The 71,834-nt window shown below is 49.3% G+C and overlaps 1 protein-coding gene and 1 long non-coding RNA gene across 4 annotated transcripts in view; both read right to left on the bottom strand.

Moving 5' to 3' along the window:
• Positions 1-35,459: 35,459 nt before the first annotated feature.
• On the bottom strand, positions 35,460-45,688 carry LOC144121627 (uncharacterized). Of its 3 annotated transcripts, XR_013312652.1 has the most exons (7): positions 45,199-45,688; positions 43,880-44,385; positions 42,974-43,058; positions 40,877-41,334; positions 39,230-39,364; positions 36,544-36,620; positions 35,460-35,790 (listed from the first exon to the last, which is right to left on the bottom strand). It is a non-coding gene; the product is annotated as an uncharacterized LOC144121627 (long non-coding RNA). The 3 variants fall into 3 exon arrangements; XR_013312650.1 differs by lacking the exon at positions 39,230-39,364 and having other exon boundaries at positions 35,467-35,790; XR_013312651.1 differs by lacking the exon at positions 39,230-39,364 and having other exon boundaries at positions 35,467-35,790; positions 40,877-41,086.
• Positions 45,689-67,490: 21,802 nt separating this feature from the next.
• LOC144119900 (neprilysin-1-like) overlaps positions 67,491-71,834 on the bottom strand; it is a 5,042-nt gene continuing 698 nt past the window's right edge. The window contains exons 2-5 of the mRNA XM_077652409.1: positions 71,494-71,573; positions 68,516-68,592; positions 68,350-68,357; positions 67,491-67,588 (exon numbers count right to left, since the gene is read on the bottom strand). Coding sequence (XP_077508535.1) covers positions 67,491-67,588; positions 68,350-68,357; positions 68,516-68,592; positions 71,494-71,573 — 263 coding nt within the window. The remainder of the gene's footprint in view (positions 67,589-68,349; positions 68,358-68,515; positions 68,593-71,493; positions 71,574-71,834) is intronic.

Below are 71,834 nucleotides of genomic sequence, written 5' to 3'. Positions count from 1 at the left end.
CCATGTGACATACTCTAATGTAGATTTACCCTGGCACCATGGAGATTCGTCTACATATTGTGTAGAGAAAATCTTGTGTAGTTTGTGCAGGTGCGGGCAGGCATCCGGTTTGTAGTCAGTCTACCGCCTCCTCTTTGGTTTACCTTTTGTGTGGCGCTGGGTAGCGTTTCCCCTGACCCCTGTAATGATAGAGTATGTCTCAATACGTGGCGGTAACAGGGTCAAAGGCGCCTGTGCTGCAAAGTGTTGAGTCTGCTCGGTTGACGTACCCTCGAGCTAACTCGTCCGCTGCCACCTTGCCCCTCATCCCCTCCTGTCTCGGAACCCATACTATATTATGTTTAGTGTTTATGTGTCTTCTCGTCGTGAGTTGAATATTATTGCCGATGATGTCGATCCTGCCTCTTGTGTAGTTTCTCCATGCTTGTTTGGAGTCCGTCACTATAGTGAGCTTTTGTCCAGTAGCGATGCCGTGCGATATATCCAGAGCCATGGCGGTTTCTTCAGCTGCCTCTATGCTTGGGCTGTTTATCGTTGCGCTGGTTATTTCTTTCCCTCCTTCGTCTGTTACAACGGCGATCGATTTGCGTTGGAATCGGTACTTGGCAGCGTCCGTGTAGACTACGCCTGGATTGTCGCTGAATTCCCTGCTGAGTGCTCGCACTCTGGCTTGTCGTCTTTCACGGTGTATATTGGGGCCCATGTGTCTGGGTATGGGTCTTACCCGGATGTTGTTTCTGTCTTTATTATTAATCTGTTCCTTGTCTTTTTGTGTTCCCAGGGTTAGCCCTAATTTCTTCATTAGGTGTCTTCCCGTTCTGGTTTGAGTGAGTCTGTCTGGTTGCGCACTACGTTGCGCTTCTCGTAGTTCGTCGAAGCTGTTCGATACTCCCAGTGCCTATAGCTTTTCGGTTGGTGTCGACATTAGAAGTTTGAGCGCCGTTTTGTACGCTTTGCATAGTATGGTATCGTTTTGTAGGCTTTGCATAGTATATATGGCGTCGATTTGTAGAGTCACTTGCTTGTTTAGTTCGGGGTAGGGGCGACTGTACGTTACCCAGCTCATGGAGGGACTGTCTATGAGTCCTCAGGTGTCCTGTTCTCTCATCCCCTTCTTTTTACTGCTGACTCTTCACACGATTGTGGCAAATTGCTCTGTTGTATTCTTAAGAGAGGCGATGGTTTTGCTACATCGTCCTGTGTTTTACAGCCACGTTCCAACCACTCTGACTTCCGTTTTCTCAGGTATTGTCTTGTTTCCGAGTTTCAGGGTGATTTGGGAGCCGTATTTCCGCGTACCTTTTTTGGCGTATTCTGATTTTTCTGCTCAGCACGATAGTCCTCTGGCCCTGACGTATTCTTCAGTATGGTCGATCGCTCTTTGTAGCTGCTCTTGTTTTGGCGCTAGAGAGCCTGTGGTTGTCCATATTGTTATGTCATTTGCATACATTGTGTAGCTGATGTTTTTTATTTCGTCGAGTCTCGTGAGTCCTTTCATCGCTACGTTGAGTAGTACCGGTGATATTACTGAGCCTTGCGGTGTGCCCCTGTTTAGCACCGTGAAGCTCTCAGATCTTGTGTTTCCGATGCCTATCGTAGCCGTTCGTTCCGTCAAGAAGGCTTTGACATATTGGAAGGATGTGTTTCTGCAGCTAATGTTATTGAGACCTTCCATGATGGCCGCATGTCCCATGTTATCGAATGCTCCCTTTATGTCGAGCTCTAGTACTGCGTTCTCCACTTCTTGGTATTTCAGTGAGGACTTCCTCTTTTAATTGTAGAAGTACGTCTTTTGTGGACAATCCCCTTCTGAAGCTAAACATGGCATCAGTGTAATATCCCTTGTCCTCCATGTAGTTTGTGATCCTTTCATTGACCACTCTCTCTTATATCTTCCCTGGGCAAGTAATTACAGAGATTGATCTAAGGTTTTCGATGTGGAGTCTGTTGCCCGACTTGGGTATTGTAGCCTAATTACCTCCGCATGTTTCCATTCTGCTGACACGATTCATTTTTCCCCAGATTTCGTTTAGGTTCTTCGTAAGTTCAACGATGGCCGTGTCTCCCATGTTTCTAATGGGAGCGTTATTTATTCTGTCCTTTCCGCCTGCCGCATTCTTTTTGGCTTCTCGTATGGCTGCCCTTACTTCCTCCTCGGTGATTGGCCTATCCATCTTGGGGTTGTCTTCTGCTGTGCATTCTTGGTCTTGCTTTGGGTGCGTGGTTGTGCCGTAGCATTTCTCCCTCAGTGCCTATGCTAGTTGGTCTTCCGCTCCGGGGAAGGTGTGGATTAGGCATTTCATGGGCTTGCCGCTTTCCGTTTTGGTTTTTGTTGGGTCTATCAAGGCTCTTAATGTAATCCAAGTTCGGGCCATGCCTAGTCTTCCTCTCAGTGCTTCTGTAAACTGTTGCCAGTTTTGCGTGGCGATGTCTGCGTGCTCTGATGCCTTCTTGTTTAGATTGGCGATCTTCAGCTTGAATTTCGTGTTGTGTTTTTGCTGCCTCCATCTCCTGATAAGGCTTCTTCGTGCTTCCCACAGGTGAAGAAGGTCGCTCTCTATGTCTGGGTTTTGTTCCGTGCAAGAGATTATCTTCGTGTATTTTTGTCTGGCCTTCGTAAGCTCCGTGCACCACTCTTCTATGTTGGTTATCGGTTTCGTGGTTTTGTCACTGTGGTTCCGGAAGGCTTCCCAGTCTGATTTTGGCAGTCCCTAGTCATCCTCCATTTCTCCTTCGGCGATTTCTAAGCTAAGAATGAAGTGGTCACTCCCTAAGGAGCAGCAGGTGCGTGGCGCATGACGTCAGAGTTCGCCGCCGCCGTGGCCGTGTGTGGTATGGTGGGGATAAACTGCGTATGTGCGGCTGTGTATAAAAGCTGAGGTGATATGACTCAGTGTATCACAATCACTTCGCATGGGTGACGAAAAGGAGACTCCAGCATGCCACTTTGCGGCGGTATCGTCAGAAGATGAATTCTTCGGACACAGAAGTCATCGCCTGGCACTTGGCCGCTCTGCAGAGAAAGAATGAGCATCAGAAGGCTAAACGAACGGCGAAGACGCCTGATGAAAGAGTAGAACGTTTTGCCAAGCGGAGACGCCAGGAGGCGGAGCGTAACGAGCGTCAAATAGCAGCTCGCATGGTTCCTTCGCAAGGAAATCAAGACGAAGTGACGACAGCAACATCATAATCAACAACTGAAGATAAGGGTGTAAAAAGGACGTCGTATAACTGACCACGCGATTAGACCAGGGCGGAACTGCAGCTCTCGCTGCGTATATCCTGGCATAGCTGAGCTAAGCCACCGCCAATTTTTATTGCTTCATCATGAACCAATCGCGCGCAACCTGCACACATTTCTTATTGCGTAAATAGTTTGTGTATATTACCTCACCCCCTATCCTGTCTCCTTACCTTTTTCTTTTCATCGCGCCATTCTGCCTGCTATCCTTTATTTCCACTACCCCAGCTCAGGTGCTTCAGTATCGATGGCAGATGCCGGGTATTAAAAAATCTTATCTCGTTTTTTTGTTATTTTAATAAGCCACTACTACTACTATGTCTCTCCGAAGAATGACCTTCAAGCGGTAGAGCGGGGGAGGGTGGGGGAAAGGGGGCGTGGCTTTGACGTCATACCGTTTGACTGCACCGGCTCCCGCACTATGGGCTAATTTTACCGGGTTAAAACGGACGTGGCATAATGATTCTTGGTGTGCGAGGAAAGCAAGATATTCGAAGCATCTGGATACCAACTTCGAAACGATAGAGTAATTTAGCAACTTTTATCTATTAGTGAAGATCGCCAGCGACCACGCTGCAGCTAAGCCTAACGAGACGAAGGACTCCGCTAGACCTCGACGCTTCCGCTGAGACAGACGGAGGGATGCTCGCTAGCCCCAGCGGGAGCGGAAACGCTCCCTGGGGCTTGCAAAGCGAGGTTTCACACATGGAAGACGAAGATTCTGAGGACGAAAAGTTCTGCCGAAACATGCCGGGAACGCACGAGCGACGCCAACCAGGACGCGGAGGAAAACGATGGCGCGGATAACTGGACGCCATTTATGCGGGCCAGGGCGCGACGGCGACAAAAGCTCGAGAAAGCAAAAGAAGACAAGAAAGCGAGAGCGGCAGCCAGGAAGACCAGCCAGACGGGACGCAGCGACCAATTGGGAGAAGACAAGCGGCAAGGCGCCTTCGCGGAGAAAACCACCGCTACCCAAGACAGACGTGAAAGTCATCCTTAGACCTAAGCAGGGGCTACAACTGAAAGAGTATCCACAGTTTGTCATCTCGAAAGCAACCCAGGCGGTGACCGGCCACCAGCCGGTATGCGGAGCAGAGAACTTCATCACCAGAATCCGACCTGTATCCAACATAATCATCACGAGCACGCCGTCCGATGAGGCGAGACGGCAAGACAAATCAAGCAAATAAGACAACTCAGCATCGGGGGAGTCAACTACGAGGTCAACACGTATATTGCGGCGCCGGATAATGTGATCCGGGGAGCCATCCACGGAATCGAGCTGGGCCTCAAGACCGAAGAACTACAGGCGGAACTGGGAGTCCGAGCGCGTGGAGTCGAAATCATCGGGGCGAGAATGCTGGCTAAATCCTCCTCAGCAATGCTCCTCTTCGACGGCAAATTCCTTCCCAAGCAAGTAAATTTTGCAGGGGAAGAGTACCAATGCTACCCGTACCGAGTGCGAAGGCAGGTGCGCCACACATGCATGCAGCCTGGACACAAAACAGACATGTGCCCCACCTCAAAGGCGACGGTATGCAATTCATGTGGAACCGGGACCCCCAGGAAAACAAACCATCTGTTCGAAAAAAGAAAATGTGCGCGCTGCGGTGGTGACAACACTAATGCAGACAAGGACTGCGAGATGTGGTGGAAAAAAGTGAAGTACCAAACGGGGCAACCGAAAGGCAAGACTCCGCCAGGACAACGAACGCAACACAACGGGGACGCTGCTACACGCAGGAGCAGATCCAGAGAAAAACAAGGGGCAGACGCAACAAAGGAACTGCTCAGCTTAGACAACAACGCAACACTCTACAGAAACGCCGACAAGCGCACGAGATCGAGATCAGCGGTGCGATCGAGATCCAGGTCTACAACGCGTAAAGAAAACAGCGGGTTCCAGGAACGCAGAGGGAACTTGCCAATCCTGGCAAGCGAAAACATGAAAGATCTCACCAGCGGCAGCAGAGATCGGAGAAGAAGGTGAGCTGGACAATTGGACATTACTGTACAACAACTGTGTCACACTCTAAGAGAATGCAACTTGAGGACAGAATAGTAAAACTAGAAGAGGGACTTGCTCAAAGCGATCGAAGACTCAAGGATCTAGAGGAACAGAACACGAATCTTAAGGCAGAAATCGAAAGACAAAAAGCGCAATACATGCACGCACTGAAAAACCCCGAACACGCCAGGAAACCCATGTCCATCACGGAGGGCGAACAAGTCGAAACGTACCAACTTGGGACAGAATCCGCAGAAGTGGCCGCCATAAAAGCCGCACAAAACCTACTACAAGAATTCGGAGAACCAGATCAGGAGATGGTGAGAGCAAAATTAATCGCAAATAATGAAACACCATGTCAAGGTCAGTGAAGACTTAGAGAAAATGGACCAAAAATACAACTACATCAAAGGGAAAGTTGCGACTACAACCAAGGAAGCACACAGCATACGTATGAGAGAACACATGAGCAATAGGCCCATCCAGTCCGACGAACAGGAAGCAAGAACACAAAATATCAAACGGCGAACACACAAGGCTAAACAAGAAAGGAATCTTGAAAATTTGGCAACGGAACTGTAGAGGAATAAAGGGAAAACAAACTCAGTTAGCACAGCTCGTAAAGAACCAAGAAAAACCGCTGGACATCATTGCCATCCAAGAATACAGGGCCAGGGCTAAAACAAGCCTAACAGGATACGAGATGCATGACGGAGACGGTACCGGCAGGGCCGTCACTTTGGTACATAAATCAATTGCGGCAATCTGAAAAACCAACATAACGGATGCAGACGTACCCCACACGGTACTAGAAATTGTACACCAAGAACAGCGGATGACAGTGCTTCCATCATAAACGTGTACAGCCCACCAAAACAAAAGAACCCCAGAATAAGCGAGTGGTTCAAGAAAGCCAGCCATACGGCAGGACATAACCCACTGTTGATCCTAGGAGACTAATGTGGCAAAACCCAGTTGTGGGTACCAAAAACTCGATGCCAAAATAAAAGCATAGCAGAAAGCGCTGAGAAATACTGCATGGAGCTATCTAGCGTCACCATAGCTACGAAGAGGATAGGAAACGGCGTCTGCAAAGACGGCACGCCTGACCTAGCCTTCTCAAAAAACGAGAATATCCGATGGGAAAATACAGTGGAAACCTTAAGAAGCGACCTCTTCATCCTTAGCTTAGCTTAGCTTTAGCTTAACTTAGCTTAGCGCAGGAGAAATGAAGAGATGCCTAGGGACTGCCAAAACAGACTGGGAAGCCTTCAGGAACCACAGCGACGAAACCTCAAAACCGATAACCGACATACAAGACTGGTGCACTGAGCTTACGAATTCCAGACAAAAATACACGAAGATAATAGCTCACATGGAACAAAACCCAGACGTAGACAGCCACCTTCACCTGTGGGAAACGGGAAGAAGCCTTATCAGGAGATGGAGGCAGCAACAACACTACAGGAAACTCAAGCTGAAGATCGCCGAACTAACCAAGAAGGCATCAGAGCACGCGAGTAGGCGAATTAGTGCGATGTATCTCTGTGAACGCAATGTAGAGAGAGAGAGAGATCGATAATAGTTAGTTATATTGATTTTAATGGTGCAAAAGCAACTATGGCTATGATGCGCCAAACACTGAGAGATCGATGATTTGACGTTTGTAATGCTCGAGTGACGGTTGTAGTTTCTGGAAATAAAACTTGCAGCACGATTCTGAAGCGATTCAAGAGAATTAATTAAATAAGCCTGATGAGGTGACTAGATGGGAGATGCGTATTCGAGTTGCGGACGAACAAATGCTTGATAGGCGAGCTTACGGGTTGTGGCAGGAGTTCCATGAAGATTACGTTTCAGATACCCTAACGTGCGTGATGCTTGCTTTAGCTGTTACTTTATGTACGTGAGTTGACCAACAGAGGCTACTCGTCATTGTCTCTCATGAACTCGCATGTGTGAGGGTTCCTGTTCTCAAGGGAAACCGCATAGTTATCCCACCGAGTATGGAAAGGGAAGTGCCTGAACGTCTGCCCACTGGCCACCAAGGCATAAGCAGATGGCGTGCTCGTGCCACCCAATCTGTGTGGTGGCCTAGAATCGGTCAACACATTCAAAACTATGTCTACCGTTGCACAGTAGGCATAGAGTATCGAAAACCTAATGTTGAACCACTACTCGGCACTCCGCTGCCCAGTTATCTGCGGTAGATGTTGAAATGGATCTTTTCAATGAAAGTGGTGGACTACTCTGGGTTCTTTGAGTTGAAGAACCTGATAAAGACGACAACCTACGACATGTCACGCAAGCACTCGAGGAGATCTTTGGTTGATCTGGGGCACCCGCCGTCATCCCATCGGAAACGGGCCCCAGTTCACCTCTGTTGAATCCGAGTTGTTTACAAGAGAATGGGGAATACGGCACATTGCAGGCAGTCCGTACCATCCCCAGAGCAACGGGGCGGCCGAGAGACCCATACAGACTGCAAAACGGCTCCTCAGGAAACCGTCCAACATGAACAAAGCACTGTTAGCTCACCGTGATACGCCATCTCGCGAAGGTTACTCTCCGGCTGAGCTGCTCATGGGACGCCACGTGAGAACCGATGTGCCAGCTATGTCGACGGAGTTTCGACCGCGTTAGAACACTCGCCCTTACCGGTACAGAAACAAGGTGTGCACAGGGCAAAGCAACACATCGATTACGCCCGCGAACACAGGGTCTGTGAAGGAGCACGCCTACTTCCGAGCGCAACTGTCCGCGTCCTCCACGGCGCGGCTACAAGAGGGAGTATGATTGCACCTGCTCCCTCTCCGCGTTCTTTTATGGTACAAACCGCAAGTGAGATAACTCGTCGCATCAGCATTCATCTTTAACCTCTCCAACCAGGGACGGTCACGACATGAAGCGGATGCGCGCCTATTCTGCTCCAGCTCCGCAGGTTGAGAAAACCGCCATCTCCTACTGAGCATGAGCATTTCATCTTAGTGACAGGCGCATGCGACAGATGGCGGCAGCTGTCAAGCACACTAAGTCACTAAGCACTAAGTCAGGGGTGATGATTTTCAACGATACAGCTAGTTGATCACGCGCTTACAACACAAGCCCATGAAATACACCGAGTGGCCGAATACAAATATCTCGGGGTATGGGTAAACGAAGGGGAGATGTACACGGAAAAGCACGAACAGTCTCTTATACCAAAGCCCGCCGCGGTGGCTCAGTGGTTAGGGCGCTCGACTACTGATCCGGAGTTCCCGGGTTCGAACCCGACCGTGGCGGCTGCGTTTTTATGGAGGAAAACGCTAAGGCGCCCGTGTGCTGTGCGATGTCAGTGCACGTTAAAGATCCCCAGGTGGTCGAAATTATTCCGGAGCCCTCCACTACGGCACCTTCTTCCTTTCCTCTTTCACTCGCTCCCTCATCCCTTCCCTTACGGCGCGGTTCCGGTGTCCAACGATATATGAGACAGATACTGCGCCATTTCCTTTCCCCCAAAAACCAATTATTATTATTATTATTATTCTTATACCAAAAGGGCGAAGAGATGAGAGGTAATAAAACATTGGGCATTATGGGGGCACAATAGGTAGGAAGTACGGAAAGGTATTTGGAAAGGAATAATGGTGCCGGGGCGTACTTTCCGGAATGCGGTTCCGTGCTTCAGGGCAGTTCAGTCGAGGTTAGAAATAAATCATAGAACTGTGGGAAGATTAGCACTATAGGTGGTGCCCACGGGAAAACCACAAACGAGGCAGTACAAGGGGATATGGGCTGGACATCTTTCGAATCACGGGAAGCCCAGAGTAAAATACTGTATGAAGAACGCCTGAGGAAATTGGACGATAACAGGTGGACAGCTAAGGTATTTAAATACCTATACAGAAACAGCGGTGGCTCACTCCGGCGGAAAAGAACTAGGAAGCTAACCAGTAAGTATGCCAGACACGAAGACGGAGAAAGAAAGAGCATTAAACGACAGGTTAAAAACGCGGAAAGTAATAACGATAATTTCAATGGAAAATAGGCATAGTATAGAACAATATCGATACTGGAAAAGGCAGATCACGGAGGAGGCGCTTTATGATAACTCAAAAGGCAGTGCTGTACTCTTCCAAGCTAAGTTAGGGTGTCCTAGAACGCGCAGCTATGAAAAGAAATTTAACGAAGAAGGCACATGTGCTGTGTGTGGTAAATATGTAGAAACAATATAACACTTCATACTCAAATGTGATGGTATCCATCCCGATGTCGATGCAAGCACAATCGTTCTTCATGAGGCCCTAGGGTTTAGAGGTAACAATGGCCATGTAAATAAATCTGCGGTGGAAATTAGCAAGAAGTCGATTGGAAGATCGGTGGCTCAAAAGCAGAGAGGTGACATAAGTTTAGGAGTGTAGGAACACGTATTTAAAGAAAAGGGCGAGTATTACTAACCACTTACAACACAGTCAAACAAAAATAAAAGAAAAAAGCTGAGCATGGTGACAATTGCCATCACCCAATTTCAATTAAACAACGCTCCTACCGTAATTCCATCCGTCCGTCCGTCCGTCCATCCATCCATCCATCCATCCATCCATCCACCCGTCCGTCCGTCCGTCCGTCCAACCCCCCTCCCCCCTCCCGCCCACACACGCACACCACCGCAGGTGTATGGTGTACCAACTTCGCCGCTTGTCCAGCGCTCCAATTGTTGCGTGATAAGTCTCGCAGTTGCGCTGCATGCCGACAGATGGCGACGCAAAAAAAAAATGGTACACTTTTGTTGTTGGCGTCGTTCTCATCTGCTTGCAGTGAACGCGCCGTTGGACGTAAGTTTTCTTCAACACGGACTTCCAATTCGGTCTGTATTGCTTCTCTTTAACTCAAGCATGTTTGCATTTTGATTTTGGTGGTGTATGGAGCTGTCGCCGGTGCTTCGACAATGGGACGAAAGTGCTTTGCTCCGCGATGCACGACAGGCTCGCTACAAGTCGTGCAAAGAAAAGTTGTTGGTGTTTTCGGCACCAAAGGACGAGGAACGTTTGAAGGTGCGGAGAACTGCCATCCCACGTAAGGACCGTTTGCTGCAGCCTTCAGACTACTTATGTGAGAAGCATTTCGAGCCTCATCTCATGTCGAAAACTTGGGAAGCCATGTACAATTAAGGGCCGCACTCGTACAAACACCGCGGCGACCGTGTCTTGCGAAAGGTGCGGTGCCAACATGGTTCCCTGACGCCTGTCGAAAATCAGGAAGGAACGGAAAAGGCCTGCTGAGAGGCACGATATTCCGGTGCCAAAAGAAACGCCGTGTTCTTCACGAGCCGCTGGACGGTCCTCAAGAGGATGTGGCCAACCAAGACCCGTCCACGGAGGAGGACCCGCAGGAATCTTCCTCGTCGGACACCACGTCGCGCGGCTCCAACTACTTGTTTCAAGTGCCGCCGAACATTTTACCTTCTAGTTCGTGGGGCTGCCATCGACTCGAAATTGAGGGTTGACAGTATTGTTAAATAAATAAATAAATAAATAAATAACCAAACAGATGGAGTCAGAAGCGTGTACTTTTTCAAAGCTGAGCACATCATAGTTGACCACTTGGCAGCACAGCCAATCGCGTCTCCTCCAGTCGTGTCGACAAGGATCGTAGACGTCACTGAGGACATGACAATGACGGTTGTTATGCTGGGAAAACAAATGTCACTAGCTGAATTTCAGCTGCCAAGTGACACACGAAGCGCCGAAAATGTGGCCCCTTTGCTCGAACAAGTGGCCTACGCGCTGTTGTCTGTCGGGGTGGACCAAATCCAAAGACTTATCCTCGTGTTCAGCTGGAAAGCGGATTTCTTGACATGAGAGGCCAGTGGCGGCACCAGCAATGCAAGATTGTTCTGCAGTCAGGTCTAAGCACTTGTCCGAGATGCCTCAGTTTGTCGTGCACATGAGACCCCGCGAAAAGTGGTGAGCGAAGAGTTAAGCAGCTGGAAAACGTACACTTCGTTTCAAGTCTCCGTCAAAGCTGAACAAATGGCGACTCTGAAAATGCCGAACTACGCACTCAATAGGTCAGCGAACCGCTTTAGGATGCGATTGAAAGCTTTACGGGAAGATCTCAAGGAAGTCCTAAGCAACATGCACAGTTTTGATGTTGAATTGCTCGAAGAGAAACTTAGCAAACATGACCTGCCGGAACCACAGCTGACAGCAATCACAGTGCATATCTGCCACTAAATGCAACAAAAGAAACAGACGATACACCGAGAGCTGGCTGATGTGTCTTCTACTGCACATACGCAGTCCCAGTGGCTACTCATTCCTGAGAAATAACGACATATTGCCACTACCAAGCATTGCTATACTGTAAGAAAGTACCTCTCCATGGTGTGAGTGGAATGTGGATTTGAGAATCGTTTTTTCGCCGCATTCAAGAAGAGTTTCACGTGAAGACGACTTTCAACACCATGGAATATTGATGTTTGACGAAATTCAAGTATGTAAAGAGCTTGGAGTGAACTCCAACACAATGACACACAGCGGTCTCGCAGACTTTGGCGGCGAAATGCCAGCACCTGATGAACTAGCAGGCGATGACCACCTGCTCAATTTCCGCTCATTTGGAAAACACTACGCTCAGCCTGTGGACGTGATCGTTAGCGAAGGGCCCAGTAAGGGAGCAGTTCTGGCACAGATTGTTCTGAAGACAATCCTACTTGTGAAAGAAGCCGGGGTTTTCGTAGACGTAGTAATCTGCGACGGGGCTGCAACAAACAGGACAATGTGGAAGAAGCTTTCTGTTAGCGGGTGTCTTGAGAACACGAACTTTTGTGAACCCTTTGAATGATCAGCGCAATATTTACGTGTTTTAACATGCACCACACCTTGTCCTATGTGTCAGGAATCGTGTACACGCACAGAATGTTCTGAAAGTCAACGGTGAGTATGTAATATGGTCCCGCTAGGAAAACTTGGACGTTTCAGGCACGAAGCATCCTGAATAAATGAGAGTCTGTCCAAAGACCGCTCATGTCAACTCTTCCAGCTCAGAGAAGTTGCGAGTGAAGCTCGCTGCACATGTATTCAGCCGAAATGTTGGCCTTTAATTTTACTCTTAAGAGCGGCGTTCAAGGCGTCGAGAACATAAAGGGAACAATTAACTTCCCTTTGATAATGCACAACGCGTTCAATGCCCTGAATCGCAGCCATCCCAAGGAAGGCATCAGAATTTGGTCAAAACACCTTCGCGTGCTCGCATCATTCCTTCATTGGCTGAAAACTTGGCAAAAGGATCTTCAGTCAGATAAAATTACGCCGACCAGCTTTTTAACTCCATTGATAGCCGAAGGCCTGAGGGTGACTCTCCTTTTCACACTAGAGCTCTCAAGATACTACTGAACAACTGCGGCTTTAAGTACGTTTTGACCGCGAAGTTCAACCAGGACGTCTTGGAGAGGTTCTTCGGAGTCATCCGCCACGTAGGTGGTCGCAATGATCACCCCTTCAATGCCGACATCTCTCCAACTCTACAACATGCTGTGCATATAGAGTTTAGGGAAGCCTCCGAAATTCGGCAACTGCCAAATTGACACGTCCGAGGATTCACCACGGCATGACTGAGCGACTTCACATTTCTATTTGAATGACATCAAGACACCTTTCTATTCTCACACCGTAGCACCGAGCACATTAATTTTTGTTTGTCCCAGAATATTGGACATGTCCGTCTGCTCAGGCGTTTCTTTTCCATGCGGACAAAGAGACAGGAAAAACGGGACCTGGCCAGATTGCGTGGTGGAAGTCGGAGCATGCGACGCGTGTGAAGCCAGCCAAGGATGTGGCCGGGAAGCGAGCCTCCGACTCGGGTCTGATGCGTCGAGTGCGGTGACGGCGGGCCCGTCTGTCTGTCTGTCTGTCTGTCTGTCTGTCTGTCTGTCTGTGTCTGTCTGTCTGTCTGTCTGTCTGTCTGTCTGTCTGTCTGTTGCTGCCAGGAAGAAAGGAAAGTGCACAGGCCTGCTCACTGGCTCAAGCCGAGCCACAATCGCTACCACGTGCAGATAGTGCTGTGTATGTGTATTGAGTGTATGGCAAGAGATGGCGCCACCATCCCAGCGCCTGTGTGTGCGTGTATGAGTGCGTGGCACGAGACGGCGCCACCGCCGCAGAGGGCCCCAGCAAGTGCTGTGTGTGTGTACGGCCAGCGCCGGCCCTGTGTAACGTGTAACCCAGGAGAATAAAGATTGCTGTTACGTTATCCCAAAACACAACAACTGGCGACGAGAATGGGATAGCGGGGACCCGGACGCAAGCGAAGACATCGCATCGTGATGCACGCAGGCAAGTGAACTTGCGCCAGTAGCCAGTGAAGTGAAGCACGCTTCGTTCCCGCGCAAACATGGCGACGTTTGGTCGAGTCGAAGAATACGACAACAAAGAGCCGTGGTCGTCATACACGGAACGGCTGGATGCGTTCTTCAAGGCAAATGGCGTCGAAGACGACGATAAGAAAAAGTGGGTATTTTTGTCGACGGTCGGCACAAGCACGTACGCGACGCTCCGTAGTTTGCTAGCGCCCGTAAAGCCTAAAGAAAAGAAGTTTACTGAACTCATGGCTATTCTCAACAGCCACTTCAGCCCCGCTCCATCGGAAATAGCCGAAAGTTATCGCTTCCACACCAGAGTACAGCTCGAGAATGAAAGCGTCGCGGTGTTCGTCGCCGAGCTCCGGCAAATGGCGGAACACTGCAACTTCGGTACGGCGCTGAACCGCATGCTGAGAGACAGACTTGTGTGTGGAATTCGTGACAGAGCCGTGCAGCAACGGTTGTTAGTTGAGAAGAGCCTCACCCTAGATAAAGCGCTGGAGATTGCTAGAACGGCAGAGGCGGCGGAACTCAACGCAAACGAGCTGCGAAAGGGCCACGCGGACATACCGACTTCCCCGGTTCAAGAAGGCTCAGCGAATTATGTCAAGCACAAGAAAAAGCAGCACCTGCAAGGGCTCGGTGGCCAAAAAGGGCAAGACCCGAAGCCTAAAGGCAAAATCAAAACCGGACGCCAAGAGAAGTCCAGGCCGTGTGTACGCTGCGGATCCCGTGATCACAGGCCCCCGGAATGCAAGCACATCAACACAAGGTGTTACAAGTGCGACAAAGTAGGTCACCTGGCGAACTACTGTTTGTCTGGTGCTGAGAAAGGGAAGAAGTTGAGCGCAACTGCAGTGAATGCAGTACAGTCGACCGAGAAGCCACCTGAGTACTACCTGCATTCTTTGCGTGCACAGTCACCCCTGAAGCCAATCACAGTGACATTCATAGTCAATGGAGTGCCACTGGAAATGGAGTTGGATTCAGGTTCTCCCGTTTCGTTAATCTCAAAAGATACTTACCGGCAGCACCAAGGTGTTTTGCCGCAGCTTTCACGGACAGACATCAAGCTGAACTGCATACGTGGAACAATACCGGTGCAGGGAACGCTGGTGGTTGACGTATGTCTTGGCAAGACTACATGTCAGCAGACACTGCTTGTAGTAGCCTGCAAGAGCCCTAACCTGTGCGGCAGGGATTGGCTTACAGCATTTGACCTGCTACCACGCCAAGTAAATGCGACACAGCTCGAAAGCACCACTGAAGGGAAAGTGAAAGAAATGCTGCAGGAGTTTGAAGAGATCTTCAGACCAGGCTGCGGGACACTGAAAGGACCACAGGTGCATATCAACGTTCGACCGGATGCACAGCCACGATACTTCAGACCTCGCACGGTACCCTACGCACTTCGGGCCAAGGTTGAAAATGAACTTCAGCGTCTAGAACGTGAAAACATCATCACACCAGTGGACCATTCTGAGTGGGCTTCACCGATTGTACCAGTACTCAAAGCAGATGGCCAAAGTGTCAGGATTTGTGGAGACCATAAGATCGGTGTGAACCCAGCAGTGGTAACGACACAGTACCCATTGCCAAAAGTTGAAGACATATTCGCATCCTTGCAAGGCGGAGTCAAGTTTTCCAAGTTGGATTTCCGCGAAGCTTACAATCAGGTGCCTGTTGATGAAGAAACCAGTAAGCTACTGGTCATCAACACACACAAAGGTCTCTTTGCTTACAACCGTCTGGCATTTGGTGTTTCATCAGCACCTGCCCTCTTCCAGAGAAGAATGGAAGAAACCCTTCGTGACATCCCAGGCACATCAGTCTACTTAGACGATGTTTTGGTGACAGGAAGAACTGACGCAGAGCACCTTCAGAATCTGCGCAAAGTTCTGCAACGAGTCAAAGAGTCAGGGTTGAAGCTCAAACAGGAAAAGTGTGAGTTTTTCAAACCATCCCTCATTTACTTGGGCCACGAGATCAATGCCACTGGTCTTCAACCATCAAAGAAAAACACAGAAGCCATCATTGAAGCGCCCGAGCCCAAGGACGTTGGTGAGCTGAGATCCTTCATTGGATTCCTGTCATACTACGGAAAGTTTCTGCCGAACCTGTCCACACTACTAGCACCGTTGTATGCACTGCTTCACAAGAACAGTCACTGGAGGTGGACAGATGAAGAACGAAAAGCTTTTGTCAAAAGCAAGGAAGCCATCATGGAGGCAAAAGTGTTGGCACACTATGACCCATCTAAGGAGCTCGTGCTAGCCTGTGACGCTTCGCCGTATGGTGTAGGTGCGGTGCTTTCACATCGTGATAAAGGGGTTGAATTCCCACTAGCATTCGCATCTCGAACTCTCACACCTGCGGAGCGGAACTACTCACATCTGGAAAAGGAGGCACTAGCCATTATATTTGGTGTCACACGCTTCAGAGACTACTTGCTATGTCGCAGCTTTATCCTCATCACTGATCACAAGCCACTGGTCGGCATCTTCCGTGAAGATAAAGCAATTCCAGCCATGACTGCTTCACGTATCCAGCGTTGGGCACTCACACTTGGTGCCTACACGTATACTATTGAGCACCGACCTGGACGTCTCAATGGAAATGCAGATGCCATGAGCAGGCTACCACTGGCAGTGCTCTTTGCTGATCCACCTGAACCACCAGAGCTGGTGAATTCAGTCTCAAGCATGGAAAAACTGACAGTGTCAGTGAAGCAGCTTCAGCACTACACGAGTTGTGATCAAGCCCTAAGCCAAGTGCTGCGGTGGGTCAAGGACGGATGGCCACAAAGCACCCCGGACAAAGCCCTACAGCCATTCTGGCAAAGACGTGATGAGCTGAACACGTACAGAAATCTCTTGTACTGGGGTAACCGAATCGTGGTGCCTACTCCTGCCCAGAAGCATATCTTGGAACTGCTACATGAAACGCACCAGGGAGTGGTTGTCATGAAAGGCATGGCAAGGTCTTTGTTTTGGTGGCCTGGTATGGATGCTGAAATCGAAAAGTGCGCTCGACAGTGTACACAGTGTCTGCAGAATTCTCCAATGCCAGCAAAGTCTGAACCAGTGCCATGGCCTGAGCCGGGTGCATGCTGGGAACGTGTGCACCTGGACTATGCCGGACCATTTGAAGGTAAAATGCTCCTTGTACTTGTAGACGCCAAGTCAAAGTGGCTTGAAGTTATCATCGTGCCAAGTGCAACAGCGGAAAACACTGTAGAGCATTTGAGGGATATTTTTGCACGGTTTGGGCTGCCAAGGTGCATTGTAACAGACAATGGAACCCCATTTACTGGCCAAGCTTTCCAGGCATTCCTTTCGGAAAATGGCATTAAGCACCTACGGACAGCTCCTTTCCATCCAGCATCAAATGGTTTGGCTGAGAGAGCAGTTCGAACTGTAAAGGACGGCCTCAAGAAAACCATGGGTGGAGATCTCAAGCTCCGGCTAGCGAGATGGCTGCTTATGTACCGTAGAGCACCCCGCCCAAATGGAACGTCACCATCTGAGCTGATGTTGGCATACCCAATGAAAGCGAAGCTGGATCTTTGCATTCCTAGAAGGGAGAATGAGAGTGCACCCGAGCAGTTGCTGACAGAATCCAAGAGGCATTGCGGAGAGACGAAAAAGGGACCCAAATACAAGAAAGGTGACAAGGTTGCAGTTCGCAATTTCGGCAGAGGAGCTAAATGGTGGTTGGGCGAAGTTGATGAAACGAACGGAACTTCGATGGTAACGGTTTCAACCCCTCAAGAGAAAGTTCGCCGTCACAACAACCAAGTGAAAAAGCACTTGGCCACTCCAGCACCAAGTACAGCGGGTACACCTGCAAGCACCGAGGAAGACGTAGCCAGCACCGCAAGCACCTGGGAGGCTGCGGCGATGCCATCTGTGAGACGTTCAACTAGAACTGTTCGCAAACCCCTACGTTACCGATAACCTTCTTAAGGAAGGAGGAGTGCTGTGTATGTGTATTGAGTGTGTGGCAAGAGATGGCGCCACCATCCCAGCGCCTGTGTGTGCGTGTATGAGTGCGTGGCACGAGACGGCGCCACCGCCGCAGAGCGCCCCCAGCAAGTGCTGTGTGTGTGTGTACGGCCAGCGCCGGCCCTGTGTAACGTGTAACCCAGGAGAATAAAGATTGCTGTTACGTTATCCCAAAACACAACAGATAGAAAGAGAGTTGAAAGATGGGATAGAAAGACAGGATAGTAAAGACGCGCTAAAGACAAGGCCGATCCCGGAGGTAGTGCAATACCGGGCCAACCGGTGGCGGGAGTGAAGGCGGGCCCGAAGATGCGCGGCCCAAGCCCACCGGCATCAGTGACCCCACATGGGCCACGCAGCGAGCATCTGCAGCCCGGCGGCGCTCCTTGCGACCAGACCTTGCCACTCCGCAGATAGGCCACCGGTTCCAACCCCGCTTGCTCAATGCCTTGTCTTCTATTTTTCTGTTTCTTCCTTCAGTCGCATAATATGAACACGATAGCGTCAAAGGATCCGTTGTCCAGAAAATCCGGCGTCGGCGTTGTCGGCGAAAAACACGAGTGTGACCCTGGCTGGCGGTGCCCAGATAGCAATCTAGGAGGCAGGTGGGCCAACTGGGTCACGTGACCTTGTGGTGTAGTCACAACCTGCCCGCTAAATAGTGAGTAAACTGCCCACTGTGGCAGGTGGGAATAAATAATTATTGGTCGCTAGGGAGCAGAAACCGGGGCCGGACAAGGCCCACCACAGGGAGCACCTGCCATCGAAGGGCAGTGGCGCATCGCTTAACCGCAGCACCACTGCGCCAGCAGCGGTATGAGGATTGCAAGAAATCTATGAATGTAAATTAGAGAACGACCTTCTGCACATATGGAAATTAACCCATTACGCTTTAGCGTCACGCTCTTAGGGCGGAGCTTAAGTGTCCCTTCCAATTTTGCTTTACCACATTGACTGCCATAACATTGTGCACGTATATGCATATTTTTTCGCTCATTAAACCGGTATGCCGTACACGTGTGCTAATTAATTTCACCGTGTCCTGTCTTTTGTCTCATCTATAGGCCTCTGTAAATCCCCAGTCGTGTACGCTTCACTGCCTTGTCTTTTGGAAAACACGGTATTCTTCCTAAGCTCTGCGCGTGACAGTGCTTTGTTGCACCTTGATTGGGAGTGGTTTCTTGGTTGCCCAGTCTGCCGTGTCCGTCCCACGTCTCTGGCAAGCGGCTAACAAGGCGTGACCGCGGTCGCTGGCCTGCAGTCCGATCCTCTTTCTTCCCCACGTGGGTTGTACTCGTTTTTTCCGCTCCACCCTCTCCAAACTCATTGAGGGCACAGCAGTGGGCGTAGTCGGCCCGATTAGTTACGGCAGTGCCTTTTCCAGACATCCAGGAGGATTTCCTGGGTGAAATATTCCTGGCACTCGCTTCTGGTTAGCTACTTATGGCACTTAGAAGAACGTTTCTGCGCTTTTCACGGCCCCGGTTCTCTGGGCACAGTTCGTTTTAGCCGTTGCCGGAAGTACCAGTGATCGACCACAGCATGAGCGTAGTGCCTGTTTTATTTCTCGCGACCATTCTCGGCTGCTGAGGACTTCGGAGTGCTAAGCAAGATCCTCGACACAGCCGAAAGCGGATGCAATAATTCAAAAAAAGCTTTGCGTTTCGTGCGATTCAGTAACATCGGCTCATACCTGAACCAAGAAAACATAACTCGGATGTCAAAAGTGCTTTTTAAAGTCTGGAATGTATCGGCCACATTAATCAACTTAAGCTTTTTTTAACAAACGCTGATGACACACTGCGGCCAGGTGCCATTCTCACCGGTAATAAATTGTTTCAAAAGAATGCCAGGTTTGTCAGTCTTGGCCGTAAAAAAGAATGTCAGACTATTTCCTCCGAATTTGGAAACCTTATTGGCTAACTTAGTCAAGTTCATATCCTTTGCAAAAGTTCATGAGGTTGGTTTTAACGTAAACATCGTTTTTTCTGACGACCACACAGTTCTCGATAGCTTGCAGGGCTTTTTCCCTGTGCGCGCCTTGATGCATGACGACAAATTCTCAGCCTCCACGCGCTTGTATGTACTTGTAGCAGATCGAGTTCTTTGAAGAACTTAACGATACCATCTATAACAAGGTTCCAGCGGTGGCTGGCAGTTCTTGAAGCACACTTCGAAAAGCAGTCTACACCTTCAAGTTGGCACCGCTCATGGTCTTCCCCGTTGGCCTTCTGTCCAATGTTCGTGTTGGTGGCTAGCAGGTCGTGAGCCGGCACAATGGAATCAAAAGCATATTTTGGCCTCTTTCTCCAAAGCTTGCTCAATGTTCTCGGCAATGGTGACGTTCCCTACAGCAGCCCTAGTTTTTTACCTTTTCGCTGATTCCTTCCAACAACAGCCGGGTCGGATGTTTTCTTTGGGTATGTGGGGGTTTATTAATGCGAAAGCATTATATGGCACACTTTCAGGGTCATGTCCACAAAACATGTCCGCAAAACAAGGCACCTTGTGACGCCCCGAGTGTACGGCATGCCAAGTCACATGACCGGGTTATTATATCGTGATGGGAAACTTGTAAGTAGTGTAATATGTCGCGATTATGATGACGTTACATCATTAATTAACGCTTATTAACATACCTAATAAGAACTAACATACCTAAGCGCTAAAAATCTAATTTGGTAATGCCAAGACTAGTTAGTGAGATTAGCGACGACATCATACGAGTGTGACGTCATACGAAGTCACGTGACAGCGATGTAATTTGACTTCATGCGAGTCACGTTACAGATGATTGCAAACAGTTGAGGCCACGTGACAAGTAAGTTACATGCCGGTTTTATGCACATACTCCAATCCCCAACCCCCGATCCATGATGGTGACGATAAAATCCCAGCGATGGCATCAATGGCTGACCTCAATGTGGTGGCAGTATTTCCGACTACATCCCCACCAAGATTTTGAACAACCGTTCGTCGTACCACGTTCCGGGGGGTGTCATAGCATTTATCTTTGCATATAGCCCAAACATGTACATGTTGTAGCGATAGCTATACTACGCCACTTCTTCGAGCCCTCAGATTGGGCATCACTGGTCAAGTGGTTGGTCATTATCTGACAGACGTTCAGGGTCGTGTCCACAATACGTGTCCGCAAAAAATGTATCCGCTGTGTAGGATGAGGGTTCAAGCCCATCGCAGGCCACCAGGGTTGGGAATTGCGCTTCAGGGCCAACAATGCCACCACAGTTGGAGACGGAGTGGCCCTTGAGTAGGCTGACTCGTTCAGCCCTCCATGTCCCGTCTCCGAATGACGTTGTCGGACTTCGTTAAGGTGGGAAACTGTACAATATGGTTTATTTAAATTTGTACAAGCATGATAATCAAAAGTGGGGATCTCCGAATGGAAGATCTTAAGGAAGGATCATAATAGAACATGCAGGATGTTTTGCACTGCACTCGCTCTCGAGTTTTATAACGTTCTTCGTCCCTAGATTCTCCAGGTTGAGGACGCCCGCGCCGGGGTGGGAGTGTCCTGAAACTCATTCGCGCGCACAAACTCACACCACCGCACATAGGAACACGCCCCCGTCCTATGTCGAGCCAGGGAGAGAGTAGGATGCCGTCGGGTCCACGTCGACTGTGGGAGGCGGTGTTACCTGGCCAACCGAAGATCCCACTCGCTGCTGACATCTGTTCTTCCTTAGATGACAGCCGCCGCGCCAGAATAGATCGCCAGGTCGGGTTGAGAAGCCGAAAGGGGTCGTTTCGTCCTTTGAGATGCTTGCGAAGGTTGGCGGACGATGACCGCTAGCCCTTTCGCGGTACTAGGCACGCCGTCCGTCTTCCACCGGAAACGAGGCCTATTGTTCAGCCAACATAGCCACGATCATTGGGGAAGCTGACTGCCGCTCGTTCGCTGCAGCGGCGTCTCTCAAGTCTCCGCTCCGTCGGGTCCCAGAATCCACCCGGGCGACGCTCCGCGTGGTCCTCGGAGGGAAGCGTGGGAGCGACCAATGTCGCGTGGCTCGGAACCATCCCGAAGAAGCATAAGTGTTGGCTGCCAGCAGGCGAGACTTTCGGTCGCCGTCGCTAATAGAGACGGGCTGTCGCCGTCCGTAACACCGCAAAACACGGAGGATAGCGAAAGCATGTGTTTTGGGGAAAGGAAGCCGGCTGTAGCTCTCACATCGCGACATCCGTGTGGACGCCTCAACCATGCTTTAAAGCATGCAACTGAAGGTGCATATGCCATAGGTCCGAGCCCCTGTCACAAGATAGCCTCCAATTTGACTAAAAAATGCCCGTGGTTTAGCTCTGGTTAAACCTGGAGTGACGCGATGGCTACATCTGGCCGAGCGGAACTCGCTCAGTCGAATTGAAAAGCCAGTCTTTCGCCGCTCTGTTTCGCCGGGCGTTCCTTCTTCATCTTCGTCCCTGGATAGAGATTCGCGGTATCATCTTCACTGGTTACTTCGCTGTACTGGCTCAGTGCTCCAAGGACTTGATCCTCGGCCTCGATTTTCTTCGCGAAAAGGATGCTATCGTCGACCTCCGCGAACTCACGGTGACATTCTCCGCCCCGTGCACCGCAGCCGATGACAGTGTGCCAGGCAGACCTCTTTTTCACGTGTTGAACGACCACATAACTCTACCACCGCGTGCCAGCTTGTTTGTTACGGTGGAGTGCGACAACCCCCGCGCGGCTAACGGCATCGCAGAAGCAAACCTGTCTTTACTGCTGAGCCAGCAAATTTGCTTCGCACGGGGCGTCTTTGCCCTGCAGAAAAAGCGAACTGAGCTTCTAGTTACGAATTTTAGCGCCTAATACCGCCTCTTGGCGAAAAATATAGCCATCGCCTATTTCGATAAAATTAGCGAGCCCGCCACCCGCTGCGCGTTGTTCCAACACCTCCCCGGGGGACATTATCGAACAGTTAAAGCTGACATGAATCCTGATTTGAACACAGATTGGCAACGCTGCCTGCAAGCCATCCTTGACTTATTTCATGACTGCTTTGCGACCACCTATAAGGTCAGGCGGACGTCCATAACGAAACATCGCATCATAGTTGATGACAGTGAGCGGCCAATCCGTCAACACCCCTGTCGAGTGTCATCGAAAGAACGTGAGGCGATACGGCTGCAAGTTGACGAAATGCTTCGGTATGATGTCATACAACCGTGTACAAGGCCATGGGTTTCGCCTGTTGTGCTGGTCGCCAAGAAGGACGGGACACTGAGATTTTGGGTCGACTATCGAAGACTTAACAAAATTACCAAAAATGACGAGTACCCGCTACCACGAATTGATGACTCTTTCGACCGGCTGTGTCATGCCCGCTACTTTTCTTCTCGACCTCCGCAGTGGGTACTGGCAGATTGAGGCGGATGAACGGGACCGCGAGAAGACAGCATTCGTTACCCCCAACGGGTTGTACGAGTTCAAGGTGCTCCCCTTCGGCATGTGTTCCGCTTCTGCCACCTTTCAACGAAGGACGGACACTGTCCTCGTTGGCCTCAAATGGCAGTCCTGCCTCGTCTACCTTGATGGTGTCATTTTTTTCTGCCACCTACGACGAGCATCTCAAGCTCTTGAGTGCAGTACTAGAGGCCGTACTATCGGCCGGCCTCTCGTTCAAACCATAAAAATGCCGCTCAAGTTTCTGGGCCATGTGTGGGCGCTGAAGGTGTTATACCTGACCCCGACATGACGGCTGTGCGCCGTTTTCTGGGTCTCTGCGCCTATTACCGACGTTTTGTGCGAGACTTCTCCCGAGTAGCCGAGCCTCTAACTCGCTTGACAAATGACGAGCAAACTTTCATCTGGGCCCAAGAACAGCAGGAGGCCTTCGACGACCTCAGGAACCGCCTCCAAACTACGCCCATTCTTGGCCACTTTGACGAGGAGGCGGGCACGGAAATCCCAGCAACGTCGGTCTGAGTGCCGTCCTCGTTCAGTGGCAAGATGGTGCTGAGCGCATGATTGCTTATGCAAGCCGCACACTGTCCCGATCGGAAGCGAACTATTCTACTACGGAAAAGGAGTGTATTGCTGTTGTTTGGGCGATAACGAAATTTCGCCCATACTTGTATGCCACCCATTTCGAGTCGTGAGCGATCATCACTCGCTTTGTATCCTCGCGAACCTCAAAGACACATCAGGGAGGAAATTTGTTGGAGTCTCCGCTTGCAAGAATTCGATGTTACCATCGTGTACAAGTCTCGCAAAAAACACAGCGACGCGGACTGCCTGTCCTGTGCTCCTCTCCTGTACACCATTGCTGACACGGAAGGCGATCCCGCTTTTCTTGGCGCTTTAACCACGTTTGTCCTTGCTCAACAACAGCGAAATGACGCCGAGCTGCGACCTCTCATAGAGTACCTCGAAGGCCGCACCTCGTCGCCGCCCCACTTCTTCACACGCGGGCTATCCACGTTCTGCTTGCGGGGCGGCATCCTCTACAAGAGAAACTACGGTCCAGCGGACACTCCGTACCTGCTCGTGATCCCAATGGTGCTTCGAGATGAAGTTCTGCACGCATGCCACGACGAGCTTTCTTCCGGCCACCTCGGCTTTGCTCGCACGTTGGCGCGGCTGCGGCAGAAGTATTACTGGCCTAGGCTTGCTACAGTTGTCCAGCACTATGCTAAGTCTTGCCGCGAGTGCCAACGTCCGAAGACACCACCTGCGAAGCCGGCCGGCCTACTGAAGGCCATTGATCTGTCTCGAATCCTTTTCCACCAGGTCGAAATTGACTTGCTGGGACCATTTCCGACATCATCACCGGGCAACAGGTACATTAATATAGTTGCCACCGACTACCTCACCCGGTATTGTGAGACGAAAGCCCTTCCCTGCGGCACCGCTGCCGAAATTTCTAACGTTTTCATCTTTAGCATTGTTCTAAGTCATGGTGCCCCTGCGGTCGTCTTCACTGATAGAGGCACGGCTTTTACATCAGCCCTTACTCGGGAAGTTATGCGTCCAAGTGGCACCAGTCACTGTCGAAATACTGCCTACCATCCTTAACCGAATGAACTTACCGAGCGGCTCAATAAGACCATTTCCGACATGCTTTCCATGTACGTCGACACCATTCATAATACCTGGGACCAGATCTTGCCTTATGTCGCGTTCGGTTATAACACTGCTCGTTAAGAGACGACGCGCTTCACGCCGTTAAGTCTGGTGCACGGTCGCGAAGCCACAACTATGCTGGACGCAATGTTACTGCCAGATGTTGCACGTCCCTCCGTCGCTGGCGCTGAAGAGTTCGTTCGGCACGCAGAAGCCGCCCGCCAGCTAGCTAGACAGCGAACCCGTACCCAGCAGGAAAGCGATGCTCAACGTTACAACCTTCATCACCCGGCGGTGCTTTACCACCCTGGCGATCAAGTTTGGGTTCGGACCCTAATCTGTCTGTGGGGTCGCTCAGAGAAGCTTCTGCGCCGCTACTTAGGCCCCTGCGAGGTACTACGCAAACTTAGTGACATTAACTATGAAGTGCTCCCTCAATAGTCTTTTCGCTGCTCCAGGCGGCAGGCGACATCTGAAATCGTACACGTTGCCAGGAAGAAGCCCTACCACGCCCTCTAGGACTTGTTCTGCCATGTCCGGCGCCACAGACTCTATCCGGCTCCCCGTGATTCCGCGGCATCGGGGCGATGCCCTTTCCAAGAGGAGGGACAGGGCCACACTGTTAGCAATTTACTGGCGCCGCCATGCGGTGGACAGCACGCGATGGTCTTCCTTGTCTTTCCCGGCTCTTGCGTTGGTTGGCTGAGCGTCTCTGCTCTGCCAGTGCTGGCGTGCCTTTTCTGCCGCCTTTTGGTGACAATATATATGGTATGAAGTGTGGAATGTTCATTTTTTATGTAGTGTGAATATTCAGTGTTTTTTTATGAAGTGTGACATGTTCAAATGTTTCCTACGTTCCGAGGATTATATAAAATTATGCTTACTTCTGTGTTCAGAGACTTGTTTATGTTATATTCTTGTTTGTAAACTTCGTATTCTAAATTTTTCTCTTTTGCTTTTTCCCGATGGGAGGGAGTATGTTGTTTCCTGTATTGTGGTTCTCGTTTCTTTTATGTAGATGACTGTTTATGTCGATGTGTACTTGTTACTGGCTTTGTAATTGTGACATGACTACTTTCCTATATAAACCCGGCCCGCCTGCATAAAACGTCATTCGTTATGTCATTCTCAGTCTGCGCCACTTTTTGCGGCCGCCCTGGCCGACACTACAGTCAGGCCGATGATAATGATGATGAGTGCGGGTGTGGGTGTTGGCGGTTTAGGGTGCTGCTTTTGGATTGCTCTGTCCTTTGAGGCGGGGGTGTGCAGGGAGGTTGGATGTTCTGAGCGCAGAGTTTCAAGTTAGCATTCAAGGGTTCGCACGTAGGCTAGCTCAGTTACATTATATGAGACTGGCCCAGAATTTGACAACTCCAAAAGTGTTCACATAATGTGAGCTTAAATAATGCACGCTAATGTGTACATTATGAGAGAGACAAATATTCGTCCAAAATTGGTCAGCATCCAGGAGTATTAAAACAGAGGAAAGAGAAAAATAAAAAGGAGCGAAAAATCTTGGCGCGCACTGTTAGGAGGACATCGTTCGACCCAGTGGCGTTCGTCCTGTTCATCGCTGCCCCGACGGCTCTGCTCTGCTGGGAACGATCGGCTAAGTTTCGGGTGGCTGATTGTGGCATTTTCTCTCTGCGTCTTTGCGCGGTAAGGCAGTAAGCCCGGACTATGTCCACCCAGTCTCCCGGCCAGGGGAGTTCCCTCTGGTCGGCTTCTCTGTCAACTGATCTCCTACCGTTGGAAGCTTTTTTGCGCAGTGGTGTCGGCAGTATCCCTGTCGCGCTGGTGCCTAAGGATGGTGGTGCTATCAGGATGAACAACCCTGGTGCTGTTCGGGCTGCTCTCCAGTCGACGACTTCTCATTATGAGTCAATCTCAGAGGTTCGCCAGTTTGGACGCGGTGGGATTCTGTGCAGATCGCCAGACCTCGCCTGTGTAAGAGATTTACTAAACTCCTCATCCTTTGCCTCCCTTCGGGTAAGTTCCTTCATCCCTTCACATCTGGCGTGCACGAAAGGTATTGTACGAGGCGTAGACTCTTCCCTGTCTCCGGCAGAGACTCTTGAGCTTCTGTCGGCTGCAGGTGTTGTTGCTGTGCACCGCTGTAGCCGGGATGTAAACAACGTGCGGATGCCCACTGAATCAGTGATTGCTACCTTTGCCGGCACTTCCTGCCCCTCTGAAATCAAGGCATGGCCTCTAATTTTTCGGGTAGACCCATTATCATCTCGGCCTCTGCAGTGTAACAACTGCTGGCGTTATGGACATAGCGCTGGCGGTTGCAAATCCAACTTGAGGTGTTGCAACTGTGGGGATGGCCATGCAAAAAGCACCTGCACTGAGAAGAATGAGAAGTGTTGCCTTTGCGGTGGTGCGCACTCTGCAAACAACTCAAATTGTCCCTCTCGAGCTCAGGAAATTCAAATTCTGGAAATAATTGACAGGAAACGCTGTTCGCGCCGTGACGCTATTTCAGAGGTCAAAGAACGTGTCCGCGGTTATGCCGGTGTGACCGCTCGGCAAGGTGTTATGCTAGACTCAACGCTGTCCCAGGCAATTGCGGCTGCTGTGGAGGCTTCGATGTCTAAAATGGTAGAAAAGATTGTCGCAAGTGTGTCGGAGTGCTTTACAAATGTTCTAGCGACTCAGATTACACATGCCGTGCAGGCTAGTTTGGCACCTCTTTCGACAACAATTCCCTCTCCTCTTATCCGGTCTCAAATTCCAGTAGCATCACAACCCCAGGAACAAACTTCTGTCACTTCCGCTGTACCTCCCTCAGGTACTTCGAGGGATGCTGATATAATGTATGATTCCGAGATGGTGGAGCATGATGCGCGGCTTCTTAAGCGCAGTGGGTCCCCCATGTCTCATTCGTTGTCTTCTCAGGGCACCCAGCCCAAATCAAAGAAGAAGCAGCTTGGCACTAAACCCAAGGATACCATTTTGGAGCAGGCAGTTGCTGCTGCTAGACTTTCGCAACCATAGCGTCGTTGCGAGTTCTGCAGTGGAACTGTCGCTCTATTCTTTCCGCTTCCACAGATTTACACTGCCTTTCTACTCAGCTTAATCCGGATGTCATAATTCTGCAAGAAACGTGGCTTTCAACCGACAAACATTTTCATATAAAAAATTACCGGTCATTTCGCCTAGACCGCCAGTCAAGAGGCGGGGGTTTACTAACTTTAGTCTCTTCAAAATTTTGCCACAGGGCTGTGGTATCTTTTCAACAAATGTCTCCTGACTGTGAGATTTTGGCAATAGACTTTGTACTTCCTGGGTGCTCTCCATTTTCAATAGCAAATTGTTATTTCCCCAATGGAGTCCAGGATGTTAGACCTCTGGATTTTTTATTCGTAAACTGTAAAAACCCAGTTCTCGTGGCTGGGGACTTCAATTCTCACCATGTGTCTTGGGGTTTTAGGACTAATTCATGCGGCAAGCGCCTTTGGGACTGGGTTTCTGATCACAACCTGATGTGCTTAAATTCAGGATCGGCCACTTATCTTCGCTCACACACTCAATCTGTTTTAGATCTCACGTTCATTAGTCCTGGAATTGGCGTAATGAAGTGGTCGACAGTTGATAGCGGCACTTCAAGTGATCATATACCTATTCATTTTGATATCATATGTCGTGTTACTCCGGCGTCTTCTCAGTTGCGGTCACATGTAAATTATGACAGATTTCAGACGGCGTTGCGCTCTGCCCTTACTCCAGTGTCTAACATCGCCGAGGTCCACCAGTCAGCAAGCATATGTCTGGCTATTGAGGAAAGCCGTAAAAAGTCGGAGTTCCTGGTGAGGCCAGTAAAAGGGAATTCTTCTAACTGGTGGAATGCGGACTGTACAAGAGATTACAGGCGGAGGAAGGCAGCATGGAAAAAGCTTGTTCATAACCAATGTCCGATTAACTGGAGTGATTATAAATTTATTGCAGCCACCTTTAAACGCACAGTTTCTCGCGCAAAGGAAAAATATGACTCAGAACACTTCGATTATCTTTCAAAGGCGGGCAACCGACGTGCACTATTCGGTTTTCTACGGTCTAGGAAACAGCTCATGTCCTCTCATAATTTTCAGTCATTAGTTCTGTCACCTGTAGAAGCTATCCAGGCGGTTGAATTAATAGCCACAGGCCTGCAAAAGCGGTTCTCGTCTTTACTACCTATGCGACCATTGTTGTTTGCACCAGTCGTACCAAATGATAACGCGTCACAAGTAAATCTATCAGAGCTTTCACAAGTTGTCCAGAGATTGCCAGCTGCTGCTCCTGGCCCTGATGGTGTTACCACAAAGATGCTCAAGATTTTATTTGAAGAGTCTCCCAACTCCTTACTGCACCTAATAAACTACTCTCTCAAACACGCTTAGATACCTTCTGAGTGGAAGCTGTCCAAGGTGATCCCTTTACTTAAAAATCAGGGTGGAGGCTATGAATTGGATAATATTAGGCCAATTTCTTTAACATCAAACGTGGTAAAGTTGATAGAAAGGTTGTTACTAATTCGGGTGTCAGCAATTGTGGACCGCAAAAGTATACTCAGCCCGTGCCAACTCGGTTTCCGGCCACGGTGTTCGATATGGAATGTACATGCTGATAGCGATAGTGGAAGAGGCGGGACGGGGTGATAACTGCATTCATCTGAATGTGCCGAAGAAGGCGAGACTCCGGCACCGTGAGTGATGGATGAGGAGGAGGGTAAAGGCGTTTGTCGAGGCGGAGCTCAAGGTAGACCTCTTTTATGGTGCCGCGAAGGGTGAGCCTCCCACCGTCCTCCGAGGGCTTGGGCCAGGGGATCAACGGTGCCCGGAAAAGTGTGTCGCGGGCGAGCTGATGGGCCAGCTCATTGCCGTCAATCCCTGAATGCCCAGGGACCCAGCGGAGGAAAACGATGGAAGGCTGCAGTGCGGAGACCGCTCGCTCGACCTCCTGTTGGAGAGAAGGGGTCAGGGTGCGTTTCTGTATGTGGTGTATAGCGGCTTGTGAGTCTGAATAGACTGTGTACTCTTGGAGAGAGGGAAGGAGGGCAAATGACTGGAGGGCATGCGCAATGGCGAGGACCTCGAGGGACAATGCGTCTGGAGGGTGTAGATACGGCCCGCTGGTGTGGGTTTCAGGAGAAGGGAGGTGTGGATGGTACAGGGCGTAGCCGCAGGAACCTCGAGGAGCCACGAAGGAGGCATCCGTGTAAGCTACACCCTGGGTATCAAAGAGAGGGGAATGGTGCTGTGCGGCCGCATGACGACGTCCGGCGTGCAGGACGGGGGACATGTTGGTCGGGAGGGGAAGGATACGAAGATTGGGAGCGGGGGTGGGAATAGGAGAGGTAAACGGGGAGATTGGAATGGGCGAGATACCCGCTTGAGTCAATAACCACTGACCCTGACGGGTAAGGGAAAGCCGGGCGAGTTGTGAGTCACGATGGAGACTGAGAAGAGAACGAAGAGGATGGAAGAGGCCTGTGGCAAAGAGCTTAGTGGTAGAGGTAGTGATAGGGAGGTTGAGAGCTGCCTTGTAGAGGCCCACAAGGGCAGTCTCGAGAGCGTTAAGTTGAGTCTCATTGAAGGAAGCGTAGGGTGCAAAGTACAAGACTTTGTTGAGGGCCAGCGCGTGGGCAACGCGGCACGCGTGAGCCTCGTGGAGACCTGAGCGTCGAGTGACCACGCGCCGCAGGAGGTGAGTTACAGAGTGGCAGGTGGTGACAGCGCGGTGGAGGGCTTGCACATTCTTAGCCGCATGCAAAGGGAAGCCAAGAACTTTGCACTGTGTGACGACAGGAATGGGAGAGCCAGAAAGGTGGAGAGAGACGAAGTGGTTGTGTGAGCGCTGGTAGGAGGAATGGTTGAGAAGGAGAAGCTCGGATTTCTCAGGAGCAGGAGAGAGGCCAGCGGTGGTGAGAAAGGAGTCGATGAGATCTAGGCCACGTTGCAGGGTGTCCTGTACGTGACCGGGAGAGCCAGATGAACACCAGAGAGTGATGTCATCGGCGTAAAATATATGATGCAGGTCGGGAATTTCAGCTAGCTGGGAGGCGAGAGGGGCCATAGCGAGATTGAAAAGGGTAGGAGAGAGAACAGCACCTTGAGGAGTGCCACGGGTGAGGTGGTGTGGGTTAGACAAGTGGGTATCTACTCGAAAGCGAGCCACACGTTTAGAGAGGAATGAGCGGATATAGGAGTACATGCGGGAGCCACAATCCAAAGAGGCGAGTTGAGAAAGGATGTGATCGTGGCAAACACCGTCAAAGGCCTTGCGCACATCGACAGTCACAAGTGCGTAAATTTGAGTGGGTGTAGGGGACAGGAACGTTTGCTGGAGAATCAGAAACATGTCCTGTGCACAGACGCGGCGTCGGAAGCCAAGGAGAGAATGGGGGAAGAACTCCCGTGCCTCAAGGAAATCAGAGAGGCGAGTCAGAGCCATTCGCTCAAGGGTCTTACCAACGCACGACGTCAGGGAGATTGGGCGGAGGTTAGAGAGAGAGGGAGGTTTGCCCGGCTTTGGAATCATAGAAATAAGGGAGGATGTCCAGGAGCTCGGCAAGCAGCCGCTCTCCCAGGCCTCATTGTAGGTTTGAAGGAGGAATTCTTTGGCGCAGTCAGGAAGGTTACGAAGTGTGGTGTATGTAATGGCATCCTCACCGGGAGCCGAGCGTGTAGAATTAGCAGCCAGAGCAGATTCGAGCTCCCGGAGAGTGAAGCATTGGTCCAGATCGGGGTTAGGTCCACCTGAGTACACCGGGTAGGAGGGTGCCAGAGGGGGCGGGAGGTAGAGAGAGGCGAGTTGATCAAAAACTTCGGAGGGAGTCCCCTGAGTGAGGGCTTTAGCTAGAGTGGGAGCAAGGGCAGGCTTACTGCCAAGGAGGGATTTAAAGAGAGACCATGCGGATCGCGAGTGCAATGCAGAATCAAGGCCATCACAAAGAGCACTCCAACGAGAATGCTCGAGGGAGGCGCAGTGGGCGACGATCTCAGCCCGCAGAGCAGTGATCCGGGAGGAAAGTTGGGCATTGTGTGGTTGGGAGCGAAAGGAGCGTTGAAGACGTTTACGGCGACGCCATAAACGGATAAGGTGTGGATCTGGGTCCTGGATTGGGTAACGAGAGCGAACGCGACGGCTACTGGACGTGAGCGCTGCAGAGATGCGCGACGTCCAGTCGTCGTAGGATTGAAAGAAGTCGGAGGCGAGATTTGTGCGAAAAGCATGCCAGTCAGTGTGAATAACCGGATGACAGCGAGGGATGTGGGAAAGAGAGGTGGTGATATGGATGAGAAAGTGGTCACTTAGAAGAGTTTCGGCTGTCACCTGCCAGTAAAAGGAAAGTGATCCCCGAGAGAAAGTGACGTCGGGTGTCGTGGAGCGTTGTGAGGCAATACCCGCTCGAGTAGGAGAGCCAGGAGTATTAAGAAGGGTGAGGTGGCGTTCCTGGGCCAGACAATGCAGGAGGCGGCCGGGTTTGAGGGTTTGTGGGTAGCCCCAGAGTGTGTGAGGGGCATTAAAGTCACCACCAAAGAGGAGATGGGAGGTAGAAGGAAGAGAGTGAAGGAATTTGCCCAGAGCAGAGAATAAAGAGGAAGTGACAGGGGGGTTGTAAAAAGACAAAAGGACGAGTGAGATGCGGGAAGAAGGGTGGTAATAAACCACACAAACTAAATATTTAAGGAGGGTGGAGGGGATGTCAATTTGCTCTACGAGCACGTCACTGCGTACATAAATAGACGCAAGTGGCGTGGCCGTAGTGGCATGGTAGGCGCGGTAGCCTGGGACATTGCGCGCCGTCCGGGTCTCCTGGAGAAGGAGAAAATGAGGCAGAGAGGGGCGGGTGAGTAGGTACTGGTGGAGGGGGGTCTTATTGTGGCAAAGATTTAGGCAGTTCCACTGCACAATTTCGAGGTCCTCGCCAAACGCCATTATGAGAGTGGAGAGGAACGCGATGGTACGCGTTCCTTCTTTTTTGCCGGGGGCAGTGACTCATGGACGGATTGGAGCATAGATGTGAAAGATTCCAATTGCTTTGATTGTGCTTGGAGGGTGGTAAGAATCTGGAGAACCGAAGTTTCCAGCTGAACCAAGCGAGTGTGATGTGCCTGTGTGGTGGTTTCGACAAGGTCAGCCAAAGGGGCGACCTGGGCGCTGGAGGAGGGAGTGGGGAACGTGGCAAGGTGCTCATTTAGCTTGCTAAGCTGGGAGGTAAGAGAGGAGGTGGTTGTCTGGAGGGTTTGAGTCAAGGCATGTATCTGCTGTTGTAGATCGTGGGAAATGCGCTGCTGCTCTCGCTGCTGGCGTTCGAGCATTGCTAGCCGGAGGTCGAAGTATCGGCTTGCGTCAGTCAAGGATGGAGAGGGTGGTGTAGTGGAAGAGAGGGACGCTGGCACCGAGGATCCTTTAACTATGGCGGCGAAGGAGCCTGGTGGTGACGTGATCGGAGCTGATGGATATTCATGATTAGAGGAGGAGGACGAGGAGGAGGAGGAGGGGGTGGTGGGTTGAGTGGCCCGGCGCAAAGCTAGGCGTCGGAGGTATGCAGCTTTAGCACACTCGCGTTGTTTAGCAAGGAGGAAGGGGCAAGTGGGGTCGAGGGAAGGGTGGGTATTCACCTGGCAATGAACGCACCAGGGCTGGGCACACACATGAGCGGAAGGGTCAGCGGGTAGAGGGGCAGCACAGCGACGGCACTTTGCCGGAACGCTGTGCTGGGGGCATTGGTGGGCGCGGTGGCCTAGAGTGAGACAACGGGTGCAGGTGGGAGGCTTAGGTTTATGAGGACGGCACCGGAAGGCAACGCGTTTGAAATATACAAAGTGGGGGATGACGGTACCAGCGAACGTTATGAGCACTGATTGAGTGGATCCCATCATGCGAGCAGCGAGAATATCTGTTTTGAAAGATTCTAGGTCATGCATGAGCTCATCAGGAGTGAAGTGGCCACCGGCGTTATGAATGACGCCGAGGCATGAGATGGGAGGATGGGGGGAATAAGTTTTGATGCTGACAGGCTTACCGTGAAGGTGAAGGTGCGTGATAGAAAGTAGGAGGTGGGCGGTGAGAGGAGAATGAGTTTTTAAAAACACAAGGCTTTGGGCTGGCTTGGCCTGAAGGGTGATGTCTGCACTGGTCTTGGAGGAAAGTTGTGCAGCGGAGGTGACTGCGGCGAGCACGTCGTAGAGAGGCAGCTTGGGATTGAGGGTACCAGGAGGGAGTTGTATGCCAACAGTGATGAGCTCGGAGCGGGGTCGGGTGGCGGAAGCAGGCTTACGGCTGGCACCGATGGTGCTCCAGCCGATTTCCGGGGATGGAAAGTCGTCTACCGGGGACGCCATGAAGTCCATGTCTGCCGACGAATCGTCAGCCTGGGGCGCAATCTGCAACGCTGGTGCCGGGCTGCAGGTCTTGGTGTCAGCGGGTAATGTGGCTGGTGTAGGCGCGGCGGCACCGGCGGCGTCGACGAACGCAGGCGGCTGCGACGCGTCTATGGGCCCAAAGGTGTTGGCGTCCCTTAGAGCGTGGAGTTGGCGAGCAGTGGACGCTGCGGCGACGACGAACGCTGCCGGCTGCGCCGCGGCCGTCGATCCGGAGCTCCCAGCGTCGCTCACAGTGTTGGTTGCGACAGGATTTTGCGCGGTGGCGTGGGCGGTTGGAGTAGGCCCCGCGGTGGCGGCATCAGTGGGTCTGGGCTGCAGGGGCTTCGTGAGACGCTGCATTGCAGAGGTGCAGGCGCGGCGCGTTAGGGTTAGCGTGGCGCCGCGCCGGTTCAGACTTTTGGAGGCGCTTGAAGGGCCAGCCCGGCAGCGGGCCGTGATGCCGATGGTATCCACGTGCTTCGGAAGCCTTCCGGAAACGATGGAGAGGAAATCCAGGGGCGGGCGAAGCCCTGGATTAGGCCAGGGGCAGGTGAAAGCGGAGCTCGATAGGCAGCCAGCTAAACAACTCTCCCTGCATCTATGCGGACCTGGCCCATTGCCTCTTCTATTGCCCGGCTGCTCAGCAGTCGGGTTCCTTCCCCCCACCCTTTCTATCCATCACCACCTGGCTCGACTGGTTTGGCGCTGAAGGGGAAGAAGAACAGCGGCTTCTGGTCGCCCAGGCGGTCGACATGCTCGGCCTATAAATTATGGTCGAATAAAAGTCTTTACTACTACTACTACTACTACTACTACATGCTGATCTTGAGAGCAGAATTCTCCTTGCTCGTCGTCAACGCCTGGTCGCGGCTTTGGTTACGTTAGATGTCGCCAAAGCTTACGACAGTGTAGAACACTCCATCCTGATACATACACTCTAAGAAAAAAAGGACTAAAAGGGGTAGGGAGGTTAGTCCTTTGGGGGACCAAGTGATTTGCCACAACCATTCGTCCTTTTGGGGATCAACTGCAAGGGGATATACAGTTAGTCTCTGAAGGACTAACTGCTGGGAGACTAATGGTTGCACCTTGCAGATGGTCCTCAAGAGACTAACACTTGATCCTTGATAATGATCCCTGAGGGAGCAAATGTTACCCTCTAAGGACTAACAGTTGATCCTCAGAAATGATCCCTGGGAGAGCAAATGTTACTCCCGCAGGATTATCTGTTTATCTTCAGAAATGGTCCCTGAGAGAGGAAATGTTCCCGCCTCAGGATTAACTGTTGATCCATTTGAATGATTTTCCAGGGACTAATCATTAATCCATTGAGACAAAATTTTCATCCACCTGTGGATGACATGGTTATCCTTGCCAGACCCATGCAGGCATGCTAGCTGAGGTTGGCTGTGCTTCTCACCACTCCACGAACATGTGTAGGAATGTGAAACTGGACAATTTAATTTCAGCTTGAGAATTTTTATTTTCCCAAAACAGTTTGTGCCAAACGCACAAGTGGTGTTGGCCGTAGGCCACTGTCGACGTTGATGAGCCTGCACAGCAAGTCAAATGACCGCTGTGCTTTTTTGTCAAAAACAATATTAAATGCCCAGTACAAGGCCATCTGTGTTGCAAGTGCCGCCAGCAGGCTTGTCTCGTTGACACAAATCTTCTCAAGGCAAACAGAAAAATCTGACGTTGTCAGAACGCCTCCGCTGTGCACTACAGTTGGGATATAGTGCACAGCTGCAGGATCCTGTAAAAAAAGAACAAACGCACACACAAGTTTTAGAAAAGAGTGTTTTGCAAATCATTCGAGAAATCCCAAGTTCAGACACCTCCAGCCTTGCATGTAAAGGAAGCATTTGCAAGCTTGTCCCTCCACAATGCTTAATACTTATTAAAAGGTGGCTTACTAGAGCTAATTAGCTAAATAGGCCACCTAAGCAAAAATGTTGCATTTAAACCAAGTCAGCTGCTCTGCAGGTCATTTATTAGTCAATTGCTTGGATGCCTGAACAATGACTGGCTGCGATAGTGACGCCACTATGCCTCAGTGTGAGATGGAATCCTTCAATGGTGATAGAGTTTACTGTAGCAGCACACCTGATTCGAGTTCGATAGCAATTGAGAATTTCTAAGCCTCTGGACTACATAGCCTCTGAAAATGTCCATGTGACATTAGTATGAAGGCTAGTATGCAAAGCCATGTTATTATATAAAATACTGTGTATTTTTTTTCTTCAGCATGATGCAGTATATTTGTTTAACTTGATTAAGAAACCACTGAAAATTCCCATGTAACAAGAATATGAAGGCTAGTATCCAAAGCTATGTTATTATATCAAATACTGTGTATTTGTTTTCTTCAGTCTGACACGGTATATTTGTTTAACTTGTTTAAGAAACAAAAGTAAAGGCAAATGCATTCTCAAGGAGAAAAAAGAACTGCATGCCCCCAGCATCCCAAAAAACATTGCTGCTCACACATGCGGTTTTAGAAACTTACAAATGGGCGGACGAAAGTCTCCACTCTTTCTTTCACCAAGCTTCGCAACAGGCATACTGCTGCCGTGACTGTTGTCTCTGAAAGAGTGGCGAATGAATTTTAAATACAGTGACATGAAACATGGAGACATAAAAAGAGCACCAAAATTAAATGAAAAATAAATTCTGATCTTTATTGCTTGTTACAATATGCTTCAGTCCGAAGGTCCTGCTGCAGCCAACTTTTTACTGCATGCAGACTATATTAGTGCCTTCAAGAGGCATCAAGGAAAGTGCGTTGTCATCCCAGAATGGCTGCACTGGAGATAACCAAAATAAAAGGTGCGCCACACTAACTACCCAAGCAATGCGCTGCTACATTTCACACTAGAAGGCATAACAAATTAAGCAATAGACCTGTATATCAAACACATTCTTGAAGTGATAGCTGCCAATTTGGGGTTAACTAGACATAAACCAAGAACAATAGTTCAGGCAGAATGTAAAGTAGTAGCGGAGCTTGCTGTCAGGCAAGATGGTTCATAGTTCTAAGTAGCAGTAAAGCGCCAGCGCAAGACAAACAGGCATCACACATTGCCCACTTTATCTGCTTTATGCAATTTGTTTTTCAGGTGAGGAAATATAAAAAAAACAACACACATGCAGAATGAACAGCTGTAAACAGTATGCATTCATGCATAGAATTTCAAGATCCACAATTTGGCTTTTAAGAGCTGTACAGATACTTCGCTAGTGCATTTCCTTTTTTTTTATGCATAAGCTTCCAACAACTTTCTGGTGCAAAATCTTTACCACATGCATCCGTGGCCACAATGCTGTAATAAATGTTCTTCTGTACATGTTAATGACCACAAACGTAGGTGCCTCGTTGGCCTACATGGGTCTTCCCACAGGTCAACAGAATTGCATAAACAACCCGGCTCCAACATGGCACAAACTTTTTGGCCCTTTTTTTCTTCCATAGCACAAAATGTGCAACAAAATTTGGGCGAGCTTTTGATCAGCAGCAAACACAACTTGTATACCATGTCTGTCAGCTATTTTCTTTTTCATGAGCAACCTTATGTGCATATGGTATTTCGAGTTTAGCTGCATCATTTTTTCCTCTTTGCATTGCTTCCACAATATGCACCATTTCTTTTTTTAGAAAACTGCCTCAGCATGAAGTGATAACCGCACAGGGGAACCCAGCTAACAACAACCGTTTCAACTAGCTTGTTAAAACTTAAATACGTGATTACGTGACCTCAAAAGAGCAGATTCGAGACAAGCTGTCAATAGCTTGCTTGACTATATTAGAGTGTGCCGAAGCACAAGAAAGCAGCTCCTGTGCTTGTAGTGAATATTCCCAGACCTGTAGAAACAAAATTCTCTTAAAATAATATTATGGCCCAAAACTACAACAAAATGACCGCTTACCCCCTCCAACCGAGGAAGCTTTTGTGCTGGCCAAGCAAAAGGACCCATATCCCAGAGGCCAGGCACCCCTGGGCTGGCGCCCAAGGACGTCAATTTCTGGTGATGTGTACACACCTCCCCGCTCGATAGGGGTAGAATCCTCTCTCGTGTGAATCCCGCTTAAAGTGCGCAGTTGATGAGGTGAGCGAGAGAGAGCTAAGGCCTGGTTCAGCCATATCTAAGAATTGTTTGCATGGCTCCATAAAAAAAAGGGCGGGGGCATTTATTATGCGAGCTGATCCCCCTAGTCCCCGTTCTCTTCGGGACTTTATTCTGCTGCAGATTGACACTTGCTCCTCAGTTCTCCAGCCTTCACTAAACAAAGACCCGTCTTTCCCTTTCCTGCTCAGCATAGCCACAGAAGGCAGTCCCTGCAGACCAAATTAGTGATGCTCGCCTAGTGTGGCCTTCACAATGTGTGGAAGCTCATGCAATAAGGGCAGGTAGGAAGCACTATGAGTGTGCCAGAAACTGCTTACACCTCTCACTGCTAGGCTGCGTATTGAAATGTAGTGGTCGACACAACAAACTTCAGCACAGGTTTTCTATGAGCAGTAAGCATTTAAATGACTGGTAGCATGAAATGCCGAACTATCAGATTTTGCTAAAAAAAATTTATAGGGCTCGTCTCAGTGTCCCTTTAAGAGATGCACCAGTGCCCCCGGCAGGCAGGTGGCACCTCTCATTGGCCGTAGAGCTCCATTACAAATGCATCATACAAATATTGTCACTGTGCTTCATTTTCCGTGGGGACTTTAACGAGAGAAGCTACTAAAAGAAATCTTTTTAACTAATCTACCTAGAACAATGAAACTGCACATATACTGTTTTTTCTACCTTTTTCAGAACAATAATTATTTTCCTTGTAGAAGGATTACTTTTAGCTCAGTGTTGCTAACAAGATTAAAACAAAGAACCTTTTGTGCACGATTTCACATTGAAAATTTTCACTGGGTACGAAGAGCAACAGCTAATTTTGCGGCTTAATAATTGTAGAATGCCGGAAACTAGCTCAAATTTGGTCATGAAAGTTTTTCTAGTATGGGAAAAATAAATTGTGATGTTACCCTTTAGTTTTTCAGAATCATTACTTAGATTAGTGTAGTTTGAAGCCTCTCTAAACTTGTAGCAGAGATATTGAAATTCTGAATAGATATTTGCAAGTTACACATACACATTCTACAGAACACATCTGCGACGTTTCACCGTGATATGGAATGGAGACTTACAAAAGATCCTGGGTGCAAATTTTCGAAGTCCGCCCAGAATTTTTGGTACTTGCACTTTTCGTATCGCACTGAAACTTGGCAAATGTGTCCTTTGCATTGTGTAGCTTCAGATGTCGCCTAAGAATTGCAGTATCTCTAATGCAAGTGTATAGAAACGATACAACAGTAATGAGTCCCAAAAACATAACAATAACATCACAATTTTTTTTTCACACCAGGAACTTCCATCACTACATCAGGGCTATTTCCCTGCATTCTATAGTTAGTAAGCTATAAAATAAGCTACTGCTGGTAGTTCCCAGTGAACATTTTCTATGAGAAAGCATGCGCACAAAAGGGCCTTTTTAGAGCAAAAGCTCTACAAAAGGGCCTTTTTAGAGCAAAAGCTCTACTACTCCAGGTACAACTCAGAAATTCCCCTGGCTCCAACTTTCCTAGTAGTGTTTTATAGGCCCCCTGAGCTTTTATAACACTACCCGCAGAGTGGCACAGTGGCTGAGACTTAAGGCACGCAACCGGTAGATGGCTTTGCCGAGCACTACCACCAGTAAGGAGAGAGCCCAAGTTGGCTGGTTACGGAGAGATTCAACAGGGAATAGTTGCCGTGGCAAAGAACCTTTGGCCTTTGGTGGCGTCACCACCATGTGTGACGTCATGGTGATCATGTGATTAGAAGCTGCAACAAAATGGTTGTGTCTGCCGCCTTCATCTACAATGGATGAGCGAGTTGGACCACCCACGAATGCTTTTTCTAGTTATAACCAGGTTCAAGTAAGATTAAACCTACACAAATTGTTTTTTGAGGCCTGTTAGCAGCACTGAGCAAAAGTGCGCACTACAAGAGAACTAATTAGTGTCCTGAAAAGAGCAGAAAAGCAGTATAAGCACACAAAATTTCACTGCTCTGGATGGACTATTTAAAATTGTTTTTTTTCCTGTGGCATTTCCGCTTAAATGTGGAATGATCTTTGGACTTTCATTGTGTGGATTTTTTCTGCAATGCAGGTACTATTCAGTGCATCGAAAGTATAAGTACGGTCCCTCACGAATATCCTGACTGTTTTGCTTAGTTCGATATTTCCCTTCAGTGTCCACCATGTAACAGCGGTCACCAGCAAACACCAGTAGTACCAACTTGAAGCACATACAAGAACCGTGCAATAAATAAACGACTAAACAGCAGAAGTCGAGCAACAAAAACAAAAAGACCAGAATGTGGAATCAGGGCATGCTACACTGAACCAACCCTAGGTGTATTCTGAAATTCAAACAGTGCGAGCCATTCAATCAGGTCTCCACTGAGGCAAAGAGAAATAAATTTGAGCTGAATTTTCTGCACATATAGACCACTTCCGCCTAATTGCTTTAGCGGGTTTAACGTCCCGAGACGATTCAGGCCATATGGGACGCCGTAGTGAAAGGCTCCAGACAGTGTAGACCATCTGAGGTCCTTAAACATGCACTGACGTCACACAGCATATCCACACTTTTGTATTTCGCCTCCACTAAGATGGAATGCAAAGTGCAGGCACCGCAACTGAAATCAAAAAAGGAAAGGATTAAAAGAAAGAAAGACAAAAGAGAAAAAGAAAAAGAAAATTTCTTTTTCCTTGCTTCGCTAACTGATGGCCTAGTTACTGAACTTACGATTGAGCTCATGGCCAATGCTGGAAATTTCTGTATTGCCACTTCCACTGATGGATCCTCGGATCCAATCCACTTCCTTCGGGTAGGAAATGTACGGCGCATACAGTCTATTATGTAAGCCATGTCTGTCCGAGCTTTTTGTACCGCGGACTTCATTCCTTCGATGTGGCCAGCAATACTCTCCTCATCCTCCCCGTCTGGTGCAGTTGCCTGCAAGCAAAAGGAGCCTACTTCACACTGCACACCAGGCTGTCTTCAGCACAAGGACTATATGAAATCCAAATGCATGCCACAGACGGCCTCAAAACACGCTGCAGGGCATTTCCGCCAACCGTGGCCACTTTCCCATCTTTCGTTGGTTTTTTTGACGGTGGAGAATCTGCCCCATCATTCTGCTGGATACGGATTTTTCTCCGCTCATATTTTGCCTTGAAACGGAGAGCTTCTCGCCAAGAGTCCTGTGTTTAAAACATCCCACACAATGCAAGCATTACTATTTGCACTGACAAAAGCAATCACAGTACAATTAAATACATGCTAACAGTGATGGTGTTGATCACAAGCTACCAGTAAACACCCATGGACATAAAAATACCTCATGAGAAGCTATAGATATTGCTCCATATTTTATTGCAGCACATTTTTGATAGCATAAAAACACTAAAGGACCCACACTGATCTCTCGCCGACATTACTTTTTTATGGTAGCGCGCACATTACCAAATTTGCAGCATAGAGTTCCTTTCCAGTAATTCAAGCTTTGTTTTCCAATTATATTTTCACTGTGAGGCGAACTTTTTGTTGTTTTAATGTCCTGAAACGACATATCAGCTACGATGGGCACCACAGTGGAGTTTCTGGATTAATTTTGATCACTTGGAGTTCTCTAATAACTAGGCCAACCAATGACCCTTCAATTCAAATGCCAACCAGACAAGCTGGGCCAGGATTATCAAGCTCTCTCGTACAACCCTTTAATACACCGTCCTATTCGACAGTCTTCATGACTACCTCCAGAAGACGGCTGTAGCACCGAAAAAGACAACACATAGCAAGCAAGACGGGACAGGCACAACTTCCAACTATTTATTCACCGCGAATGCGAATGAATATAAGGACAAATCAAGATGGGTGGCAAGAACCACACATGCGCGCGAGGGTTTTACAAAAAACCGGATAAAAGATAGGTTAGGCACACACATATCTCACGTCCGTGTATCTAAAAAAGCAGTTTCATTCTTATAAATGGAGATAGATGGGGCACTAACACAATCGCTACAGTTTCTTTTAATATAGAAGGCCGCCAACAGTTCACGGGCTGTCAGGTCCTTACTTGTTTAAAACCTTTGCTTCTTTCAGCCTTGCCACACACTTAATCTTCCTTTCTTCTCTGCAGGCTTTAAAATGATGTGGCAGATGAGAACCAGTGCATTTTGTAAATCCCGATTATGTTCCACTAATTGGTCGTTATTACAGCGGCCGGTTTGCCCAATGTGCTTTCCGCATGTGAGAGGAATCTGATATACGACTCCCACGGCACATTTAACAAGCGGAGCTGCATGCTTCTTTTTACGATCAGTCTTGTTTACCTTGTTGGGATCAGTTTTAATGCACAAGCCAGCCAGTTTCTTTGGGGTAGAAAAAACCACAGGAACCTTATATTTTGTTGCCACATGCTTCAAATTGTGTGCCAAATTTGCTGTCTTTTTCGGCGCTACAACCATCTTCTGGAAACATGCACCAACTAGCCCCCCAACAAGTATTACTCATGACTGCCCCGCTACTGCAGCAAGAGGGAAAGAGGACCTCCTCACTAGCGACGTACCACAGGAAATTTCTGAACAATTTTTTATCCCATTTTTTTGTGAGATAGTATTTTATGAAAGAGAATCAGCCAGCCATGCCAGCAGCATGCACTGTGGTGTGAATGACTCTATCAGTGGCGCCCAAAACAGAGTCATTGAAAATGGTACGGCTACCACTGATAAACAGAGAAGACATTATTATTATACTCAGAACACCTAGGCCGCCCTGTTAATTTAAGAAAGTCTGCTGTCCCTACAAGATTAGTTTGAAGGGCTTCAGCTGCCTACTTACATAGCCGGTGCCAGATGCGTCAGCCAAGTTTGGGTACCTGGACACCAGAGCTTACGCAGCCTCATTGTACAGCTTGCCAGGGTACCTAGCACAGTTAAGACAAACGTATAAGGCAGTACACAGTGAGGATGTTCTTTTGTAGGCTCACATAGACATTTTAGTTTCAGATGCAGTCAGTGTCTTAGGTGCAAGACGTGGGAGGACACATAAGCTCTGCCTTTAAGTTTACGACGTGACAGCAGTTCCCCTTGCTCACATAAGCAAGGACATTGCTTGCTCTCTCACAATCAATATGTGAAAGACTAAACCACACATATTTACAGCCCTCTTTAACCAAGTCCTTTGAACATTCCTACATGACATACCAATAGCATGCCTGACTCGCAACCCAAGGGTCACGGATTCGATTCTCAACTAACCGCGATTTTCCTTTCGGGGCAACTCATCCATTTCATATGCAGAACTGAGGATTGGGCGATTTGGCGGTGATCCATCAAATAAAAACCAGCGCTTACAAACACAGACAAAGGACGAGACGAAACAAACTGAAAAGCCTTCAGTTCGTTTCGTCTCGTCCTCTGTCCGTGTTTGTAAGCGCTGGACTTTATACGATGGATCACTTTATATGTCTAGATGTCCTAATGATGTTCCAGGCACATTGCAACCTTACAATCACCAGTTTTCTAATTTCATCCACTTTTCAAGTCCGTCGCTCTATGTGTGACATAACCACCTTTTCAACAAATTAAAATTTCTTGCTCATGTCCACTAATGCCGACACAGGATTTTCTGCGCCACGAGCTCCTTCATGCTTTCTCGTTAAAATGGCTTATGGCCACGCAAGTTTGTAGCCCAAGTTATCTCCACATTGCCCTACATGGTCAAAAATTCTTGCAAATAACTTACATGGTGTATAAGCAGAGGTCATGATAGAGCCATTGGACAACTCTGCTGCGTGCTTTGAAGTACTGTCCACTTTGGTGGGCTCTATACTGAATTGGATATCGTTTGGTACAGCTGGCAGGCTGTATGTGAGGCTGTACGTGGCAGTGACACGGGATTGCTCCGCTTGCTGGGGCTCGTCGAGAACATCCGCAATCCTAAAGTGCCAGGTTAAAATAAGAAAAGAACAAGAGAAGAGCATACTACACAGTGAGCACAGACTGTGGCCAACATTTCCATACATTTCTACTATGATTGCCATTGATTGCAGTGGAAGACATAAATTGGACACTCCTCCTTGCTGCATGATGCTCCTCCAGCATTATTTGAAATATACAAAATAATAGTTAATACTGGTAAGAAAATGTACTCACCGAACCCGGCAATCCTCGGAGACTGATTTTTGCCCTGTCCCGAATTTCGAAGTCTTCAGGTATGTCAACAAAAACATTAAAATCTTCTTCGAACATCTGTGGAAACACGAGAATGATACTAAAATAGCTAACCATGTAAAGTTAAACTATTCAAAATGAGTGTGTCACATTATTTTCCGGAGCATGTTGGCATGCTTGCTGCATCGCATTACGAGACCTAAATCAACGGGCTACGCACTGAATTCAGGACCTGTCAATTTAGAAGAGCAATGACCATAAAATACTGCAACACCAGCAACACTTCCCTCTACCTCGGGTATTTCGTGTGCAGTCGTCAGCACGTCTGCCTAGAGCACAGGAATGCCTGCATATCGCACTAAATAAGTGGAATTTTCACGCAGGTATTTGGTCGTAGAGATAATGCTTGCGCTGGTGCGAAGCAGCATTGACAGCGGTTGTGTGAAGATTTCACTTTGTTTGCTCCGCACTACACCGCTCCAGCGCTCTAGACAGGCCTGTACCTCGCGACTGAAATAAAGCATTAATATGTGAAAAATTCTCTATACACCTGCCTTAGTGTTAAGCGGCGCGCTGAGGTGTGCATTTTTAATATTCGCCGACCTTTGTTGTGACACGAGATCCTTACGGAAAGGGAGATTTTTAGAGCATGACGCATAGGGAAGCACATGCATGCCGAGATATTGCTTTAAACTTTACGTTACACGCAAACTGTCAACGCACTATGTAATTCACTGTGGACAAAAGCGCGAGGCATAAGTAAGGTACACACATTTACACGCGTGGATGTAATAAGCACCTGCCTATAAGCACCAGTCCTCAAAAGAACCCGAGAACGGCAACTGACTTGTCACGGAGCTACCACGTAGATAAGTTTACACAATTACTCACCGTGAAGATGAGGGTGGCAACGTCGATGCCGCGGAACAGCTCATGGTCTCTCACGCGCTCAACCAGCCCGCGCCGTGTAAGCGTCCCATCAAAGGGCAAAACAAAATTCCTTTCCCGGAACGTTACCAGGCACTTGCTCGTCATGGTGACGTACGTATATGTACTACTGCGAAATTGCGCAGCAATGAACGTTGCTGAGTGAGACGTGAAGTAGTTTCTCGAGCACGTGTACCAGTATGCGCCTTTTTCAATTTGGCTGAGCACTGTGGTGACTTGGCTTGGCTTGGCCAGCTTAGTTTGCACAACGTGACACTCCAATTGCTAAGGTTATTGCAAAATAAAATTACACCAAAAATACTTAGTTATACTAAATGCGACTTAGGTGCTCTAGCACCTAGTGAATTTGATTATTATGATGAAAGGGCAAAACAACAACAAACATGCCAAGCTATAGCCAAGCCAGCCAAGCGGCTTTATCGCTAGGAGGCTGTTCGTGTCTATTCGTGTCCCTGTCCGTTGGTGGCAACTGCGCTTAAAGCGATGTGATTCCGATGTATATGCAGGAACTGCGGCTTTCTGGCAATTGGCACACCGCGTTTGCGGGGTCTCTTTGCGGTCTTTTGGCTTGCGACTACAACGATGGACGCGAAGTACTGCCCGAGGTGCCCATTCTTTTCGTTCCAGCTGACGAAAGTTGTCACGCACATTGGATTAGTTCACAGTGCAGAGCCAAACTTAAATGTTTTCTGCGGCATAGGAGGCTGCGCGAACTCGTACTCGAATTTTTCATCCTACAGATCGCATCTATATCGCCGCCACCGAGATGTGCTTGAAGAAAACGGCAGCATTTTGAAACACGGATGCACCGAGAAAGCAAACAGAAAATTCAGAACTGGACGACGACGAGCCTGTCCCACATGAAATGGACTGGGCTGACAAAGCGGACTATGGTAGCGGTCACCGCCAGAAAGAACGACCTTCGGCGAATGTTTCTTCAGCTCAGAAGACAACAGTCCAACATGACAGATTTAGCAGCTTTTTGGACCAGGCAAAATCGACCCTGTGCAACTTATTTTTCTTTTTCACTGAAGAGCACAGCTTGCCACACACAGCGGCTGAGAAGGTGTTTTTCTGAATTGCAGCTGGTGTTTGAGCTGGTGCTGAAGGCCTATGGCAGGGAGGTTGAACATGCAGCAAAAACAAACACAACAGCACTACAACAATTGCTAAGCTGCTCATTTATGTCCGACCTCTTTAGTGACTTAAAGAACAAGTACAGGCGTGAGCAATATGTGGAAGCGAATTTTCCTCTTGTGTGTGTGTGTGTGTGTGTGTGTGTGTGTGTGTGTGTGTGTGTGTGTGTGTGTGTGTGTGTGTGTGTGTGTGTGTGTGTGTGTGTGTGTGTGTGTGTACACGCGCATTTCGGCGTAACGGCTATCCGTTGCTTGCATGAACTTGACTACACCAAATAGCGATCACCGAGCTGTCGCTGGACCCATGCCGCTCATGGACGCTTCGCCCTCCAAACAAGCGCGGCACGTGGGGCATGGACCACCAGCCCACCTACATGAAGAATGGCGTTTTCGCCACATTTCTTCATGCGCCTGAAATTCCCATAGCGCGCGACAGCTTCGCTTCGCGGTCCAGTGCATCCATGGATGCATGCTTGCGCGCATCGGTCGGCGGAGTAAGCGAGCAGTTTGTCCCCCCGTTAGTCCTTTTCGGGCCAGGACTAAACAAATGGTCCTCCAAATTTGCACACGGCACGCAGCTCGCCGCAGTTGGTCCTTTCGCAGACTAACGGGCCCTTTTGAGGACTAAAGTTGACGTTACTCCCCCCTTGAGCCGGTTTTTTTCTTAGAGTGTAGGCTACAGTCTCTTCAATTTCCAGATTATATAGTTGCATGGATATCTGCATTTCTTCATAGCAGGGAATTCTTTTGCGTCCATAATGGTGTTCATTCAGAGAGGTATAGACAAACGCGAGGTGTACCGCAAGGAGCTGTTCTTTCTCCTGTGCTCTTTAATATTCTGTTAAGCTCAATTCCTCTCCACCGCCATGTACGCACTTACGTCTATGCGGACGACATTGCGTTTTTTGCTGCTGCGCCGGATATACATTCTCTGTATGGCCTGTTGCAGTCATATTTGAATACACTTGAGCACTGGTTGAGCGCATTACACCTGAAGTTAAATGTTGGCAGGTGCGCTACTCTTGTTTTCCCTCTATTCACTCCTGTAGTGGTCTCTCTCACTTGCCAGTTAAAAACAATACCGCAGGTTCAATCCCTAAAATACCTAGGGGTCATTTATGACAACAAACTCACCTGGCGACCTCACATTGACCATGTCGCTGCGAAAGGGGCTCGTGCCGTGGGTATGTTACGGAGATTATGTCATCACCGGTACGGCATGCGCAGAGATGCGCTATTAATGATCTACATAATGTATGTCAGGCCAATTTTAGAATTTGGATCAGTGTTGTTTTCAGGCTCGGCTACATATAAACTTCGCCCTCTCGTCCTTTTAGAGAGGGAAGCACTTCGCATGTGCCTCGGCCTTCCAAAATTTGTGGCTATCAATGTGCTGTACCTTGAAGCCCGCATTCCGTCTCTCTTATCACGACTTCAATTTTTAACTGTGCAAACTTACCTCAGGATCTATGAATCCCATTTCCACCGTTCTCAAAGCATTTTCTGTTCTCAGCCGACCTCCTTTTTTGGTGTCCCCTGGTCTCGTTTCAATTCCCCTCAGGTAGTGTTTGTGCAAAGGTTACTTCAGCCTTTAGATGTAAACATTTATGATATCCTTCCTGCGCTTCGGAATGGGCCCACTATACACATTGTTTTCGACGACATATTCCCGAAAAATGCAAAACTTTTGCCACCGAGTATTGTGAATGGCCTACTAGAAGATCATCTGAGGACCCTACCAACCGATTAGCAATAGCCACTGATGCATCGCAATGCAATGAAAAAGCAGGTGTGGGAATATTTTGCTCCCATTTAGACTGGTCCTCTTCTCTGCGCCTTCCAGATTTCACCCCTATTTTTCAAGCAGAGTTTCTAGCAGTTGTACTTGCTCTACGCAAGCTAGACCCCTCTATTACAGCAGTTGCAGTAATTACTGATTCTTTATCTTTGTGTTCGTCCCTCGCTGCACAGGTTGACGGTCCCATTTTATCAAATTTCTTATCCCTACTTCCTCCGCATTTGAGCCTTGTTCATTTAGAATGGGTTCCCGGCCACAGCAGTGTGTGACAGTAAATGAGATTGCTGATAATCTAGCAAAGGCTTCCCTCTGCGGCCCCGTGTTGCCAATCATCCCGGCTACAGCCTATATTACAGCATCTAGATTTCGGCGACGTGCGTTTTTAAGCACGCAAGACACATCACTTTTAACATCGGCGGATTATGAGCACCTTAAATATTATTGGAACAGGAAAATTTGTTGCTCTCGGCAGCTTGAAGTATCACTGACGAGGCTACGCTGCCGCATCCCCCCTCTAAATTTCTATTTACACAAGTCGGGTTTGGCGCTCTCTCCCCTTTGTGCATTTTGCCGTGAGCCAGAATCTATTGAACATTTTTGGCTGCATTGTCGCCGATTCAACTCACTGAGAAAAAGGTTGCTGGAGGAGCCCTTGCAGCATCTTGGCCTTAGTTTGAGCAGCCCGCTCTTGCTATCATTTGGCGCCACCACATTTGGGTTCAGCCACAGATCTGTTTGCACTGTTGTTCAAAATTTCCTGATAGAATCTCACCGACTGCCTTGCTAAGTGTTTCAACCTTTTCTTTTCTATCAATTATTACATTTTGACTAAATCATTAATATTTAATCACTTTCTTTATTATTATTATTCTTAAAATTTTAAAATCAAAACACTCATCCCTTTTCTGTTCATGACGAAAAATTCACCGGTGTTATGCTCCCACGTGCTTTTCCTTTTTGTTAACTGCGTTCAGGTGAATAGCCACCCGATTCTTGGCCGATCCCCCAGTGTGGGTATGTGCCATCTTTTGATAGGCTAACAACAACAACAACAACAACAGAAGGAGTAGAAGGAGCCGGCGGCTGTTCCATTGTTTCGCCAACCAGGGCTGCTAACGCGACCACTGATACCTGCGACGATCCTCGCTAACCAGAATGGGTTCCCAGCCGCCCTCGAGAACCGACATCTCGCCGCCGAGACACGACCACCTAGGCGCTCACGTCCCCATGTACCCAATTGCCACAGTGCCGGCGGCTAGACTGCACCTTCGAGCATCACCAGAGGATCCGGACATTGTGGTCATAATGCAGCCGCCCGTGGTTCCCCTTTCCAGTCCAGAAGAAACAGCGACATCTCCAGAGCTCCGGTTTCAGGCCCGAGATGCAGCGACCGCTCAGGACGAGCGCTTGTGCATTCAAGCCTGGGCGCTGTGCGCAGCCATATGCTTCCCGCTAGCGTTTTCTACGTGGCTGCTTGTCGTCTCTTACCTGGTCCACACCAGCGGAGCCATCAGGCCTGGCGGTGGACAAATGCGCACGTTGCCAACATATCCCTCGCAGACAGTACCGGCGCCAACATTTAGCATGACAAGTCCCACAGCTTCATTTCCGGCGACAACATTTACGATTCCAAGCCACTCTTCACCATCCCTTCCACCGTCAGCGTTTACGGTGCCAAGCTACGTACCCTTCTTCAGCGCTCACACTTGCGCCAACGCTTATAGTGCCATCCTCTCGGGTGCCAACGTCTCTTTCGCCATCAACAACGGTGACATCACCTTCAACAACGGTTCCAGCGTCATCATCTAACGCGACAACGTACCTCCCGACATCAACAACGATGACGTCACCACAGACCACCACCAATGCCTGGAGCGGGGTGCCAAGCCGATGTCTGCAACCACCCGTGGTCAACTCACCCCCTGCAACATTACAAATAGGCCCTCACTACAACGGCTCGGCCTCAATTCTGACCTCCATGCCCTTTTTCTGCGCCTACAACAACAAGGAGGTGATAGCAAACAGAACCCAGTGGCAATTCTTGTTCGAGACATTGCCGTTTTCCCTCTGCCCTTACGTCATCTACTGGTCGGTGGGAATAGACAATGGATTGGTGTCGAGCCGACTGCCCAGATTTTACCGCCAGCACGGCCTACACCAACTGCGGAACATCACAGACAGGCTTGGATTTACAGGAATCAAGATACTTTTGGCCTTGGGCGGCTTCGAATATGATGCGCCGCATTTTTCGAGGCTGGGTCGGGACAGTGCTACCATGAACCGCTTGATGCTAAGCGTAACTGACGCAATGAGTCGTTATCGCTTAAACGGAGTAACTGTTGACTGGAGGAAGCCGAGGGCTGGCTGCGGTTCCAGCAGCGACCCTGATGTACTTGCGCTCCTCTTAAACAGACTTCGACAATCCTTCAACCGTTACGGCGTGAACCATATTGTTTCCGTTATGTTGAGGCCCGAACTTGTCTACGAAGCCGTAGTGGACAGAGTCGCTCTTGTAGTGGATTACTTTTTTATTGGAAGAGATCTTGTGTATCCGTATGGTCCGGCTGTATCACCTGGTTTCTGCTCTCGTTTGACCGGCAGGTTCCAACAGGAAATGCGGTGGTACGCGCTAAATGCGCCGCGGGCAGCTCTTGTCCAGCTGTGCTTTGTGGAGGACTTGTCGCCACTGTCAAGTCATGGTTATATGGATTTGAGAACGCGTGCCATAAACATTGGACGCCATGTATACAGAGCACTTTTCTACACTGCGTGTAGGCTTCGGGGCTTCTGTAGGAATGACAGCTCCGCAATGTCCTCCGGCGTGTCGCATTTCACATTCAACGGCCAAGGGAACTCTACGAACCGTCCCGTTGTGTACCTCACAGCCAGCTCTTCTGACACACTTAGAGAACGGGCCGACCTTAGACACCTGCGCGGACCAACGAATTCCTCGAGTTACAGGGGACCTTGCGTGCTGGCGATGAATTTGTACGCGGATAACTTTGCCAAGCAATGTGCGTCGGATTACAACCATTACATTCTCACGGAACACCTGCACTACGCTATGCTCGGCCAGAACCGAATCGGGGGCTCTCTTCTGAATGCGGCCCCGGCGTGCTAGCGAACCTATACAGTCTGCCATTTTGAAGAACAATCTATGCAACCTGGAAGACGCAGCATGCACATTCAAGTATATATTAACCCCTGGTCTCTTAAGTTACTTTTTAGATGCTTGATGTATCATGGCTTTATCCGCAAACTGGTTGATATTTTTAAGACGACCCTCTTTGCCATTCTGCGATTTATTTTTTCGGCGTTGCCACTTCTTCCAAGCCGCCGCAGTGGCTCAATGGTTGTGGCGCTCGGCTGCTGACCCGAAAGACGCGGGTTCCATCCCGGCCACGGCGGTTGCATTTCGATGGAGGAGGAATGTAGAGGCCAGTGTACTGTGCGATGTCAGTGCACGCACAAAGATCCCTGGGGGCCGAGAATATCCGGACTCCTCCCCTACGGCGTCCCTCATTGCCTGAGTCACTTTGAGACGTTAAACCCCATAAACCAAACCAAACTACTTCTATGGTCTCTCGGGTTTCTAAACAAAATAAAACGCTATCGGCTGCGAAGGAATACGATGGATGATTTATAGTGCTTTTCACTTTTAGGTTTTATTTTTTCGGGACTTCGGCGGGTAATAATCGCTCCATATTTTTTTGACCTGAAGTTCTGGAACAAAAATAGTCACTGTAGAAAGAGAAATTGGAAACGGATTGGGGGAAGAAAATTCACAGTAATTATTTCACATCTCTGCCGAACACCGAACTGCGCCGTAAAGGGAGGGAGTAAGGTGAGAGTTGTAATAAATTGTTGTGTGAGACAACTTCATCTATGCTTGGCCTAATTTTACTATCGGATGGTTTGATAAGGTTTCTGACAGACTTTCATGTTGACTAAAGATTATCAGTTCATATAAAACGCCGGTAGCTACATTCAGTATGTCTCCATCCGTCTCTCCGGGCGACCCAAAATTAGAGTTCGGAATTTTCAGTCCGCGGGCGATGCGACTGGCCTAGATTACCTTCAAGCTTCCTTTGATGAATTCATGCACTTCTATGAATCACGTGCGATCACTGATCATTTGTGTTATTTCTGTTCCAATGTCGTAACCCACTGCACAGAGCAATTTATTGCAAAGAAGACTACAAAATACGAGAAGTCCGTGGATCAACAGAGAAATTATTCATGAAAAATGCAAAATCAGAATAAAACGGAAAGTTTGTTCCCAAAATAGTAATATAGCTGATAAAATCAGTATTCGCAGTATGAGACAAGATTTTAAACGCCTCATTAGGGAGTCAAAAGATCGATTTTGCAAAGTAACTTTAAAGAATTTCTTTTCCGAAGCACCGGATAAGATTTGGCGTCGACTGAGCGGCGCTTTTCTAATGACGAAATTAATACTGAAGAGAAAGCTGATTAATTTAATATTTCTTCTCGTCCCTTTTTACTAAAGAAGATGGCAAAGTTCCAATCCTCACCGACTGCTCTGCTCATCCTCCTATTTCGAACATTAGGATAACCGAAGAAGGTGCCCTGAGTATTTTGCATAATATTGACACAGAAAAAAAACCCGCACCAGATGGTATTCCTAATGAATTCTTAGTCAGGTATGCTGAATGGGTGCCCAAGTTCTTTACGGAAATAATTCATTCGTCAGTTGCGAACGGTTCCTTCCACACCGCATGGAAGCTGGCCAGAATAGATTCGGTTCATAAAACACGTTAGCAATTACCGGCCAGTTTTGCTGACTAGTACATGCTCGAAAATACTAGAACGCATTATATCCAAACACCTCTCCAACTACCTTGAAATGTATAACTTATCACCAGTACAGCATGGTTTCCGCAAACATCTATCTACGATCACACAGTTAGTTGAATTGGTTCTAGACGCTTCAGAAACAATAAATTTGCCCGGACAGATGCACCTTATTTATCTAGACTTTTCTAAAGCCTTTGTTAAAGTTTCGCATCCCATGCTTTCGCTAAAAATCAATGCAATGTTCAAGAATCCCAGCCTCACTAAATGGTTCACCTCGTGCCTAACCGCCAGCAATATGTCGAAATCGGCACGTACAGGTCCAGCTTACAACCGGTGTTGTCGGGAGTAGCCCAGGGAAGTGTCCTTGGGCTACTTCTTAAGTACTTCTTATTTTTATTAATGACCTGCCTAACCTCGTTTCTGGTCCAATAAGATTATTTGCCGACGACTGGCTTGTTTACACTAAGAGCTAGTGACCGAATAAAGTTGCAGAGTAGCCTACAAAACATTATGGATCCCATAAAATTGGTATGCATGTCTATTACTAGAAAAAAGAAGATCCTGCAATTTTCGTATCGCATGCATGAGAAGAAGCTTGGAAGGGCACAGGAGCACAAATATACTTGTTTAATAGATGGAAGCGACTTGAAATGGAATAGACAACTCGAGGAAAATTGTAATAAGGATAACAAGGCGCTTTGGAGTCAAAAGCGCAATTTGAACAGTGCATCGCCAGAAATTAAACAAACTGGCTTACAGGACATTAGTTAAACCTATTATTGAGTACCTGAAAATTGTTTGGCATCCTTACTCTGAGAAAGACGGTAATAAATTTGAAAGGACTCAGAGGTTAGCTCCACGGTTTATCTTCAACAAATATGATTTATTTCGTGCCTCTTCTAAGTTATGTCAGCTTGCAAACGTTCCCAATTTAGAAATAAGGACCAAGTATGACAGGCTGAAATTTGTTTCTTAATATAAACAAAGAAATAAAAATCAACAGGGCCGACTGTTTTGATATTCTTGATAAAAAAACCTCTAGAAACCGCCACAGCGTGTATATTTCACTTCCAGTAACCCGTAACGATGAATTTAAGTAAAGTTTCTTTCCTAGAGCTATTATGAAATTGAACATGCTTCCCGATTCACTAGTGAACTCTGATTCTCTCAATGCTTTTTTGAATAATTTAGACAGTGTTGTATACTCCGGGAAAGAAGGGTACTAACAAATTTGCGCTGTCCACTTATTGTTTGTCTGTCTATAGCATTATCCTTCAAATATCCTTAAGGGCGCTTGAGTTTCGCATTGTGTCTGTGTGTGCCATGGTGGGCTGTATGGATTCCATACGTTCCTGCCGTCCTGTGTAATCAGTTTTAACTCATACGTATATCCGCACACTTCTGTTATCCATTGTGATCAGTTATTTGTTTGCATGCATTGCGCGTTAGCCTCATTCGATTTGTTGGATTTGCTTGTTTCTCCTTTTTTATGATTTCCGCTCCTTTAGTGGCCCTTCAACAGGGTGATGGTATACACATATTTTTTTATTTCTCTAAAAGAGAAAAAGGCCCCTGGGCAAAAAGCTACTTCAGAGTAGCTTCATTAGGCCCGGGGCCCCCTACAAGGCAGCAGAGAGCAATACAGAATTCATAAACGTAATGAAGCACAGGGCGAATTTGGATAAGCCATGCAATTTCGAACCGCAATAGAGACGAAACATGTATGGTTCTTTTTTTACTAATTTAATCAAAGTGAACATGACACAATATGACAGGCAAGAAGAACAATACATGAAATCATGATCAGGCATCTAGAACACAACGCTAATAAGTAGTTATATTTAATAGACATGAGTAAAAAATAAGGTGTTAAATATGAGATAATAGAGATAGGGAGGCGAAATTTTCTGTTTATAAGGAGACACAGAGAGGTTGTACAAGCATGTACAACAAACAATATTTAGGAAAAAAAACTGTCATTATCCTCCATACAACAGAGAAAATTTCTCATACATTTCATTTCAAGCCGGCTTTTTCCCACCACCATTCATTTGAATCAAGTGTGTTAGTAACAAGAATTGCATCATTTGCCTCCCATAGTTTGTGCGAACCTCACTTACCGTCCATTTCTTTCTTTCACGTGTCAGAAGAGAAGGAAGAAATTCCCCGAGTAAAATTTCCCTGGCACTCGCTTGAGATTAGCTGCTTAGGGCGCAGTTAGAAGAATGTTTCTGCGCTTTTCACAGCCTCGGTTCCCCGGGCACAGTTCATTTTAGCCGCTGCTGGTGGTACCAGACTGACCAGTCATCGACCACAGCATGAGCGTAATTTATGTCTTATTTCTTGCATCCATTCTTGGCCACTGAGGACTTCGGAGTGCTAAGCAAGATTCGTGGGCCTCGACACGGTCGAAATCGGACGCCGTCAACAAAAGTTAGGGCTTAGAGCAACTCAGTAACACCTGCTCCTATGTGCAGCAAAGAAAAATAACTCGGACGTTAAAAGTGCTGATTGTGAGGACGAGAATGAAGGAGGCACAACGAAGTGAAGGCGAGGGAGGGCAAGGGAGCTTTACAAAATCAGGGTGAGGGGGCTAAGGATTTCGTGGTGAGGGTGAGGGAGCAGAGGCAAAGATGAGGACATCTGCCCATCTTTGGTGTAGAGCGCCGCGGATGGAGGGCTGCTGGAGGCGGTCTTCCGTTGACGTCATAAGACTGGCATGGAACAGCTGTAATCATGATGCCCAACAAAGCTCTGGTCTCATTGGAACGCGTTCTTTTAGCCGCTGGGCCCCGGAGTCGCGGCTGTGGCGGGAACAAAGCAGAGCAGAACAGCGATAATGTACGGCTTAAACAAAGTTCTTGCACGGTCGGCGCTCACTGCTGAGTTTCTTTTCTGCTTGAGGTCGCGCGGACAGTCATAAATCCACGAAACGTAGGCCGGAGTGGATCCGCTGTACAAGAGGTTGTTTACTGTAGCTCCGTGCGAAACACTGTGGGTCAGACGTCACGTAGAAATCGTGCCGTCCTGTCTTCCTTTCACGTGAATGTTCTATGTTGCACTAACATTTACAGAAGTAGAAATCGCTGCCCGCGCACAACATTACATGGAAGCGTAATTCGAGTGTTATGCGTGCAGGCCCACCGTGCAGGAAGGTGTGCTACAACTGTATGAAAATGGCGCATCGCTCGGACGTCCACCCGTACACTCGAACACCACACCCTGACCCACGCACGGAGTGGAGACACACCATGAATGCGAGCGCCGCTGTAGCCCCCATCAAAAAAAAAGAGGTAGGGTTTTAACATAGTTAAACAGAGTAGACGAGCAAAAGCACGAGTTCATTCTTGGCCTTTTTCTTTCTGGCATCTGCATGAACACGCAACCGCGTTTCTCGCTCTTCATCTTCACACCCTCTGTCCACTTGGCGACAGCTAGCTTGATGCCCTCCTCAGATTGGCTACAGATGGCGCGACAATCGTCCGAACTAACCCGAGCTTAGCCGAGTTACTCCGCGGCTCCACATAAGATTCATGGTTGGGTTTGACGTCTTCAAGTAGTAATTTTGCACGCGCACACAAAAGAACCATTGGAACCAATTGAAGCGTTGGAAACAGCAGTAGTCTAATTGATAGGTCACGTTCTAGTTGGATACTCAATTGGATCAGTCTTTGCCAACTGGTAAACACGATGGTCTTGCCGATTGTATCCAAATGGTCGGTCCGAAGACACGCAATTTACCCATGTGAGCATTCGCATATTTTACAAGCACGAAAAAACTAATATGGCTTTTATAACAAGAGCTATCTGCAGCTTAGTCAGCTAAATTGTATAGAACATTTGTGCCATGTATGCAGTTAAGTGGTAAGCGCCACTAGCCTCAACGTGAGAGTTACTGGTATGGGGTATGCGTGTAGGACGTTTCAGGAAAGGCTTTCCGCAGTGACTTTGTAGTTGTTACGCTATTTTAACCGGGGCCGTGGCGCACGTTATAAAACAGGTTCCAAGTGTCAATTCGTAAGTTAATTGACAAGTGCCTGTTAACTTCTTAATTATGTCAGTTGGGTGTTTGGTTGCAATGAGGAAATGTAGGAAGTCGTCAGTGCATCCGATATCCACAATTAGACCTGGGAAAATGTAACACCCTGCGGCTCTATGCTGCTCAGAACTGCAGCTTTCCAGGCGGCCACAGCGGGCGCCCGGGAGTCGCATAGCGCCGCAGAGCCACTCCCACTTGCTGATGTCGCTTTGAGCTGCGTGCAACCGCTTTGGAATCAAAGTAAAAACTGAAAATCCGAAAATTGGAACCAAAGTAAAAACTGAAGTGCTAGAGCACCTAGTTCGCACTTGGCCCACTTACGCATATCGACCGTAATTAAAAAAAAGTTATTCTAGCTAGATGCCCACTTCGGTCGTGAAGAGCCTCGAAGACGACTAGCTGTCGCGTTCGTGACTCACCGCCGTATGTTGTGGGCCCTGCGTTCTGTTGGTGGCGAAGAACCTTCACCGAAATCGTTAAGGTTGCAAGAGTAAAGCCATGTGAATGGCCAAGAGGCCAACACCCAAAGCCAGGGGGGGGGGTGGTCTGCAGGGATCAGCTCGGTGGCTCCTCTGCCAGTCAGGGGAGGATAGTTGCTCTTAGACGGCGTGGCTGGTGGATAGGGGGCCGGATTTGAACCATGTGTTTTTCAGATTTTTTCGCTGAAGATGGGGCTGAGTATAATTTTCTATGTAAAATTTCTAGCTTGGAGGGATTGGGAGGGGGGAGGGGGAGGGGCGCCCCTGCTGCCAGTGCAGTCGGCACAGACGTCCTGCGGCATCGTTATGTACTGCCAGTCTGCCACACTCATGCGCTGATAAACAGGATCTGGGAACGTTCGTTTCAACATAACAATATAATAATGCGCGTTAGGTTACAACACAGCACCAGAGCAATGGCACAACGGGCAAGCTACTGTAAGCTGCCCGGAGCCGTTGCAGTGGCATGTGGCGGGTGTGTACCGGCTGCCGGAGGCATTGCGTCCAGGTCAGTCGTTGTGTTGTGAGAGTTCGGGCTCTCCGTGATGACTCCTGGGAGGAGAGTCAGGGTGAAAGAAGTGGGTTCCGCCCACCAATGGCGCACAATGCGTCCGGTTTGCGTGCGTGGCATCATGCGTGTGGAGAGCGGAACTCTACCCTAGCCGGAAGAGCGCGATCGGGAAGGTAGTGCACTTCTCGACCTCTCCTGACGGGGCTTCCAATGCGAGTGGGCAGGGGCTGAGGAACTACCATCTCCCCTCTGCCACGTTCACAGGATGAGGCGGTGCTGTCGACACTGCACTGAGGCCTTTGCAGTAGGGCTCTGTGAACGTCGTCTGCTGCGAGCTGGAGTAGTGCGCGCCTGAATTGTGAGACGGTAGGTGAAGCGGTGGGACCGGTGGCGATTTCGACGTCTCCCTTGTCCGACACAAAGGTATCCAGCAAACAACTATTGTCCTTTCCACTCAGCGCAAAGTGGCCTGTTCTCGGATGTTCTCAGCGCACGATCTCTCACCGGCGGCTGCTCGGGGGCACACCGCGGGGGTGAGGGTGTGAACCATCTCGCCGTGGAACACACCGCGGTTGAGAGCTGGGTGGTTCAAAGATGCCGTTTTTTTTTACTGCGGAAGTAGTGCTCCTGTCAGTGCAAGAAAGCTGGTGTGGGTGGCGAAAGCCTCAGCTGCGGCAGCTCCGTCTACCAGCCACTAATATGGCTGCCAGATTCCGATTCAGGCAATTATTTTTTCGAGGGAGCTGAAGGCGATACTAACCGCTACACATGTGGCGCTACAGGGGCGAGCAGATCTCCAGACATCGAACAAGAAATCACAAATCATGCACGAATAGCATTCTTTTCCTGTGCGAAAAATACGAGGACAAAGCAAGGAAACGCGTACTACACTTACGAACGCTTCATAACTGCGATTTTTCCTGTTTGGACCTGCACCAAACCCTGGCCAATACCTCAACGTTGGTATGTGCCATCGTTTTTGAGGCAACAACAACAGCAGCAGCAGCTTGAAACTGCGCTTGTGAGTGTGGTACGTGTTTCCTTTTACGCTGTCCTCGTCTTTTTCGCGCGGTAGACACCGAGCACAATACTATTAGCCCAAAAGATTTTACTGCGATAGCAAATCCGCAATTTAGAAAAAAATTTGCACAGATCTACAAAGAAGGGAGGGCAGGACACGTAACGCGAAGGCAAGATGGCCGCTGGTTCTTAAGGGTAACGGACTGGATTCCAAAAGAAGGCAAGCTTAACAGGGGGCGGCAAAAAGGTTGGCGAATGATCGACATTAACAAATTTGTGGTGACAGGGTGGCCACAACTGGCAAAGGGCAGAATTAATTGGAGAGGCATGGGAGAGAGAGGCCTTTGCCCTGCAGTGGGCGGTGTCAAGCTGCTGATGACGTTGATAAAATGAAAGCTCATAGGGCTTTTTTTATCAATATGGTGATGACCCCCATAATGCGCAGGTCCACACGGGACGGAGAGGCAAAGAGACACCGTATGGCTCAGTTTAAACAAACAGATATATTCAATAATTATGCATGATTAAGATTCAGAGGCTGGGGCGTCCGAGCTTACGTGCCGACGACTTCATGGGGGCGATGGAGTGGCTCCGGAGTTGGGCTCGAGCGGTTGCTGGCAGAAGCTGCACGCCGTCGGGCTTCGGCGCTGAAGGCCCTCTTGGCGAACGATGTCGTCCTGAGCGTTCTCTTCCGTACTGCTTGTCGATTTTTATATCCTCTTCTCCACACTCCCTAGGGTGAGGACGCCCACGCCGGAGGGGAAGGAGGGGGGGCTAGGGCTTTCACTTGGGCGCACAAACATACCACCGCACTTATGGTCTCGCCCCCCTCACGTGTTGAGTCCGAGGGAAAGAAGGTTGTCTTCGAGGTAGCGCATAGCGTCGGCTGTGGTAAGGCGCGCTCTGGCCCGCTGACAGTTCCCGCGGGTGACCGGCCTCCATTCTCCATCCATCAACTGACACTCGCTCCTCAAGGTAAGGCGCGCTCTGGCCCGCTGACAGTTCCCTTGTCCTGGAATGTGCTCGGGAGGGCCGCCCCTGGAACCGCCACGCCAATTGGGGAGGATAAAGCCCGTTTCCCCGCGGCGGCGGCGGCGGGTCCGGTTGGGTCCGGTTGGGCTTAAACCCCTTCGTTCTGGTCGTCACTCAAAGAGCATGGCTGGGTAATTGATGATGCCGCTGTCATCTGGGTCTCCGTCTACGCCGCGCCGTCGAACGCGGAACCTCGTAGCACACACAAGGAATGTCACACTCGCTCACCCTCCAGAAGAATGTTCTCCGAACATTTGAGTCCACGCAGCTTCCCTTGTCTTTCTGAATCGCCTCGCACAGTGCGTCCGACAAAACACTTTTCGCTGCACTCAACACCACTGCACTGCACAACACCATATGCCTCCGCTGTCATAACTGGCGTCTCCAGGGGCAGCACTGATCTTCTTTTACAGATAAACATGAAACTCAGCACCCAAGCCTCTCCTTTCTAGTCCAAACTGGACGAAATAAATTTACCACAGTTCCAAAGGAGCTCCCACTTCTAGCACGATCACGGCACAGACAAAAATATAGATAACGAAAGGAAGTAGGGCAGGTTCTGCATGCGCTCCGCATGCTCTCCTGTGAAGGTGTTACTTAATGACAGAAAGGTTTAACTACCAACTCCGATAACTTAACACATAAGCACATAGCAATGTTATGAGCTGCGGCATTACACAATTCTAACCAGTTCACAACTCCGCTCTGTTTACGCCATTAGTCCGACTTAGCTTTCTGATTTCGCAGCGGATATCGGCCTTCATGAGTCATACTAAGTAAGTCTGTGCCCCTTTGTCTGCTTTGGGACTCGCGAGGGCTCGTGGCAGGAGCCTCTCCTGGCGTTATCTGCGCGGCAACCTCGCGCGCTTCTTCTTCTAGCAATGCATGAAGTAAATCCGGTGGCATTCCGGCCGTCACCTCGGGCGCCTGCCGAACAAATGCAGGAGAGGGCGTTTCTTGCGAACTATCTGCGCGCTCCGCTTCACTTCTGTCCCCATCAAAATCCGCGCTTTCCCTTTCCTCATTTCGTGAATACTGAACCGGTGCCGACTTGAGGCGATTTGCGTGTATCCTTATCAAGCGCCGGTTCACGTCTCGGACTCTGAAGTTTACCGGAGAAAGCTTCTCGACAACCTCGCACGGTCCTCTCCACTTCGTCTGGAACTTACGAGCTAGCCCAATCTGCCTTTGGCAGTTTTCAATGTACACGCTGTCCCCCACATTAAACGGCGCGTCTCTAGCACTGCGATCGTGCACCTCCTTCCTGCGCTTCGCCGCTTTCTTTAAGGCCTCCTTTGCGATGTCCCTCGCCACTTGCAAGCGCGATTCTAGCTTCACCTTATAGTCGTCCAGTGAAGCGTATGGGACACGACGGGGGCCCTCTGGCACTTCACTAGGCTGGTCCGGGTCTCGGCCGTAGAGAAGAAAGAATGGCGATTCGCCCGTGCTCTCGTGTGCTGCGGAATTGTAGGCAAACATTGCATATGGGAGCCACAAGTCCCAGTCCCGCTGGTCGCGCGAAACAAAATGCGACAGGAACCCGGCCACGGTTTGGTTCAGTCGCTCCACCGCGCCGTTGCAAGCCGGATGGTACGGTGTTGTCTGCTTCTTAGCGATCTTAAGCAGCTCGCAAACTCTCCTCATTAGCTGCGACACGAAGTTCGTTCCCCGATCTGTCAAGAGTTGCCTCGGGGGTCCATGTCGGAGCACGATCTGTTCGACAAATGCTCTTGCAACCGTGTCTGCCTTCTGATCTGGGAGTGCTACCGCTTCCGCGTATTTTGAAAGGTGATCGACAAATACTAAAATGTACTTGTTTCCGGAAGTGGTCGTGGGCAATGGGCCCATTATGTCCATACCTGTCCGCTCGAAGGGAGCCGAAACCTCAGGGAACGGCTGAATTGGAGCTGGTCTTCGTCCCTTGGGTGTTTCTCTTTCGAGACAGGAATGACACTTCGCACAGTAGCCTCTAACATCCTGTCGCATGCCACTCCAAAAGTACAAACGCTCCACACGCCTGCGTGTCTTCGCTACGCCAAAATGACCGGCGCATGGCGCATCGTGAAACGCGCGAAGAACCCTTTCTGTCCACGACCGAGGTATGACGACTCTCTCCCAAGCGGTTTTCTCTGGTCTCCCTTTCCTGGTTGGCCTCGTGCGCCGACACAGGGTGCCGTCTTTGCCAATGAAATAACCTAGCTGTTCGGGGTGAGACGGTGCGCCTTCTAAGCTTTCGATTATTCGCTTCAGGTCAGGATCTTTGCACGGCTCTGTGCGTAATTCGGCGGGGTCGACTACGGGGACAAACTCATCTATAGCTGCCACGGCAGCTGTGCGGCTGAGTGCATCAGCATTCAGATGCGTCTTTCCTGACTTGTGCTCAACTTCAAAGCAGTATTCCTGCAGGTGTAGATTCCATCTAGCGAGTCGCGAGCTAGGGTCCCTGACACTCATCACCCATTTCAGAGGATGGCAGTCTGTGACTAGCTTGAATTTGCGGCCGTAAAGGTAGCATCTGAAGTGCTTTACTGCCCAGACAACGGCGAGGCACTCCCTTTCCGTAGCTCCGTACTTTTGCTCTGTGGGGCTCAGCTGTCGGCTAGCAAAAGCAACGGGATGTTCTTTGCCCTCGATAACCTGAGATAGCACGGCACCAACTGCGAACTTTGACGCATCTGTGGCCATAACGAAGGGCAAATTAAAATCCGGGTGGCGCAACAGCGGTGCACTCATTATCTTCCTTTTCAGGGCCCCAAAAGCATTCTCCGCGTTTTCGTCCCAGCGAAAGGCGACATTTTTGGCTGTTAAGGCGGTGAGCGGCTTAGCGAGCTTGGCGAACTCCTCTATGTGCCTTCGGTAGTAACCGATCAGGCCGAGAAACTGCCGGACCTGGCGGACGCTAGTCGGGGATGGAAAATCCGAGACACACCTTAGTTTCTCAGGGTCCGGTCGCACGCCGTCAGCTGAAACAACGTGCCCGAGGTATTTCACCTCGTTTTTGAGGAATTGGCACTTAGAGGGCTTCAGCTTGAGACCCGCTCCTCTTAGTCGCACCAAAACCTGCTCAATATCGCGCAAATGGTTCTCAAAACTGTCACTGTATATGATAATGTCATCCATATACACGAAGCACAGCCTCCCCAGAAGACCTGCCAGGATAACATCAGCGGTTCTCTGCCAGACAGCAGGGCTGTTGGCCAGACCCATCGGCATTCTTTTCCATTCATAGTGCCCTGAGGGCGTGTTGAATGCCGTTTTCTCGGCATCTGCCGGATCCATTGCTATCTGCCAGAATCCCGCCGCCATGTCCACTACCGTGAAGTTCCTGGCAGAGCCCAGCTGAGAAAGCGTCTCCTGTATATTGGGGATGGGGTATGGATCGATGCGAGTTACGGCATTTAGTTTGCGGAAGTCCACTACCAATCGATACGAGCCATCTGGCTTTTCCACCAATAGTGCTGGTGCTCCCCAGGGTGACTTTAAGTGTTCGACAATGCCGCGATCAATCAGGTCCTGCACCTGCCGCTCCATCTCCTCACGTTGGGAGTAAGGAATCCTGTACGCACGCTGGTAAACGGGCGATGAAGTGCCGGTTTCTATCCTGTGCTTTATAACGCCACAGCCGCCCAAATCCAGGTTGGACGCGGCGAATACTTCCGAGTAGTCGTTCAGCAAACCAGCCAGAGCCTCCCTCTCCCTGGATTTTACGTGAGAAAGATCGAACGACACCTTTGGAGCAGCCGAAGGACTAGCATGCTCTACAGTTGCGAGTACCGTATCGGTGGGCTCACGTTTCTCTATCGCAGAGGTGAAGAAAGCCAATGTTTTGTTCTTGGGAAGGCTCAGTGGCTGCTAGCTACAGTTAACCACCCGTAGGGGCACTCTGTGGGCGTCATTAACTGTCACGAGGCATGCGGCTGCCTTCAGGCCATTGCTGAGAGAGTGGACCGGCTCAAGCACTCCCACGGCGCCGCTCTCTACATCTGAAGGCACAAACGCGTACAAAATGTGCTCCGACCAAGGAAGGACGACCGCCTCATCGACCAGCCTGACGGCAACCCGCGAATATACCTTCTCCAATGATCCCACTGTTTGACGGGTGTCTATATAGGTAATGCAAATCTCAGCCCCTCTCCTGTTCAAAAACGGAACTTTTGATCCGCCCGCATTAACCTCTTCCTCAGAGAATGAGACTACTACCTTCCCTTTTCTCAAAAAATCCTGCCCTAATATACCTGACACTCCGTTTGGCAGAGACACCGTGTCCGGGCATATGTAGCAGGGGTGCTCCAATGCAATTCCGCCGAGAGAGAAGTGTAACCGGTAGAGTCCACTTATGCCAAGAGGATCCCCCGTTATGCCTACAAATTTGGTTGCCATACCACCAGACGCTTCCAACACCTCGCGGTCCCCCTTCCTTCGAAGCGTGTTAAAACTGCTCTCCTTAAGCAATGTCACCTTTGACCCCGTATCTATCAACAATTCCATGCAACAACCATTTAACTTGCAACGCACAACAGGGCATGCCTCGTCGGCCACACAAACTACCACCACCTCATCATCCACTGCTCCCTCCCCACGCTCCTCAGGCAGGGGAGGACTATCTAGTTTTTTGTCTCGGTATCTGGAGCCCCGCTGTAGGCTTGCTTAGGGCGTGTCTCGCCTGCTTCTCTTTGTGGCTCCCCACGGCGCACGTTTTGGCAGAACCTGGCGATGTGTCCGCGACCCTGGCAAGCGAAGCATACGATTTCTTCAAAATCTCGCATACCGCGCCTGTAGCTTTGTGGCGGTCTCCGGTTTCCAGCGAATGGGCGCTGTTGAGCGCGCGCTTCAACCTGGCGTTCTACCTGCTGAGATAGCAGCTGTTCTAAGCGATCTAACCGCTCTGTCAAGAGAGCAACCTCAGGGTTGAGCACCGCTCTCTCTATGACGCGTACTCTCGCTGCGGCTGTCGTTAACGCCTCATTTCGTTCCTCATCCAATGCGGCCTCCACGGCTTGGTCGAAATTGCTCGGCTTGCGCGAGAGCACGAACCGGCGCACGGGGTCTTGCAGACCAGCCACAAACAAAGCGGTCATTTCCTCTTTAAGTAGATCCTCCGCGTATTTCTTCCTTAGCTGGTCTCCTTCCTCCTCCCTGCTTAACGTATCGCGTGCTAGGCGCTGAAGCCGCGACGCAAATGTTCGCACGTCCTCCCCTACCATCTGTCCGGCGTCACGGAACCTCTGTACCCGCACGTGACGTGGTTCAGTGTCGAAATGCTCAAACGCAAGCTTCTTAAATTCCGCAAATGATTTTGTGGATTTTACTTTTTCGTCTCGCCATGCAAAATCATGAGCAGCTCCTGCCATCTTACACCTCGCCATTCCCAGCATTTGAGCATCGGACCATCCCCCCATTTTCCCAATCTCTTCTAGCATGGAAAATAAATCGCAGATTGGAACCCCTGTCTTATCTCCCGTAAACGTCGGAATGACGCTTCCTAATGCCAGCATGCTTGCTCCTAGCGACGGCTGTGGAGTGGGAGCTCCCTCAGATACAGACATTTTTTTTTTCAAGCCCTCCAGTGCCTCAAGCCTCTCAAATGGGGGTAAAAGTCCCACAATCAGTCCCGTGATTCCCTTTTGATAACAATTTTGAAGTCATGAATGTCACAGCATTCAGAGGACATTTGCTTTTGAAACCCCACTTCTGACACCAGTGTGATGACCCTCATAATGCGCAGGTCCACACGGGACGGAGAGGCAAAGAGACACCGTATGGCTCAGTTTAAACAAACAGATATATTCAATAATTATGCATGATTAAGATTCAGAGGCTGGGGCGTCCGAGCTTACGTGCCGACGACTTCATGGGGGCGATGGAGTGGCTCCGGAGTTGGGCTCGAGCGGTTGCTGGCAGAAGCTGCACGCCGTCGGGCTTCGGCGCTGAAGGCCCTCTTGGCGAACGATGTCGTCCTGAGCGTTCTCTTCCGTACTGCTTGTCGATTTTTATATCCTCTTCTCCACACTCCCTAGGGTGAGGACGCCCACGCCGGAGGGGAAGGAGGGGGGCTAGGGCTTTCACTTGGGCGCACAAACGTACCACCACACTTATGGTCTCGCCCCCCTCACGTGTTGAGTCCGAGGGAAAGAAGGTTGTCTTCGAGGTAGCGCATAACGTCGGCTGTGGTAAGGCGCGCTCTGGCCCGCTGACAGTTCCCGCGGGTGACCGGCCTCCATTCTCCATCCATCAACTGACACTCGCTCCTCAAGGTAAGGCGCGCTCTGGCCCGCTGACAGTTCCCTTGTCCTGGAATGTGCTCGGGAGGGCCGCCCCTGGAACCGCCACGCCAATTGGGGAGGATAAAGCCCGTTTCCCCGCGGCGGCGGCGGCGGCGGGTCCGGTTGGGTCCGGTTGGGCTTAAACCCCTTCGTTCTGGTCGTCGCTCAAAGAGCATGGCTGGGTAATTGATGATGCCGCTGTCATCTGGGTCTCCGTCTACGCCGCGCCGTCGAACGCGGAACCTCGTAGCACACACAAGGAATGTCACAATATGCACCGATAAACAGCTCGTGCGTTCTGTTAGCTTTTAAATCATTCGGCCGCCTCCGTTTAAGTGGGACAGAAATGGCATCATGCAGTGGTTGCCGCTGATTTTGCAGCGATAGCTACATTACGCAAGCATTTCGAGCTTTCAGCGTACCGGCGCCGTGGCTGGTCACGTGGTGCGGAGCAGTTGAGGCGGCGCGGCGCGCTGGCGAAACCGAGTGGGGGGGGAGGCAGTGTTGAGGGGGAGAGGTGGGCGGGGAGAGTGAATCCACGTCCATGTACGAAGATGAAGGAAAGCCCAGCGAAACGGAGCGGCGAACGACTGACTTTGCAATTCTACTGAGCAAGTTCCACTCGGCCAGCTGTAGCTATCGCGTCACTCCAGGTTTAACCTGAGCTCAACCAAAGCCATTTTTTAATGCGATATCATTATAGAAGCCTCATCAGGAAGAAAATGCGTGGTTGGAAGATAAATTCCCTGATTGGTTGCAGGGGAACGGAGTCACACATTGGCTGTAAGAGTGTGACATCACCAGGTCGGAATTGACGTCACTTCAGGTAAACACATCAACAGCTTCTTAAGCTATCGCATTGGCAATGTAAATTAATGAGATGTCCCTGTGATATTTTTGTTTGCTTCGTGGATGCAATTCGTGAGTTGTTCCCAACATAGCGCAAGTCACCATACCTTAGGAGGGAAAACCGCCAGGATAAATACGATTTGTGCTCGGGCTTTAATACACAAAGTAGGCACTAAATGCTTCACGTCCACGTAAGTCATTTATGAATTAAAAAAAAAACCTGCCTCCAATCTTCCTATTTGTATTGCTATGCTAACGTAGTCAACGCCTCCTGGTTGCGTGTCGTGCAGCTACCAGACGAGACACTTCTGGTCGGGGCTCATTATGGTTCCAGTCTTGCAACCGAATGCGCTCGAGAACCTCTCGAAGTTCATCAGGGGAATCAGTCCTGCGGAGAAGAAAACGGGAAAGACAATAGAATCAATGAATGAACGAACGATGAAATAAACGAATAAACAAGCGAGAAGGCGCATAAGGTTCGACTTTTGTGAAAAGCAGCCGTTGTTTTGAGTGCGCACAGAGGCATGGCGTGAATCCGTCGCATTAAGAGGACACGGGTTTTAAGGAAACACCACCATTATATGTACCGCCACTTATGCTCTCCCGTTACCGAGATCAGTGCGTGCTCACGTTGAATGCAAGCCTGCAAGTCTCCTTAAAGGGCCCAGACAACCGGCTTTTAAGTACGTCATTAACGAAACTAGCTTTCATTTTTGACGAAGCACACTATTCAGGATGTGGTGGTCTGCAAAACTCATCCCGCTCCTCAAGGGAAACCGCTCTGCAAGCTGCTCAGCCGGCTGGCCAAAACATAACTAGTTGACAGAGCTCTCTCCGTGAGGCCCAGGCCAATAGACTCGTGAACAAGCAGGAGCCCAACGTTGAGGACCTTATGTTTTTTTCTTAAAATGAAGTTATTCCTCCTCTCCAGACTGATCCCTCCAAGAGTTATCTATGAATCCGTCCCTCCATAGAAGCCCCAAGGGAAACAACAACGCCAGCAGACACACGCCGGCCTAGTTGTTGAAGCGGGAATTCTAGAAGCCGCCCACAGATTGGCTACCGCGCAGTACACCGGCTAAGCCTGGTCGAAATCCTAGCTGGAGGCATGCGCCTTAAGGCGAAGATCAACCTGCGCCACAAACGTACGCCACGATCTGGAAGCAGTCCGCATCCCATTGGGGCAACTACCAATGTTTCTGCGCTCATCGTGGTGAGCACTATATACGCTCCTATGTAAAGGGCATGTTGTAGGGTCCTGCACTGACGTTCATGTCCATGTGACAGAGTGTCACTTAGTGGCGTCCCTCCTTACCTGAAGCGATTGGGTGCCTGCTCCCTTGGGCGCAGGAAATGGTAAATGGAATGCTTGCGCGTTACTTTGCACCTGGACTGCGGGCGGAAAGAAAACGAAAGAAAACACCACAGAGTCATTCTACATTATTCGGGACCCTTTTCTGCTTTCGCCGGGCACAGTATGAACTCATCAAAAATTAGAAGTGTAGTGTGATTAGTTAACAAAAGCACACGGGAAAGGGGTTCTAGAATAAGCGTTATCTAAGAGGGAAATGGAAACGTGAGAAAAAGTTGACCGATATTTTTCTCCTCATCGAGGTGAAGAAAGGTTAGGGATGTTTCTGCTGGTGCTAAACCTCCGCTCTTTCTCCATAAAGCGGCCACAATGGGATATGAAGGCTGACAAGGCCCCCTTTAATTCCAGGAGCACCCACAAAGACCTGACCATTTCCAAAGTACCATCATTTGCTACCCCGTTCAGAGAGAAGTTCAACTATAGCTCCAAAGCGGCTTGAAGCAACAAAAAGATCCATTGAGCTCGCAGCGATCATTGTCTTTGCACAACGTTAGCGGTATGGTCGAGTTTCTCATAGACAGCGCCGCCGCCGTAGTGCGTAGTGATCATAAAGTTTTCAGGAGCCATGTGACCCGACGGAGAAGGCGAAGACTAGCGAGAAGCAAGACAGAGAACAAACGATAGAACATATTCCTGTTCGTCCGTCCGTCCGTCCGTCCGTCTGTCTGTCTGTCTGTCTGTCTGTCTGTCTGTCTGTCTGTCTGTCTGTCTGTCTGTCTGTCTGTCTGTCTGTCTGTCTGTCTGTCTGTCTGTCTGTCTGTCTGTCTGTCTGTCTGTCTGTCTGTCTGTCTGTCTGTCTGTCTGTCTGTCTGTCTGTCTGTCTGTCTGTCTGTCTGTCTGTCTGTCTGTCTGTCTGTCTGTCTGTCTGTCTGTCTGTCTGTCTGTCTGTCTGTCTGTCTGTCTGTCTGTCTGTCTGTCTGTCTGTCTGTCTGTCTGTCTGTCTGTCTGTCTGTCTGTCTGTCTGTCTGTCTGTCTGTCTGTCTGTCTGTCTGTCTGTCTGTCTGTCTGTCGTGTGGCTTAGGTACTCTTTGGAACGGACATTCTCATTACACTGGTGTTTTTACAGTTCTCGTGGACACCCCTACGTTCAGGGGAAGGGGAGAAATTCTGGAAGTATATGTTTATTTCTCTGAACTGTTCAGCCGTTTTCTTGGTCGTTTGAAACACGCCGGCATTAGTTGCACCGAACGCCGCATTGGGGGGTTATCAGGGCTCAAGTGGTCTTAGAATCGATATACATTGCATTCTATACATACTGTTCAGAATTAGGTTATGAGGATGCTTTAAAAAAGAAGCAAATAAGTGCAAAAAGCGCAAGTCTGCCGAGGGGAGATCTACGGATATACTGATTGGTATAGGTGGAATCTTACACCGCATGAAATAATTGTGTGGGTAAAAAGCTTCCCGTTAAAAATGCGCGTCTTCAGAACTTCTGGGTATGCAGGCCTGACCAAGTGGCGCAACATTGTGGCCTTAGTAAGCATGTAAGCCGCATACGAGGCGTGTTCAACAAGTTTTGCATTTAGCTTCGGCTGTTATTTAAGTGACGGAAATACTTTCAAATCTACATGGCCTCTTTCTCAGGAGCGCGTCATCTTCTGAAGCAGTCTCCGCTGCGGCGGTTCTTTGTAGCACCCGATGCATAGTCTCTGTTTGACATCGAGAATTAGAGCGGCTGCTGCTGCCAACAACGCCACAATGCAGTGTGTTTTGCCTGGACGCGAAGCGCAAACCCTGAAGATGGTCCTTCATTCTGAAAAACCACAAAGGTGTCGATAACGCGAGGTCCGGGCTACAGGAGTTGGTGAATGGACACTGCCGCTTCTCATTCTTCTACCGAAGAGCGTCGCCGATGAAGAGCGTCACCGAATGTATCAAAACATGCTACGCTCCTCGGGAAGAGGTCAGCTCAAATTTTCAAAGGATTATCTCTCGGTTCAGGTGTCCAAAGATATATGAGACAGATGCTGCGCCATTTCCTTTCCCCAAATACCAATTATTATTATTATTATTATTATTATTATTATTATTATTATTATTATTATTATTATTATTATTATTATTATTATTATTAAGTATTATTTCTCAATCCCATCGCTTAGTGAAAAGCTATAGAGTGGAGGAGAGAAAACTTGTCGAAGTCATTACGTTTACCAGCGTTTGAGGCAACGCTGCAACAGCGGGGAATTGAAAATTGGTTTTTGGGGAAGCCCGCTGCGGTGGCTCAGTGGTTAGGGCGCTCGGCTACTGATCCGGAGTACCCAGGTTCGAACCTGACCGCGGCGGCTGCGTTTTTATGGAGGCAAAACGCTTAGGCGCCCGTGTGCTGCGCGATGTCAGTGCACGTTAAAGATCCCCAGGTGGTCGAAATTATTCCGGAGCCCTCCACTACGGCACCTCTCCCTTTCTTCTTTCACTGCCTCCTTTATCCCTTTCCTTACGGCGCGGTTCAGGTGTCCAACGATATATGAGACAGATACTGCGCCATTTCCCTTCCATAAAAAACAATTATTATTATTATTATTTTGGGGAAGGAAATGGCGCATTATCCGTCTCACATATCGGTGGACACCTGAACCGCGCCTTAAGGGTAGGGATAAAGGAGGGAGTGAAAGTAGAAGGGAAGAAAGAGGTGCCGTAGTGGAGGGCTCCGGAGTAATTTCGACCACCTGGCGAACTTTAACGTGCACTGACATCGCACAGCACACGGATGATTTTCGTTTCTCGTCCATCGAAACGTGGCCGATGCGGTCGGGTTCGAACCCGGGAACTCCGGATCAGTAGCGGGCCAAAAATAATCATGGACACTTGGAACCGTAAGGAGCTTTAAGGGCGCAATAAAGATATTGTTATATGGAAACCACTGTTCCGTTTTGGGCTTGCAAAACGCGAAGCATCTTGCGTCGTCCTAGGACACGTACCATTGCGTAAGCGATGAAGAAGATCTGCCCCATGCTTCGGGGCTGTGTGCCAGGTATGGTGTATAGTACACTCGGAACGCCTGGGTTTGGTCACACAAATAACTAAATACGAATTAATGATTGTCTAACAAGTCTGCCAGTCACAAGTGCCAGTCTCCAAAGGTGCGAGTTTCGACTGATCACCTTTGAGCGGGCCTTCGAATTGCGTCTAGTTCCGCTCCCTCCTTTTCATTTTACCGCTTTCAGTTAGACGGCATTGCAGAAGGGAACAAAACAGGAATAAATCAAGCGACCAGTATCATTTTCCCACCTTGCTCTCCGAAGCCGTAGACTATTTGCTT

Source organism: Amblyomma americanum, chromosome 2 (genome assembly GCF_052857255.1).
Source record: "Amblyomma americanum isolate KBUSLIRL-KWMA chromosome 2, ASM5285725v1, whole genome shotgun sequence".
Taxonomy (NCBI): Eukaryota; Metazoa; Arthropoda; class Arachnida; order Ixodida; family Ixodidae; genus Amblyomma; species Amblyomma americanum.
This window is presented reverse-complemented; position numbering and strand designations above follow the sequence as displayed.